Source organism: Myotis myotis, unplaced genomic scaffold (genome assembly GCF_014108235.1).
Source record: "Myotis myotis isolate mMyoMyo1 unplaced genomic scaffold, mMyoMyo1.p scaffold_m19_p_14, whole genome shotgun sequence".
Taxonomy (NCBI): domain Eukaryota; kingdom Metazoa; phylum Chordata; class Mammalia; order Chiroptera; family Vespertilionidae; genus Myotis; species Myotis myotis.
In genome coordinates, this window is record NW_023416318.1 from 31,876,549 (window position 1) to 31,937,496 (window position 60,948).

General features: G+C 54.9%; 3 protein-coding genes across 4 annotated transcripts in view; 2 read left to right on the forward strand and 1 right to left on the reverse strand.

Moving 5' to 3' along the window:
- The window catches only part of SIX2 (SIX homeobox 2), a 4,562-nt gene extending 1,402 nt beyond the window's left edge, over positions 1-3,160 (forward strand). For both annotated transcript variants that reach the window (XM_036334687.1, XM_036334688.1), the window contains exon 2: positions 1,911-3,160. In XM_036334687.1, the coding sequence (XP_036190580.1) occupies positions 1,911-2,247 (337 nt within the window). In that variant the 3' untranslated portion in view covers positions 2,248-3,160. The remainder of the gene's footprint in view (positions 1-1,910) is intronic.
- A 37,400-nt stretch (positions 3,161-40,560) lies between these two features.
- Positions 40,561-43,892, reverse strand: SIX3 (SIX homeobox 3). Its single transcript, XM_036335530.1, has 2 exons — positions 42,999-43,892; positions 40,561-41,303 (listed from the first exon to the last, which is right to left on the reverse strand). The coding sequence occupies exons 1-2, from the start codon at positions 43,823-43,825 to the stop codon at positions 41,111-41,113; spliced, it is 1,020 nt and encodes a 339-aa protein (XP_036191423.1). The 5' UTR covers positions 43,826-43,892; the 3' UTR covers positions 40,561-41,110.
- A 4,991-nt stretch (positions 43,893-48,883) lies between these two features.
- LOC118669438 lies at positions 48,884-56,042 on the forward strand. The gene is made up of 4 exons (XM_036335541.1): positions 48,884-48,910; positions 49,934-50,436; positions 54,483-54,562; positions 55,331-56,042. The coding sequence occupies exons 1-4, from the start codon at positions 48,884-48,886 to the stop codon at positions 55,450-55,452; spliced, it is 732 nt and encodes a 243-aa protein (XP_036191434.1). The 3' UTR covers positions 55,453-56,042.
- Positions 56,043-60,948: the final 4,906 nt, after the last annotated feature.

Sequence of the window (60,948 nt, forward strand, 5' to 3'; positions counted from 1 at the left end):
GGGCAGGGATTTGTCTAAAGCGGGCAAAGCCATTGGGGAAGTTATTGACTGACGCCCGGGTCGCTTGTGGGCAAAAATGGAGACGCAGTGAGCTTCCAGGCAAAAGCAAGACCAAACCGTGATCCTGGGTCGCCTGAGAGTCCTCCAAAGGGCTGAGTGGGTTTGGCCTGTTGGGGTTGCTGATTTCAGGAGGCCTAAGCGAATTCGCTAGCACTTCTAGCACGTCCGCACTTTCCTTGGGCCTTACTCAGTTCTAGGCCCTCTAGCCTGGGATTGGAACTTCCCTGGAATGACCTGAATGCGGAGGGGCCTGGGCAAGAATTTTCCTTGTCTGGGTATGAGTTGACAGCGAGAATCTTTTATCCCGCATAGAAAGGACAGAGAGGCCAAGAGCTGGTAAGTGTCAGCTCTGGGAGAGAAGAGAAACATATGCCCCTTTTTCCACCTTGTTGGACCCAGCAGCCCTTCTCTGGCCTGCCATGCCCTGGACCCCTCTCTCCTTGGGTTTTACCCACCCTGGTGGGTAGGTCTAGGTCTAGGGTGAGCTGAGAGCAGCAGAAAGGCTGAGCGTGGCTTTTCCTCAGGAAAACCAAGACTTCCTGAACTAGCCTAACACTGACCTAGGCCCTTGTGGCTGCCAGCCCTGTTGCCCCTCAGAAATCCAAATCTGGGCACGGGGATGGGAGAGAAACTGATTGTGGGGGCAGAATCCAGCCTTAGGGCAACAGCAAAACAAGATACCTGGGGTTGGTGGCACCCAGTGTATGTGAGCCAGAGTTTGCATGATTAGGGTTAGGTGGGAGTACTGAACGGTGGACCCAGATCTCTGGAGGAGCAGGGGGAGCTGCTTCAGGGGGACCCTAGTCTCTGAAACCATGAGGTTAAGGTATCCACAGTTGTAAGGTATCAGCTCTGTGGGAAGTCCCCTTCCACGAAAACAGGAAGAAAGGGCTTTGGGAAGCCGGTGAAGAAAATCTACCCAAGATTTCAAATCTTCAAATCTGGCAGGGCTGCCAGTCAAAGGAAAGGCAAGGAGGTGGTTTCTCGCTGCTAGGGTCCCCTTCCACCCAGACTGGCATGCGTCCAGACTCCGGAGGAACTTGGTTCTCAGGCCAGGCCCCAGGTGAGGGCCGCAGAGTCCCTCCTTTTCCTGTATGACGGGAAGATCTAGGCGCCTTCATTCTCCTGCCCCCTTCTCCTACGAGCTGCCCTCCAAGCCCCCAGTTTCCAGTCCCCCAGAGGAAAGTTTTCACTGTGCCACCAGGGAAAGGGGGTCCTATATCTGTAGGGCTTTGTCTCTAGCCCCAGCCAGGAGACCCCTCACCAGGCCTGCCAGTTTGGAGCTGGAGGGAAAGGACTCAGCTCCAGGGTCCTGCCCGCATTGAGGGATTTCCCTCTAGCAGAGGAAAGGAAAAGGAGAGGAGGGCCTCGGAGGTCCCCAACTTTAAGCGACTAGTATCTAGGGCCTCTCACCCTCCCGGCCCTACATCTACCCAGCCAGCCCTGGATAGAGGAGCCAAGATGTGAGAAGCCAGACCAACTCCAGGGAGCCATGCTCCCCAGACCCTGCTGCTCTGGGGGAAAAATGTCAGCAGGTCAGTGAGGGGGGCAGGGAGGAGCAACATACAGAGAGCAGGAATGATTTTCATGAGGTTGAGAGCACGTGAGGTGGGACAATAGAGATGATACCCGGAGGACAGTCGAGAGAAATCGGTGTTGAGAGATTGAGAACTGGCAGAAGGAATAAGAGCCCCAGGCCGGGCCAAAAATAAGATGGTAGAAACCGAATACCCGCAGGCAGCACCGGGCGCTCTGGCTTCTTGGAGGACGCAGGCTCGGGCTCCAGGTGTCACCGCGCTGAGCCGCCTCTGTGTCCCCGCTGACCTGCGACCTTGCTCCTGCACTTGCAGGGAGAACAGCGAGAACTCCAACTCCAACAGCCACAACCCGCTGGCGGCGTCGCTGAATGGCAGCGGCAAGTCGGTGCTAGGCAGCTCCGAGGACGAGAAGACGCCGTCGGGGACCCCAGACCACTCGTCGTCCAGCCCCGCGCTGCTGCTCAGCCCGCCGCCACCACCCGGGCTGCCATCCCTGCACAGCCTGGGCCACCCTCCGGGCCCCAGCGCCGTGCCCGTGCCGGTGCCCGTGCCAGGCGGAGGCGGCACGGACCCGCTGCAGCACCACCACGGCCTGCAGGACTCCATTCTCAACCCCATGTCAGCCAACCTCGTGGACCTGGGCTCCTAGGGCCCCACCTGCCTCGATGCGCTGGCCTCCGGGGACCGAGAGGCGGCATCGGGAGGGCATGTGGCGCCGGGGCCCGCTGGGGACTGAGGCCCGCAAGCGAGCGGGCAGAACCGCCGGTTGGTGTTGCGGATGGCCCTCTGGCTTGGCCTTGGTTGGGAATTTTTTTCCCCCCAACAAGTTGGTTTTGAGATGCTTTGGAGACCTGGGACCGGGTCTTGAACCAGGGAAGGGAATAAATTATACACCATTCTTATACTCTCCTACCTTCTCTCTGCTTCTCTTTGTCTGTTCTCGCTCCCCTTGCTCCTTCTTCCTCTTCCTTCCCCTTTCTTCCCCCTTCTTTCTTTCTCCCTTTCTTGCTCTCCCCTTATTTACTCTGTCTCTGTTTCCCTTTATATTTCTGGCTTGTCATTTCTCTAGGTTTCTGTTTCTCTGTCTCTCTCTGATTGTCTCTCCTCTCCCCCAGCCTCACATATCCTGGCCCTGGGTCTGTACCCCTCCGTCTTTTCCCTCCTGCCTGGCCTTCTGACCCCCCACCGCCACCCCTGGATTTCCGGGGTTGGGGGGTGGGAGGGGGGAAAGCAAAGGAAAGACAGCCTTTGAATCCAGGCCATCTCCAGAGGCCCTCCCGGAGGGGTCATTGGGGCTGCAGGTGTCAGCTTTGCCCTAGTAACTTCAGTGAAAGAGAAAGGGCAGCGGCGAGAAGGCCCCGCAGGCCCCCAGCCCTGCACTCTCCTCCTCCCCCTGGACTGTGACCACAGTGCTCCCGCCAGAGCCTGCCTCCCGAGCCTCGGACTTGCCGTCTGCCTGTTACGCCCTCATGTGAATGTTCTTCAGGAAATATTTCTGCTTTTATTTTATAATAAAATTAGAAATGATAAATATATATGGATATACACCACGAGGACCGTGAGCCCTGAGTGCAACAGTGTCTGATTTCCCTACAGGGACTGGACACTCCGGTGGGCCATTCTGGGCAGGGATGCCCCACGAGTCCCAAAGCGGAGACACCTCTCCACATGCACACCGCGTATGAGTCGAGAACTCGGAAACCTCCTCCAAAGCCCTCTGTTCCTTTTCTGGTCCAGAAAGCTCCATGAGAGCTGGGGGAGGGGCAGCCCACTCCTCCTGGGGACTCCTCTTCCCCCACAGGCCAAGCAGTGCCCTCTTTACCTCCGGGGAGGAAATGGGAGTCTGTGTGCGGAGCATGGGCACCTGTGTTGGGAAATACCAAGACTGGGGAACAAATCGGGTCATGGAGGTTTCCTGAAGGGGCGCGCTCCTTAGTGATGATCGCAGTCCCCAGAACCAGACCCGACCCGCCGGGCAGATTCACTGACCCGCCGGGCAGATTCACTGGCCCCAAGAGCAGTCGCTCCTCCGGCCTTGAAGCCTGAGTCTTGTGTTGTGTGGCCAGAGAGCAAAGGCCTCCAAGCTCAGGAATCGGTCTGGTCGTCTTGGAGTGGAGATGAAGGGGTGGGGAGGAGAGAAGTCAGAGGAGACTCAGGGAGGCTGGCCCGGCAGGCGGCAGGCGGCCGAGCGAGTGTTCTAAATGGAAGCAAGAGGGCGCCTGGGCTTGGCTGGCCAGCTAGGGGAGCACCTCCTAGCGTTGTGTGCCCTAGGTGCCTCTGTGGCTGTAAATTAACCTGCAGCCATCCCTCCTCTCTGGGGGATCGAGCCCCTCCCCTCCTATAAAGCGACGCGTCTAGCCGGTCCTGGCGAAGCGGGCGGGATGTCCCTCCTAGAGGAAATTGATGCTTTTTTTAGGTCGCAGTTGCTGTAAATACCAAACATGTCCCACTTTAGCCACCTGGACAACGGGAAGGGAAGGGAAGGGAAGGGAAGGGGAGGGAAGGGGAGGGGAGAAGAGGGAGGGGAGGGGAGAGGTGGGGAGGGGAGGGGAGAGGTGGGGAGGGGAGGGAAGGGCGGATGGAATGAGGCACTCTTCCCGCAGGGTGATCTTTGAGAGTGGGAACTTCTCCGGTCTTTCCTCTCTGGTAAATCAGCGCTCACTGAAAATGCTTTTATGGGGACTTTCTGAGGATCAAAGATTCCTTCCCAGTCAAGACCCTCGGAGATGCAGTCAACTGGGTGGGCCACCTTGGCGCAGAGGCTATGCCTCCGCTCTGCGCAGGACTGGAGGTCAAGGGAATGAATGCCCAGAGGACTTTAAGACCCGTCCCCCTGGTGCCGCACCAAGTACCCCCACGCCCCGGCACTCCAAGAGGAATTCCAGCCCTGGCAGCTCCCTCGGCCTCTCCTGGAGGCTCTGCTTGCAGGGGACACTCAGGGCCTCAGGGAACCTGGTCTGTACTTGCGGGGCCTGGTGACCTGACTTCTGCTGCCGGTTGGCATGAAGAGCCAGCTACTGCCTGAGGGCATAGAGAGGCTCCCAGGGTGCGGGGAGCATGGCTGACAGACCTGGCTTACTGCTGGCAAGGGGAAGCACAGTAGCCCCTGGAGCCTGCTTCAACTCTACCTGCCCGCTGTGTTCCAGATACACAGGCCAACAGGCTGCGTGCTACTTTCACAAGGGCACAAGCATACACATGTATCGTTTGATTCACTAGCATTGAAAGCTTGTTACCTGCCAGGCACTGTGGATGGCACCAAAAACACTCACCCCCTCACACGTAGTGGCCACACAGGGACTGTCCCACGGATATGTTCACATTCACACATACACTGAGCAACACACACACAGACCCATGACCCATTTTCACAGACACACTAACATGCCATCAGGCAAAACAAACACTCACACATGAGCCCCTCCCAAATACATACGCTCACACACACAAACACCAAGATGCATCATGCTTCTCCCAGAAGCTCACAAATTCACACTCACAACAGTGTCCCTGCGAGCAGCCAGGCCCAGCCCAGCCACCTGCGGGACCAGGGCCTGGCCTCGCAGGGGAGCTTATGGGCAGGGCTCAGCATCAAGTCTGGGAGTCCCAGGGAGAGAGACAGCTCTACCCCGAGGCGGCAGCAGGTCAGGGACCCTGCCTCGGCCGACCCCCTCTCTCAAGGCCTCGGTGGGATCTCGGGAGTTTGCGCGAAGCGCTCACTGGCCAGTAGGAGGCGAGGTGCCTGAGGTCCCACTTTATCCGGTAAAGCGACCTCAGGCACAGACCCCGCACCGCTTGTGGCCACTTCCCTCTTGCCTTCCCCCTTGAAAAGCTAAGCCCGAAAACATGTACGTAAATGGGGAAACTAGGCAGAAGTTCTGAAGATAAACCCAAGCAGCGACTCGCCCACGGCAGGGATCTCTACAAGCCAGTCCTCCAGCGGGTAACCTGTGCTCAGATGGAGCCAGGTGACTGCAGCCGCTCCCCATGAGAGGCCACCAAACAGGGTTCCCAGAGGCTTGTCACCCCTCCCTTTTGCCCCCCTCTCCCCGTGGCAGCACAGAAACCAGGCGTTTTTCTCCAGCAGCAGCAGCAGCAGCAGCAGCAGCAGCAGCGGCGGCGGCGGCGGCGGGCGGCGGGCGGCCAACCCGAAGGGACGCAGTGGCTGGAAGCCGCGTTTCCTTCTTCTGCTCCTGTGAACGCGTCCGCCTTTCATTTGTTCCCGTGTTCCATACCCACACAGCCCTCGAAGGCGAACCCGAATGGAGAAGGTAGAACCCAGCCCTCCAGGGCAGCTGGCCGCCTCACCTGCTTGGGGGCTGGAAGCCAAGGGCTAGTGAGAGCGCAGAGGGAAGCTCAGGGCTGGCTATGCTTCTTCTTAATTACCCTCTCACCCCACCCCCCCACGACCCTCCCCGCTAGGCAGCTCTCCCCGGGCTCAGGTCAGGCTGGACCCTGGTGTCCCTCCCCTGAAGCGCACCTCCTGGGGTCCAGCTGGGCGCAGGAAGTGATGGCAGGGCGCACTTGCAAAGGTTAAAAGGGTCAGGCGCGGGCCGGATCCGGCCCGTTTGAAATGAATAAAACTATTGAAAACAAAAGACCGTGCCCTTTTATGTAATGATGTTTACTTTGAATTTATATTAGTTCACACGAACACTCCATGCATGCTTTTGTTCCGGCCCTCCGGTCCAGTTTAAGAACCCATTGTGGCCCTCGAGTCAAAAAGTTTGCCCACCCCTGGGTCAGGGAGAGCTGGGAGAGACGCCGGGCTACTCCGTCCTCGGCTTCTCCTGTCCTTATAGGAAACACCATTTGGGCCCCAGGAAGAGCAAGGACCAGCCGGTCCGGGCACCAGAGTCTGAGCGCTGGGAATTTCACCTCCCTGATCCCACCAATGGGAGAGATGAACATGTTTCTGTGTTGAATGTCAGGTGGAGAAGGACCGAGGGACTTGGGCTTGGCGACTGGGCCCTTTTGTGGGTGTGGTCCTCATCCCGATGCAACGGTTTCGATAGCATCAAACCTGCCTAGGGATGCTGGAAGGGGACTCCAACCGGTGCGACCAGTGCGCGAGGATGTGCGGGGTATGGCACCAGGGTGTGTGCGGGCAGTAGGGTGGTGGAACGCGCTGGTGTGCGTCGATGGGAAGGTCACGCACCAGGGAGCACATGGCTAGCCGTGCGCCAGCGCCCGCCCAGGCCGGTCCTGAGCGCCGGGGCTCCAAAGCGGAGGCACCTGGGTCTGGGGGAGGACCAAGCTCTCGCGCAGCCAGAACACAGCCCAGCGCGAGCTGGTGCTGATTCCCCGACCCTCTGCTGCCCGCGGGCCAGGTGAGCGAGAAAGGAGGGGGGATCCCCAGCTCGCTGCGCCACGCCCGGGCCAGAAACACCTGGAGCCCTGGTGTCAGGGTGAAGGCCTCGTGAGCTGCTTCGCAGGCGTGTTTCTTCCTGGAACTTCGCGGGTCCCTGTGCGCCTTGAACTCCCAAAAGGTTTTCTGGGTTGAGGGGTGGAATCCGAATAGAGAGGGCGAGATTGGGTGGCCTGCAATGGGGTGAGTGTTCTGTTTCCCTAGAATCTCAGCAGCAAGGCTTGCTCCCCCTCCAGGTAGAGCCGGCGCCCGAAGTCCAGAGAGAGGCGCCCATAGGACCTTGTGGATGCGCCAAAGGATGAGCCTCTCGAGGCTCCACCGCGTCCCTGGTTGCCCCCAAAGACTCCCTTTCTTGGAGGGGCACACAAACCTGAGGCTGGCACAGGGTGGGCATGTAGGGGCAGGCCTTCTTTAGGACGCGAGCAGCCAAGGCCCTGCCAGGGCTGAATCGGGAACTACCAGGGGCCCAGCCCTCCTTAGGTGCCACGCGCACCCGCGCTCGCCGAGCAGCGGTACCTCGCAGGGACCCTGGTGAGCTGCTGGGAGGAATCCCTAGCGCCGCCTGCCCCTGGCGGCGGCCGCAGCCACCGCAGTCCACAGTCCCGACCAGACACTCAGTGGACCGGGCGCTCAGTGACAGGCCCGGCTCGGCCCACCTTCTGGAGATAGTAGCCCAGGCTGCTTGGGGTATCATGACGCTCTGGGGCCTGAGGGCAGGGGAGCCAGGGACAGCCGGGCGGCACAACCCCATTTCTCAGGTCCTTTGACTTGGACACCTGGGAGCCCCTATGCTTGGACGGCAAAGCCGCATGCAACCCTCATCCCCGGTAGCCATCCTGGCTCAAGGGCACTCTACTTCTGCCGTCCAGGGCCCCCAGGCCCGATGGCCCACACTCAGGATTCTGCAGAACCACAGCGCAGCGCTGCCCTAATTGCCGGCCCGGAGATCAGACTTGAGTCGCCCGAGGTCCTAGAACGCGAACGAGGGGTCAGACAGGAAGGCGGGAGCAGCAGTGAGCGGACCTCGCAGAGCTGAGCCTGGTGCCTTTCCTGGGGCTTATCCAAGAGCCGCTGCTGGTCTGCCCAGCCAGGCGCGCTCGCTCCCTCAAAGGCTCATGGCTGCTCGAACCACTGGGCCCGAGACAGCAGCTCCACGGTGACCTCCTGTCCCCCAGAGTAACAGGTCCAAACGGCCGTTTCTTGGACGCTCACTGCGCGTCAGGCACTTTACACACCTGGCGTCTCTTTAATGCTCGCGGTGGCCGCACAATGAAGCTATTCTTGCTGGCGGATGAAACTGAGACGCCAGGCTCGGGAGCTGGCCGGAGTCACACGCATCGCAGCGGCGGACAGGCATCTGAACCTGGTCCCCGCGAGTCTGCCGCGCGCCTTCTTCCCAGGGTCCCCACTGCGGGCGAGCGCGGCGGCCTGGTCCCGGGGGGCAGGGGCAGGGGCAGGGGCAGGGGCAGGGGCAGGGGCAGGGGCAGGGGCAGGGGCAGGGGCAGGGGCAGGGGCAGGTACTCCTCAGGGGGACAGAGGCAGCTCTCTGGAGGCCGCGCGATGCGAACGCTGCAGGAGGGCTGGCTCCAGGCGGGTGGCAGCGGAGCTCGCAGCCTCGGTAACCCGCTTGTGTCTGTGAGAGGTGATGGGGGGGAGGATGACTCAGCTCCCTCATTCGCCCTCACTACGTTGACGGGACGCACCGTCGGGTACTTGGGAGGGGTTTCGACCAGTGCTGTTTACTCAGGAAGGAAAGATGGAACCTCGGGACCCTGGAGTCAGCCGGCTGCTGCCTCCCTCTTCTCCCTCCCTCTCCTCCGGCCCAATCTCCGCCATTGCCATTCTGCTCAGGAAGGTGAGGCCGACTCGGGACTCGGGACTCCGAGGGCTGAGAGGAGTGCTTGGTGGAATGCTCTCCTCTCTGTTGCTTTCTGCCCCCCACCCCCATTCATCCTGTGCTGGTCGGTCAGGGACCTGGCTGGTGTGGGGTAATAAAGCCGTTCCATCCCATTAACACGGGTTGGTGGCTGGGGTTCAAGGTTAGGCAGGGGCAACCCAGACTCTGCTCTTCAAAGACCAGAACCAACCGGCCCATCCCTGCCCCCTCTCCCTCCACACCCCGTTTTGCCCCACTAGAAGCCCATCTGTTTATCTGCCCATGGAGATGGTGGTGGTACAAGAACTTCCATTCCACCTGAGCTGGTTGATTCTGATTCTGCCGGTTTCAGGATCATGTATATGAAATGTCCTATTGTCCTGAGGCAGAGCATTGGAAACTCTGCTAAGCTGCTCTGAGACACCTGAACTCCCCAGGGAGGTCGCTGGTCCAAGCCTAAGGATAAGCCGCTGCTTGGGCCAGGCTGGCGGGAAGCTTAATTGAGGAGGCAGACCAGGAAGAGTGAGTCACCCCTCCCTTCTCCTCCCAGCCCAGATCCCCAAGGGAGCTGGGGGCCGGGAGGGAATTAGAAAGGGGAAAGCTGAAGCTGAATAATTTCTAAAAGCAAAATACATCATGAAATGAATAATTTCCAGCACTCTGTAGAGTGTCGGTGGTTTCACAAGCTCCTATTATTTAACATTCACAATTAGGTAGGGTAGGAAAGTAATTCTTACGCATTGGACAGATGAGGATGTGAGACTCAGGATGTTGTCATATGTTGTTGAGGTGACTTGGTGAGTGTGGGGGAAAAATCACAGATACCAAGTCAGCCCAAAGAGTCAAGATTGTTCCCCTGAGGTTAGGGGAAGGATGCAGAGAGATGGCAGCCACCATGGAGATCTAGATGCTGCTGTAGAGATTTACAGTAAAGATACCTCAAACTCTGAACAGCCTACCCCTGAAATCACTAAAAGGAATGCCCAAAACAGACCTGTCCTCACAACTTTCTATATTAAAGTCATTAAGATTTAAAAATTCCAAAAGTATTTTTTCCTGCCTGACCTTTCCAACAACTTAAAAATAGTTCTTCCAGCAGGCTTACAGTTACTCTCACCATTTCTTAGGCCACTTCATACAAAGGAAGTTGGCAGAAGTGGGCAGAGCTGAGAACTAGAGCTTTACTTTGTTATTGGGCTCAAGACCTGTCCGTCAAGGCTCTCAGCAAATGAGTTGGGAGCCAGAGACTTCCTGAGAATGTGAATAAGGATTTTGTGGTGGTCCCCAAAGGGCTGTAGGCTTTCTAATTGGAGAAAATGGAAAGGACTCCTCTGTACTCCACCTATTCATCCCTTCTACTTCCTTAACACCCGCCCCCCCCCCCCATCTTTTCACTGATGTCACAGCTTTGCCTTTTCTAGGATGTCATGTAATTAGAATCATACAGTATGCAGCCTTTTCTCACTGGCTTCTTTCACTCAGTAATATGCATTTAAGTTTCCCCCATGTTTTTTCATGGCTTCAGAGTTCATTTCTTTTTGGTGCTGAATAATATCCCGTTGTCTGGATGGACCATTGTTTATTTATCCATGCGTCTACTTAGGACATCTTAGTTGCTCCCAAGTTTTAGCAATCATGAATAAAGCTGCGGTAAAAATGTGTGTGTAAGTTTTATGTGGACATAGTTTTCAACTCCTTTGGGTAAGTGAAGAAGCATGATTGTTGGATTGAATGGTAAGAGTATGTTAGTTTTGTAAGAAACCACCAAGCTGTCTTCCAAAGGCGCTGTACCATTTTGCATCCTCACCAGCAACTAATGAGAGTTGCTATTATTCCACACCCTCATCAGCATTTGCTGTTGTCAATGTTTTAGATTTGGCCACTCTAATAGCTGTGTAGTGGTATTTCATTGTTCTGCTAGTATTAATTATTTAGTTTTTTAATCTAAAGTTTATTTGCCAAAACCTTTAGAGCGTCTTAACCATTTGGGGATGGATAATTTCCTTAAAACTAGACATGATCAGCCTGGCATTCAAGCACTTGTGTGACACCAGGGAGACAAATAATTAAGGGCCCCACTGACAATCCTTTTGGTAAACATTCACTCTTTTCTTGGAATATCGCTTATACACCAGGTAACATGTTTGCACCTGAAATGGCCTGAAAGTAGGTACCAGCCTCAACCTATATATGAAATATTATTAAAGCTCCATTTAAAAATTTTATAGGTAAAATTAAAGTAAGATTGAAAGTTCTGGGTTTGCTTTTTTTCCCTTTTTTTATATTTTTATTGATTTCAGAGAAGGGAGAGAGAGAGATAGAAACATCAATGATGAGAGAGAATCACCAATCGGTTGCCCCCTGCATGCCCCACACTGGGGATCCAGCCCATAACTGGGGCATGTGCCCTGATGGGGGGGGGGGGATCGAACCCAGGACCCTTCAGTCCATAGGTTGATGCTCTATCCACTGAGCCAAACCAGCCAGGGCTGCTCTTTCTTTTTGTCTTACTCTAAAAGATCATTCTGTAGATTGGGTCAAAATCTTGGGTATTTAGGAAGGCTGCCTTAAAACTTACAAAAAGTTTTGAATAGAGAAGAAGGATTATATATAGTAACTATGGAGCTAGAGGCAGATATAGAACAACTCATTTCAATTCAATAGGTGTGGTGGTTTCAAAACACAGTGTCACATTTTTTTACACTCTTCCATCAAGAGGCAGACTTTACCTCCCTTCCCCTAAAACCTGGATGGGCCTCTTGACTACTTCAACAAATAGGAAATGGTAGAAAGGGCAGATAGGACTCCCAAGGTTAGGTCATAATAGGGCATGCACACAATCTTGATTGCTGGAACATTCTCTCCTGGAGCTCTGAGCCTTCATGTAAGAAGTCCAGCTCCCCTGAGGCCTGAGTGCTGGACAGTCCCCACAGAGGAGCTCTGGGGGACAGGCCCAGCCCAGCTTCCATCTTCCCTGCCACGGAGCCACACATGCAAGAGAAGCTGCCCTGGACCCTTCAGACGAGCTCATCGGCCAACTAAATGCCACTGCATGACCTCTGTCAATGCCACATGGAGCAGAATAATCAGCCAGACAAGTGTCCCCTGAATTCCTGACACACAACATCATGAGATCTGAGACTATGGTGGTTGTTTTAAATCACTAAAATTTGGGAGTAGTTGTTATGCAGCAGAAGATAATTAGACCATAGGAGAAGTGTTTCTCAAAATCAGAGGTACCAGTGGAACAGGCTACCTTGCAGGCAGTTTTCAGGAAGAGCTGGACAAACATCAGTCAAGGGGGATGGGGAGGCAGCTGTGTTGTCATGAGAGTGCTGGGTTTGAAGTCAGACAACTAGCAACTGTGATCCTTGGGCAAGTCATGTCACCCATGTATCTCACAAGGTAGTAGTGAGCATTCAAAGAGCTGTGAACACCATCTGCACACTGGAAAGGAATGTCTCCCTCAGTTGTCATCATGTGGGAGGCATTCCTACACTGGGTGAGCCGCTGCATGAGGTGAATTAACTCTGAAATTCTATACAAAGAGAGACAGTCCTGTGTAAACATGTATAAAAATGTATGCTCCTGTGTATGACTTACTGGTCAGGATTTCATCTTTCCAAAGACTATAGAGTTAAATCCTGCAGTGTGCTCTCCTTGCTGCTTCCCCTAACCTCTGAGATATGTGTCAGCCAGGCAAGCGATCTCATTATTAATTAAAAATATAAGTAGATTTTAGAAGATCTGGATGGCAAGTCTCTCTATGAGGAGGCTGGGGGTGTATGGGGAAAGCCCCAGAATTTCAGGGTGATAGAGAGCACACTCGTGGCTTGCTCAAATTCTTCCTCGGTGCTCCAGGTCTAGAAGGACAATCACTAAATATTTGTGACAAGTTTATGATGCTCAGATAAAGAATCAAAAATATTGAAGCTATTTGGAGAAGAGTGGTGTGGAGAAGGTTAGCTGGAGTTAGTTTGCTATCCTAGGGGACGGATGTCAAGTCCTCAGTTCTGAGAAGGGGAGTCCCAGGTGGCAGCTCACGTGCCTGATTTGCAAACTCAGAGCTGCCTTCCCTGGCCATGGAGGTGTGGAAGGTAAAGCTATGGTGCCACCTGCTGGAGAAATGTAGGTTCGCTTTTTCTTCACTTGCAGATTCTGTTCCTAACACTCAGTCCTTAAGCTCAACCCTGGGAGACCCAAGACCTGCAGAGGAGCCTCCTCCCATCCAGGTGAGAAACCAAATCACCTTCAGCTTTTCAAAACCTGTGCTCTGAGGGTCAGGGAATTGGAAGGTTATAAGCCTCACAGTGTTTTCCCAAAGGAGACTGGGGCAGGTTGAACAGGGCCAGAGGAGAGATGGGGTGTCCTGAGACAGCCCTCCCTGCCAGCCCATCATGGTGCGGGCCCTCCTCCCAGAACCTTTGGGAAGGACGCTGCCAGCTGGCTCTGAGGAAAGAAGCCTGGGCTGACGGAGAGGGAGCGAGCGCCCATCCCAACACAGATGACTTTGCAAGTGCCCCGTTCTGTGTGAACTGGGTCTACAAGGCTCCGTAATGACCCAATCGTGGGAGGCGGATGCCTTAAAAATGGCTCCCTCCTCTGGAAATCACTGGAAAGCTATTAAGGGTGTCTGATGATTTCCTAGTGCTAATCAAGGCACTAATAAGCCAGGCAAGTTTTCTCACTTTTATGGAGATAATTAGAAGGCCCATTATTCACGTACATAAAGGAGTGAAACCTTAGCGCTGTCCCTGCAGCTGTATCTTATTCTGCACGTGTGGCCAAAGCTGCTTTGTAGCACTTTGTTATGCTTTAACAAGAATCGTGGGTTTTTGAACTCCGCACCACCAGGCTGCCTCAGCTTGAGGGCTAGTCTGAAGAAAGCAGAGAGAAAATAGAGGGCATCCACCATTCTCTAGGACTTTGGGGGTAAGGAGTCACCGTCGCCATGCCTTCCACTCCAGGAATGGCACCCCACTGAGCTCTGGAGCTCTACGACAGCGGTTCTCAAACTTGAGCACAGATCGCTGGGCCCCACCCTGGGGTTTCTGAGTCCCTAAATGGGCAGGGGGAGGCGTGTGGATTTACACCTCCGGTAGGTTCCCAGGTGGAAAACACCGCGTTAAGACAAGTGTTTGTAACATGGAGGTCCTTCCCACCAAGATATTAATGGATTGGATTCAAGAGTCCTAGACTTGGGGGAGGGGGGAGGGCGGGGCACGGGGGGGGGGAGCGGGAATGACATCTTTATCTCACTAACTTCTAACTGAAATTTAGCTTTTTCTGAAATTATGAATGGAGGCATCCAACCACAGTAGTGTTAGCAGCGGCCACAGATATTTTCAAATCCCTTTACAGTTGTAGCAGGTATCTGCAAATACCATCTCTGCACATCCCTGCTTCAAAACTCCATCGGTGATTTGTCCTGCCAGGGGATCCTCTTTAATCCATTAATGGAGAAGCAGGGATATTGCTATATCACTACTTTAAAAAGTATTTTGATGATAACTGTATTTCAAAATGACTGGTTTCCTTTGAGGTCCTCTGTATTTTCTCTTATGCATTTGAAAACGTATTCGGGCTGCCCAGGAAGGAGGGGGGGAAGAGAGGCGGAGCCCAGAGCATAAAAAAGGAGTAAAAACCATGTTGGTAGGGTGTGAAGTTAATCCTCTAGAAGAATTCAGAACTTCCTTCAGGGGAACATTTGAAAGAAGTGATGTTAATGCTTGGATGGGCAAGGAAGGGTGTGGCCAGGTTGTTAGCGCCCTGGTGCTGAGTGAAGAGCTGGAAAAGTCAACTGGATGCTGTGTTGCTCACCCTGTGTTTAGGTCCGGCCTCTTAAAACACCACCAGCTGGCTCTGGCTGGTGTTGCTCAATGGTTACAGAGTCATCCTGCAGCGTGAAGGGTCTCAGGTTCAATTCCTGGTCAATGGCTTGTACTTGGGTTGCAGGTTTGATTCCCAGTCCCAGTACCGGGAGGCAACCAATCAATATGTCTCTCTCACATGGTTGTTTCTCTCTCTCTCTTCCTCCCTTTCAGTCTCTCAGAAAATTAATGGGGAAAAAAATATCCTTGGGTGAGAAAACAGCGATAATAATGTAAATATTTAAAACATTTTTAACTTCTATCAGGAGCCATCAGCTTTATTGAGGACTTAGGTGTGTTACACTTTCATTGGGAGATATGAGGGTGGCCAATATTATGGAATACAGAGACCGGAAGCCGCCCACTCAATAACTGGGGGAGATGAAGCTGATTTCTTGACTCCAAATCCTGCTCTTTCCAGCTAGATGAAGGAATGGGCGTGTGTGTGTGTGTGTGTTCAGGGAGGGGTTAGTAGATAGGCCCTGTCATGCAATCCTTCTCTATTTGTCTTCTAGGCTAATAGGTCCTGTCACCGTGGCCCCCAGATCCAAATCCAAGGTTTTTCTCCAAGTGGCATTGAGGAAAGAGCCATACAGACTTGAGTTCCATGCTGATCCTGCCACTGTGAATTTTGGTGATTTACTTGATCTCCCCGAACCTCATTCTCTTCATCTGTGCAACGAGGCAAGATCTACTGGTGTCTTGCCTGGCTGTTTGCACTACCTGGGTGCTTAGTAAATGCTACCTATCATCGCATTGTTATACCTATCCTATTCCAATGCCATCACCCTCTCTCTCTGCTTCCCTGTCAATCTTTGTCATTTCTGCCTGGCCATACCTCCTCCCTCTTCTTACACCTTAAGCCAGCTTTGCTCCCTCCTCCTAAATCTCCTTTCCTATGGTGCCCAGTTCAGTGCATTTGTGAACAGCTCACCCAGGTCTCTAATATTCGAAGGAGGGCCCAATTAAGCCTTCTTTGAAGGTCATGACGGCTGGGGTTATTGTTGACTGGTGCCTGAATAGAGGAGTTGGTGCCTGGTCAGAGGAAGGAGGCAGCTTCACAGAGCAAATCTTCCTAGAACAGTTCAAACCTTTCCAGCAGCTTTCTTAGCCAGAAATTGTCTGGGTTTTGCTTTGATTTTTTTTCTTCCCCTCTCCTGTGTGTGTTGAGACAAGTCTCCCAAACCTGTGGCTTCGAGTACAGCCCCCATACCACTGCATCACCCCCTTTCTCAATCCACCTACTCTTTGGCTCCAGGGAGACACACTGAGGCTTTGTTTAAAAACTGGGCAGGACTGGCAATATCAACATCTCAACGTCCTGCATTCAGATGCTTTAGTCCTTTCATTTGTTCTGTGTCCTTAGGCAAGACACCCGACTTTTCTGGGCCTAAGATCAAAATATCCTGGTAGAGGGAAGAGGTGTTGGCTCCATTTTCCTAGAAGGGGTGATGGAGGATTCGTTTATTGTTTACAGAGGATGTAGCTCTGTTGCTACACCAAGATTCACTCTGGATTTGAACAGATATCTGTACACCAATGTCCATGGCAGCATTCTTCACAATAGGCAAAAAGATGGAAACAACCCAAGTGTCCATCAATGGATGAATAAATAAACAAAATGTGATGTCTGCCTACAAGGGAATATTATTCAGCCTTAAAAAGGGATGAAATTCTAATACAGGTTACAACATGGATGAACGTTGAGGACATTATCCTTAGTGACATAAGCCAGTCACAAAAGAGCAAATACTATCTGATTGTGTGCTTCCATGTAAATGCTGTATGATTTGTAGGAGTCCATTCAACAGTGGTCGAACTCATAGGCACACAAAGTAGGATTGTGGTTGCCAAAAGATGGGGTAGAGAGTAGTGGGGGGTTATTTTTTAATGGGCACAGAGATTCAGTTGGGGAAAATGAGAAAATTCTGGAGATGGATGGTGGTGATGGTTGCACAACACTGTGAATGTACTTAATATTAACTATGTACTTAAACATGATTAAAATGGTAAATCTTATGTCCTATGTACTTTATCACAGTAAAAACACATACCTGGAGTTGGGCGGGGTGGGTTGGGGGGGCTCAGTGAGGAAGGCTGTGGGTTCTGTTTCCAAAGACACAGCCCGCCAGTCCCAGATACCTGTCCACTGGCCCCAGTAGTTGGGTTGGTGGCTCGGACCCAGGCTTTATGTTGATGGGGGAAGAGTAGCAGTGGAGCTTAGGAGAACCCAGCGAAGTGATCCAGGACAGGCACTTGGTGGATGAGAGGGTCCAGAGTGCCCAGGACATGAGGAAACACCCAGCAGCCGCCCCCAGCACGGGGGTGACATAAACCTGCTGGAGTGATGGCTGAATAGAACATGGAGTTGACAGGTGCCTGAGGGGCAGTAGGAGCAGCTGCAGGAGGGGTGGGAAGCTCTCTGGGGGCAACAATCCCGAAAGTATCCTCCCCTTAGGAAGAGACCTTCCGTGTCTGAAGAGGTAGCCTGTGGACAGTGAGAGTTCCAGAATTCCTCCGGAAGCAGGCTTAGAGCAAGCATTCTGTTGATACCATGATAGTAGATACCTTATGTGGTGCCCCACTGTCCCTAGACAGAGCAGCAGGCTTTGTGCCATGACTCAAGGAGGAAACAACTGAGGCAACAGAAGGAAGAACTGCCTAGAACAACTAGAGATGAATCAGGCTACCTTGAAAGGTGGTGAGTTGCCTGTCACCAGAGGGATTCCAAGAGAAGCTGTCCTTTGCAGACTGGGAGACCCCTGTGCCCTGGGCTGCTTGGTTAGGAGAGGGGCTAGAGATCCCCAGAAGAGGAGGTATTGTCTGAAGGACTGGCTGTGGCTTTTTCAGAGGAAACCACTAATCCTTGCAGGGAACCTACCTGGCCCAGGGCACTAGATGATCCCAAACTGCCATTCAGGGGTTTCCTTTCATCCTGGTGCCTGGCACCAAGGACAGGGCAGCCAAGCTGTCAGATACTTCCCGGCCACAGTGCCAGGAGGGGGCAGACAATCTGGCTCCCTGTGCCTTTGCCCTAAATGCTCAGCTGGGGAGGTGACCAGCAGGAGGATGGCACTGAGAAAAGGAATTGTCACCCTCCCTGCTCACAAGACTGTGTAGAGCAGGTGGCCTGGGACTGGCGCTGGGCTGGCCCATGAGGGGAGGGGAGCACTAGGCTCCTGGGATACAGCAGGTTCAGGGGTGCACCCACACAGGCAGGATGGCTCCGGGGCCACATGAGATGACAGTTTTGCTTTCAACAGCCTTCAATCTTTGGAGAGAGGGATAGACTCTACAGCAAGAGCTGTGTTTTTAGGGGTTTTTAGAGAGGACAACAAGTAGCCCGAAGACTTGGGTGATACCCAATGGTGAGAATTAAGGTGGGATTGGCAGGTTGGGTGAAGGAATGTTGGGGCCAGAGGGACTATTCTGGCACTTTCCCACCCATACCTCTGCCTGTCCCATCCGGGAGCCCATTCGGTCTACAGAACAAACTCTGGAACACTCCTCAGGTGGGAAGGCGTGTGTATACTCGAGGGTCCCAAATTGAGCTGTGCATCAGAACTACCTCCACACCCTGTTAAAAATACTGACTCTGACCTGTCATGATCCCTTGCCTCTGAGGACCATCTCTAGTGAAAACACGGGATTCCGGAATAAATGGATAGAGCCAGGAAGGAGAGCTGGGAGGGAAGTCACCATCCCAGCTGGGGTCTTTGCTCTGCAGGGTTAAGGACCAGTGGCAGTGGGGGACCTGTGCACACCTGGGTTCGTGAGCATCCCACATGGACCATTCACCATGCACTCTGCTGGCTACCGAGGCCATACCCAGAAGAGACTCAGCACACACCTTCATGGGACTGTGTGATGACTTACCAAAATGTCCCTGTGAGCCGCCACTCCAGGCCCAGCATACCGCCCACCAGCCAAGCTCCTGGGGCAGCCTCAGTGGGGAATCGGTGACTCTCCAGGGACCCTGCCCTATCCTCCCCCAGAACCTTCGCCCTGTGTTCTTTCAGCAGCACCCCAGGTCTGCACCAGGCTGTCTGTCCATGGCTGGGTCACTGCCAAGCTGATGAAGCACAGGCTGTTTTCTCCTAGAACAGTGGTTCTCAACCTTCTGGCCCTTTAAATACAGTTCCTCATGTTGTGACCCAACCATAAAATTATTTTTGTTGCTACTTCATAACTGTAATGTTGCTACTGTTATGAATCATAATGTAAGTAGCTGATATGCAGGATGGTCTTAGGCGACCCCTGTGAAAGGGTTGTTCGACCGCCAAAGGGGTCACGACCCACAGGTTGAGAACCGCTGTCCTAGTATCAGACAGACATGAGGGGGAGCTCAAGTGAGCTGTCACATCAAAGTTCTGTTTTGTTCCTAGCTCTGTGGCAGTCTTGGCAGACCTGATCCACAGGTCAGAGGTGAAGGTCAAAGTCAGTCCCAGGAGTCATCTTGACATGTGAGCAGGATGGTGTCCTCGCTGCCTATTTCCCATTGTGGGGAATGGCAAGACTTTGGCCGCGTATCAGAAATAATAGTAATATACCCATAACGCTACCAGCCCCACATTAAGTTTCCTGCCTATAACATCTTTAGATTTAATTTATGGTTGGCTTGGATGTCTCAATCATGGGCATACTTGGGCAATCTCAGGAAGCATGAGACTCATTTAAAATTTGGTTTTCAAGTGCCCTCTCTTCTCTCCTCCTTACTACCCTCATCTTTTTTTTTTTTTAATATGTTTGTATTGATTTCAGAGAGGGAGAGAGATAGAAACATCAATGATGAAAGAGAATCATTGATTGGCAGCCTCCTGCACGCCTCCCACTGGGAATCGGGCCCAAAACCTGCGCATGTGCCCTTGACTGGATTAGAACCTGGGACCCTTCAGTCTGCAGGCTGATGCTCTAGCCACTGAGCCAAACCAACTGGCACTATCCTCATCTTCTTTGGTCAGGGAGGGAAAAGCTGTGTCTTTCCAACATTTTGACATGAATCCTGCATCTTACAGAGGCAGTGAGGTTAAAAAGCACCCCTCCTTGATAGAAGTAAACACATTCTATTTTTCTATTTACAAATAGGTTTACCTTTTTACATCACTCAGCAGACCCTCCAGATTCCGGAGGAGGGCCCTTTGCTGCCTCCCCACTGGCCTCCCCAGGCACAAAAAGAACTTTCTTCTCCAGGGCTGTCAGCAATGGCCGGGACTTCTGACTCATCGCTATCAGATTTCAGAGATGACTGTTCGTGAAGTCATCTCGTATCTATATATTTGGTTCAGATGCTACTAGACATTGCCCCTCTTTGGTCCTCGGCCCTGCCTGAGGAAGAGAACCCCATTTCTGAAGACTTGGGGAGCCATTCTTCTTCCACCTGGCTTGGGATGTGGGTGGCCTTGTCTGCAAGCAGGGAAGTTTAAAAGCACAGTCTGCAGAGCAGCTCCTCATTCGGCCTAGGGCTGGGACATAAGGGGTGAGTGTTCTGTATTCCTTAATTCCTGTGACTCTCGGGCCTCCTGGGGGCCCTGCTGGTGAGCCACCCCATGGGCCCTCAGGGAGCCACTAAAGCAGGCCACTCCCCTGCTTGCCCCACCCTAGGAACTGCAGATCCTTCGAGACTATTGAACTTGTATTTCTCAAGGTTCTTTTCCTGCCAATAAATTCTGTTTTATTCCAGGGAGAATGGGAGTATAATGAAATGCTTTGTTTGTTTACAGTACTGATGCAGTGAGTATGCACCTGCTGATGGTCTGTGCATTCCTTTTCATGTCTAACCACCCATCTTGGGGTCTTGCTGCAGGAGGGACACTCTGCAGGCACTGAGCCAGGCCAGTGCAGGGAAGGGTGACGATGCCCCCTGATGTCAAAGGGGACAGATCACATTTGACCCTGCTTTACCCTGTCAATCAACAAGGGGGTTATCAGTCTCAGATTCTTTGAGGTGACACCACCCCTGCTCTACCAACAAACCCACCTTAGTCACTGTCAAGCTCCTTAGACTTTGCCCACGGGTATGAACATCCGGGACTAAGCGAGAAGAGAGGAGAAGGGGAAAGTGAGGCAGGGGCAGAGGCCAGGCCAGTGGGTATCGCTGCCTCCGAGGGAGCTGGGGAGGAGGGACTCCGTTTCCTGGGCTGTGCCTGCCCCATGTCAGTGTGAACAGATGGAAATGTAGTTCAATGTTTCAACATCATTTGCCTTTCTCGAGCTAAAATATTGATAAGTGCCGCCCAGGCTGATGCCCCCGTGGTTCTGCACAGTAACTGGAGCATGCTGTGTACTGAAGTGAGATGCAGCAAAGCCTTTAACGGGAGTTTAAAATTCCTGGAATAATGCTCAACGCTGGCTTCGCTTACTGAGCTCCTGACAACCTGCCCCCCCTGGGCCGCCCTGGCCTCGGTGGCAGCAGGACTGTGAGCTCTGCCTGGACCCCCTGCTGGTGGCAATTAGTGCAACAGCTGCTCGCCTTCAGGATGGGAAACAAAGCAGGAGGTGCCTGCATCTGCCACTGGGGGGGGGGGGGGGGGGGGGGGGGGCTTGTGGGGGGCATGGATTGGGGGGACATGACACATGGGTGTGGGCTCTTCCCATGTCCTCACACCCCAGAGAGAGGGGCACTGGGCAGGGCTCTCAAGAAGGTGGGTGAGGGAAGAGTAAGAAAAGGGGGAAGAGGGAAAGAAAGAGGATGGGTACTTGGGAAAAGAAAGAGAGGAAGAAGAAAGAAGGAAGAAGGAAGAAGAAAGAAGGAAGAAGGAAGAAGAAAGAAGGAGAAGGAGGAGGAGAAGAGAGAAGAAGGAGGAAGATAGAGGATTTGTCAGGACTAGCAAATCCCCTGGGAGAAGCTGGCCGGCCCTGAAGGGAGAATTGAATGTGCACCCTAACAAGGGAAAGGACCCCTCAGAGGACTGCAGGGCCCCTGGGCCTCAGCCAGTGGTGTCTGAGTCCTAAGAGACCCCTCTGTAAACCCCAGAGGGCAAAGGTCCCCAGACCGAGGGCAAAAGAAGACCTACCCCTGTCCCTGGAATGTCACTCCCAAGATCTGGAACCGCAGGCCACCAGGTGAGGTTCTCTGTGGATCTCAGTGCCCACGTGGAGAGCAGATGATCTGATATCAGAGGTCCCTGCCCTGTCACATTTCTTACATTCTTTAAGCTTCTGGATTTCAGATTCGTGATTTTTTAAAACTCTCTCTAGATCTTTGTGGGATTGTTCAGAAGAATGTTCTCCCAGAGGCCAGTCAGATCACAGGGAGAGGGCGCCTGCTTTCTCAGGAGTGACGCCGCCCAAGCACCCCCCGGGGGGGGGCGGGAGAGAGCAGGGCTGTGGGGCGGCCCCCAGAAGGAAATCTGGGCTGGTGATTGTGTGTGACTCCAGGCATTGAACTCAACACCGCCGACTGAAAACTTAGAGAAGTGATCGTTGCAGACTGGATAATGTTTGCAGTTGGGGAGACAGAGCAGTGAGGTGGAAAACAGGGTCTGATAATGATACTCAACCTCTGCTTTCCATAAAGTAAAACTCAGTGAGGTCATATGACTATACCAATCCCATTGTCTGAGACCAAAAATAAAAAAAGGAAGGACCACGTGATCTGACTCACAGGAGGACGTTTATGGGGACAGGCTGAAGTACAAAATTGAAGGGGATGGGGCAGGAAAATCTAAGACACGTGGCTATCCTGAAAAGAGTGGCTGGGCAGACTCAGCTGCTCTAGAGACCCACCCGGGCAGCTGTGTTGGACAAATCTTAAGAGAGAGAAAATTGGCTGGAGCCAAGGAATGCTGTGGGCTCTGGGGAGTGTGCGGTAGCCTCATCTTATTCTCCATCCACAAGTCAGTCTAGCTGGTTGGGGAATCCCTTGCTTGGTGGCACAACAGTTCTTCTATTCAAACTTATCTCCTGCTCCAGGCGAGGTTTCCTCACTCCGGGGGTGTTCCAGCTGCTGGCCCCAGCCCAGCCACTCTCCAGCCTCACACACCCTCAAAAGGCTTGCCTATCCCGCAGACCAATTTCCACCCGGGCTGTTTCTGGACCAGCCCTGGCAGGGGGCCTGTGATTCTTCTGCTGAAGCATCTGCCTTTGAGTGGTGGGGGCACCTGGTTTCCAGGGCCAGACGTGGAGGTGGGAGGGAAGGGGTGTGGGTGGGCCAAGGTGACGACACACCCACTGCTGACCACCTCCTCCAGGACTTTATCTGCAGGAGCTGAGCAGTCCGCCTGGGCACTGCAGCGGAGGGAAAGCCAGCACCTGCAGGAACACAGATGGTGCGGGCAGGGGCGGGGAGGACAGATTCCCAGATGGCCAGAGTGAAAGAACAACAGGTAGGGCCAGACAACAGGAATGGTCACCATCTCTAAACTTTGTGAAGTGATTCCAACTCAGCATCCAATCTGATCATCACAACCCCTGGCGAATATTATTGCCACCAACTTACAGAAGAGCTCAGCTTGCTGAAATGACATGACTAAGGTCACATGGCCTGAGTCTTCCTCCTACACAGCGTCACCTCCTGGAGGAACTGCAAACCCAATGAGGCCCCTGTGCATAGAAGTCACCTGGGCGCCCTAACCAGTTTGGCTCAGTGGATGGAGCATTGGCCTGCGGACTGAGGGGTCCCGGGTTCGATTCCGGCTAGGGGCATGTACCTTGGTTGTGGGCGCATCCCCAGTGGGGGGTGTGCGGGGGGCAGCTGATCGATGATTCTCTCTCATCGATGTTTCCAGCTCTCTACCCCTCTCCCTTCCTCTCTGTGAAAAAATCAATAAAATATATTAAAAAAAAAAAAAAAAAGAAGTCACCTGGGCGCCTTGTTAACCAAATGTCAGCATGGGACCTAAGACTTTGATTTCCTAAGAGTCCCAGGTGGCACCCATGCTGCCAGGACCTCCCCCCAACACACACACACACACACACACACACACACACAGACACGCACACGCGCGCACACACACACACACACACACACACGCACTTTGAGTGGCAGGGTCCTAGAGCAGTCAGCGTTTTCGTATGAACCACTTGGAGTACCTTGAAGTCTTGATTCACTGAGGAGTCAGAGCTGTGACTGTTTGGCAAGAGCCTCGAAGCCCCTGGTGGTCAGCTCAGTGTGGGAAAAGTTGCCTGGACTTGGTGGGAAGAGATGGCCAGGCTGGTGCTTTCACAGGGACTTTACCAGAGGCTGCGGCTGCTTCACTGGTCTCCGGGGTTACCAGGCGCTCTTTGCTCCAGCAGGAAGTGCCAGCCTTGGCCCTGCCACTGCTTTGGTGCTCAGTTGTGGGCAGGCTTCTTCCCAGCTCTCTGTACTTGGGGAACCCATAGCCAAAGCCTGGGGCACGCAGCCGGCAGGACAGAGGGACGCACCTAGGGAAGGGGTGCTGGAGAAGAGGCAGGGATGAGGCAGTGTCCACCCTGCAACTGGAGAGAGATGCATGAAGGCAGCAGGAAGGAGAGAAAGCCACCACTGTGCTGGTCGCAAAAGAGCAAGAGTGGTATGGTGGGCAGGGGTGGCCTCACACCCACCTGCACCCCTGGGCATTAGAAGACATGGAGCCAAATGACCAGAGAAGTTGCTAAGAAGCAGGGATGAGATGGGACTTGGAAGTGGAGACCCAGGCTGTGTCCGCCACGAGTGTGCAAAGCCCATTGCTGCGGTCCTCCATATTACAGAGGAGCGGAGAGGCGGGGCTTGGGGGGGTTGCAGTGGGAGTGGCCAGGACTCTGAAATGGAACAGGGGAGAAGAGGGCAGAGTTGGCCCAGAATCAGGGGCTCAGCTGGCCCCAGTGTCTACCATGTGGCCAGGCAGGAGGAGCACCTGGGCTTGACACAGACCCTCCCAGCTCCCCACTCCCTTGCTCTGCCCTAGTCCCAGCCACCATGGCCCCATTTTAGAGCTGCCATCACCACACATGTATCTTCCCTATAGGCACTGCATTCCAGGCACTGGAAATGTACATGATCTCATGATGTTTAATCAACCCTGGCCAGATATAAGCTATTGTACCATTTCACAGATGAGGAAAGCACACTTAGAAAGAACTATTAGAAGGAAGCACTGCCCTAACCGGTTTGGCTCAGTGGATAGAGCGTCAGCCGGCAGACTGATGGGTCCCAGGTTTGATTCCGGTCAAGGGCATGTACCTTGGTTGCAGGCACATCCCCAGCGGGAGTGGTGCAGGAAGCAGCTGGTCGGTGTTTCTCTCTCATCGATGTTTCTAACTCTCTATCCCTCTCCCTTCCTCTCTGTAAAAAATCAATAAAATATATTTAAAAAACAAAAAAAGAAGGAAGCACTGAGATTCAGGGCCAGGCCTCGCATTCTAACATTGTGAGCTCTGTAGATCAGCATCTCGCTGAAAAGGGTGTTCCCACAAGAGCCCCAAACCCAAAGGAGCCCGATTTCCCCCTTGCTCAGTGTCACCTCCTTGAGGAACTGCAAACCCGGAGACTCTGTGCACAGAAACCACCTGGGGAGGAATATGCTTACCCTTCTCCTAAAAGCAAGTGAAACATATATGAGGGCGGTGATGTGTACTTGTGGCACAGGTGGGGGGACTTTGCACAGAGAGATACTGACCTGCAAAAACGACCGGTTCCAGTTCTAGGTCCATGTGATGGGAAAGGGTTTGCTAAGTGGGTGGGGACGTAGTGGTTTTGTCCTAACACACACCAAACACAGAGAGCTCCTTCTCCTGTGTTTCCTCACAAAACCCATGACCTCACCTGGTATTCCGGGGCACGCTCACTAACCGGAAATGGCCATGCAAAGCCAGCTCCGCCCACGCATCCACATGGAGCAAATGCAATGCACTTTGAGCACGTATGTTTTTTCCTCTGTTTGTAATACACTTCAATAAAGAAGCTGGGCCAAAACCGGTTTGGCTCAGTGGATGGAGCGTCAGCCTGTGGACTGAAAGGTCCCAGGTTCGATTCCGGTCAAGGGCATGTACCTGGGTTGCGGGCACATCCCCAGTAGGGAGTGTGCAGGAGGCAGCTAATCGATGTTTCTCTCTCATCAATGTTTCTAACTCTCTATCTCTCTCCCTTCCTCTCTGTAAAAAATCAATAAAACATATTAAAAAAAAAAAAAGAAGCTGGCACAGGAGGGTTGTTCTAAAATTTGCCAAAACATGATGGGTGGCTTTAGAAGCAGGGAAGAGCTTTGACTACTGGTGTCCCAGCTGGCCCAAGCAAGGATGTTCTAAGTGTCAGCTTCAAGTATGTCAGTGTGACATCACCTCCAAGACCGCTCTCCTTCCCACACCCTGCCACCCTCCCTCACACAGCCTCGCTCAGCCGCCGCCCTTTGGGGTGCCCAGCCCTCCTTCTCTTGCCCCACAGCCAGTCAGCACTTCCTCCTTGCTAGCTCCCTGGGTGCTTCCCTGACATCTGACCCCGGAGAACCTCCTGCTGGCTCCAGGCCATCGCACCATGCCGGGCAATCCCAGTCCTTTCCTGGGACCTCTGTGGCTCTGGGTTCAGTAAGTCTCCCCTAAGGCCTGTTGCTTTCTGTAGGCAGGTTCCGTGGTGGACTGTAAAGCCTGGCTCTTTGTCCGTGGCCTTGAGTTGGTGTTTATCACTCACTCACTCACGGATACCACAGGCACATGCGGGGCTTGTGGTAGGTGCTGTGGGCAACACAAAGGACTTCAATACAGTCCTGGCCGCAGTGTCGTGGGAGCTGAGCATGCGCCCAGATCCCTGCAAGGCCAGGCAGAAGGTGGCCATGGCTCTCGCGTGGCCAGGGTGCCTCAGTGAGGACCCTGTGTTTGCCCAGCACTCTCTGCACTGCACTGCAACTGCCCCTACAGCCTGAGTGAGTCCCCTGCTCCTGCTGTTTGAAAACCAGCCCAGCTCACCTCTGAGTCACCTGTAGAGTTCCTGTTGCCTCCGTTTCCAGATAGGCCAGCATGACTCAGGGAGCCCTAGTCACCTACCCAGCCCAGGTGCCCATCACCACCGTCTCCCGGCTCTTCTCCCTGCGACTCAGCTGTTCCTGGGGTGGCAGCTCCAGGCTCCCACCACTCCAAGTCCTGAGCATTATAATAATTCAAATAAACATTGAAAACAGCACAGTGGCCGTTCTCAGGGAGGGGCAGGGGGAGCTCTGCACGGAAGGAACTGCTGAATAGCTGGTCCGGGAGCCTGTGGGGGAGGGAGCCGCCTAATGTGGAGGGACAGGGGGTGTTTCATCATCCTGACTGTTGGCCTCTGATGGAGCCCCAAGAAAGGCACTCAGCAGGGTACCCTCAAATCAGGACTTCCTGGCGTGTACCCGCCCCCCAGCCTCTGCCCCTGGAGTTCAGGGCCCCCAACCACATCCTTAACAGGGGACATCACTCCCCACCCCCCACACTCAGGCCTGGAAGAAGGAAGAGAGGAAGGCTTGTGAGGGAACTCCTTACCCTCCTGCGGGGTGACTTTGGGGCGACAGAGAAGACCAGCAAGCCTCCCACAATTCTCTCATCCTCTCAATTTTCTCAGCTGTAAAATGGGGATAAAAATGCTAATCCCCCCGGCATGCTGGAGGACCAAAGGAAATAGATGGTGAAAGATCCCAGGATACTGCCTGCTGCCTGGGATGCAGCCAATCCAGACTCCTTTCCTTCCTCCCTTCGGGGCCTGGCCCTGTGTAAAGGTTTAAGGCTTGAGGCACTCACCTGTGGCTTTAGGTAGAGATGGGCTTTCCTCCCAGGCATCCGGGGGTGAGACCAGTGGGCACCTGACTGTGCCCAACTGACCGGGAGGGTGGAGTCCAGCTGGGTGTGGGAAGCATGAAGTCTGGCTCATGGGGAGAGAGCAGCTCTTGGAGAGCACAGCCAGTAAGAATGAGAGCCGCGCCCTGGCCTGTGCGGCTCAGTTGGTTGGGGAGCAATTGGTTGGGTATTATCCTGGGCACTGAAGGGTTGCAGGCTCCATCTCCAGTGGGCGGCCTGTGGGAGGCAGCTGATCACTGTTTCACTCTCACATCAATGTTTCTCCCTCTCCCTTCCTCGTTCTCGCTCTCCCTCTTGCTCTTGCTCAATTAAAGAGAGAGAGAGAGAGAGAGAGAGAGAGAGAGAGAGAGAGAGAGAGAGAGAGAGAGAGAGAGCCGCTGGAGGAGGAGTCACCTTAGCAGCTAAGTCACACATCTAATCTCTACAGAATTACTCACTTCCTTGAAAGGGAACTTTGTTTTTTCTACTTTGAAGCTTCTTAACCCAAGCTCCCCCTTTCCATTGGAGGGGAAGTTTGCATCTTCCCCTTGACTGTGCAGTAAAAAGGAGAGGGAGCAGCACAGAGAGCCGGGGTGGGGACGCCACAGGGAGGCAGGAGGACCCCCAGCTCTCATCCCAGCTGCCCGGGAGCCTTCCTGATCTTCAAGTGCAGCTTTGCTGTCACCCTCACCCTGACTCCAAACACCCCCACATGACCTGTCTCCTGTCCTAAGTGTCTTAGAGCCCATTTCTTCTTTGCATCCAGGGTCAGGTTAGAATGGTTCTAAACAAATGAATTGGGAAATAACAGGGTGTTCAGGGTATTGGTGAGTAGGCCCCCCAAAACTACAACAGCCCAGTATACACAGCCCGGATGACTTTTCCTTTTATAGCTAACTATAGTCATTGGCAGGCTGGGGTGGCCTGTGCACGGGGGCCAGAGGGTCTCCCCCTTTTCCTCCATCCTCCCCTTTCATCATATGACATAGCCATGGAATGGGATATTATTTTTCAGCCATAAAAAGGAATGAAGTACTGACACATGCTACAAACGGATGAACCTTGAAAACATTAGGCTAAGAAGCCAGTCACAAAAGGCCATGTACAGTATGATTCCATTTATATGAAATCTCCAGACTAGATACACCCAGGGACAGAAAGTAGGTTGGTGGTTGCCAGGGGCTGTGGGAAAGAGCAAGGGGACCATGGGGAGTGATTGTTTAATAAGTTCAGGGATTCCTTTTGGGATGAGGACAATGTTCTGGAACCAGATAGTGGTGATAGCGTCACAGCATTGAGAATGTGCTAAATGCCTATGCACTGTGAGCTGTAAAGTGGTGTAGATAGTGAATTTTGTGTTATGTGTGTTTTGCCACAACTATACACAAGCTTTTCAGGCCTTGAGTATGCCCCCCTCTACTTCCACCCTGCTAACCCCTCCCCATTCGTAAGAGTAAGAGTTCTAGAATGAGGAGGGACATTTTCTATTTCTGGCGGTGTTGTTGGGGAGGTAGTGTCCATTGGCCAAGGTGCACTAGGGCCAGCCCTACAGGGCCTTGATTGAGGCAGTAAGTCAGCTTCAGACCTAATGTCCATGGACTAGCAATGAGAAGATCCAACCTTGCATATCCTAGGCCTCATCCGCATCTCCCTGTGCAGCCCACTCTCTGCTTCACCAGCACTGAGCTTCCAGGGGGCCCCCAGCTAAGGCGCCACCATGTCTCAAGCCCATCTTCTCCAGAGCCTCCGGCTCCCAGCCACAGAGGAGCAGGCAAGATAGAGCCCGGGCTCAGGAGGTCTGAGGCCTGTTTGGAGACTCACCTATAAGACCACAGGGCTGGACAGCTCGCCAGGTCTGCACATAGCCAGCCCCCTCCATGCTGACTGGTCTTGCTATTGGAGATAGGCACAGATGGCCCAGGAAACCCAGGTCTCCTCCCTCCTTGGAGATTGCTGGGAACATTGTGACATGCCAGTTAGTTTACTGTGGACCAAGCTTGGCCAGGAAGGAAGCCAGCCAGGCCACTCCCCCTAACATGTTCAGTAGGGAGCTACACTGGGCTTGGATATCTCTGGGAAGAGAGAGGGAGTTTGGAGACAGGGGCCTGGGCCCCGTCCAGTCTTCCAACCAGATGGCAGAAACACATCCAGAAAGATACATTTTCCCACAGGACCCTATGGCTCCTTCTCTTGCCTCTAGTGTCAGGAGCCAGGATTTATCTGCCTTCTCCAGCCTGTGTGGAAATCAACACTCTAGTCCCTGGGGCCCTCCACGATGCTGCTAGCCTCGCTGGGCTGGCTCTAGTACCCTATCCCACAGCCAACTTGACCCACCTTTTCTATGGACCTTACGCTTTGGGGTTTATCTTCTTAAATTATTTAAATTCCAACTGTCCCAACTTCCTGTCCCACCAGGAACCTCTTTATCCCTAGACTCAGTGCAATAGACCACAATCCTTTTCCAAAAACCTCTGGGTTAGGATGTGTTTGGAAATCCAGAATTTTGGAGATTTCAAGAAGGTACATAGAATGGTGCAGGTGTTACATATTATACCGTACCACCGTGGAAGGTCCGGAGCAGTACCTGTAACCAAACACGTGAATATTTCCGCAGTGAAACATCTGCTATCCATGCCAAGTGGGAGAAATAAAGACTATAGATAGTTTTGCATCAGTGTAGGTGAGGTTTTGTTGCCCAATCGTTTTGGCAGCAAACATATAAAACAAATAAGCAAAAGCACCGCGTTCTGAATTGGATTTGTAGAGAAGAGATTGAGGATCAGTATTTATGCTGCATAAGAGAGAAGCATGAATAGACTTATGGGTCAAGATCTGCTTCAAATGCCCTCTTCCCGTCCTCTTTGTTCATACTTCAATACGGCCACTTAAATGACAACTTTGTGTTGGATTTCTCAGTTTCCACTAAACTAGGGTCCTAAGATTGTGGGGCAGGGTGTGTTGCCATTCGCTGTGCTGGAGGCATAACACAGGACCTGGCCCTCAGCAAGCAGCTGTGGAGGGGGTGAGAGGGGAGGGATTCCCTCCAGACAACCACCATGGAAGCAGAGCCCCGCGCTCCATCCGTATGAGATGCAGGGCACCTGCGGGAGAGGAGGTTAACAGTGCAGCAGGAAGGCCCTAACCGGTTTGGCTCCGTGGATAGAGCATCGGCCTGTGGACTGAAGGATCCCGGGTTCAATTCCGGTCAAGGGCATGTACCTTGATTGCGGGCACATTCCCAGTAGGGAGTGCGCAGGAAGCAGCTGGTCGACGTTTCTCTCTCATCGATGTTTCTAACTCTCTATCCCCTCCCTTCCTCTCTGTAAAAAAATCAATAAAATATATTTTTAAAAAAAATAGTCCAACAGGAAGGATGCCTTAGTGTGAGACAAAAGTATTGCAAGTCCAGGCAGGCAGCTACGGATCAAACAGTAAAGTGAGAGGGAAGAGCTAGAAAAGTGACCTCAAATCCCACAGGCTAAGGTGGAAAGTACTACAGAAGCGAAACTGTGGACTTTGGTATAAGACGGGGCTTGGTCCATCGCATTCTCCTTTAAGAGAAGAAGGCGGCTATCCTGGGGAGAGGTGCTGGAAAAAACGAAACGGAAATGGAAAGGGCCTCAAGGGCCTCAAAGGGAGGCCCTTTCCAACCCACCCACCCACCCAGCCAGAGCCGGCGGCGCAGAGGGCTGGGGCGCTGCGCACCGCCGCCGCGAGGTGGCAGCAAAAACCTGCCAATGGCCCCGAGCGCGCGGCCTCCCTCCAAGGACCAGGTCTACTTGCTGGGGCGCGAACGGCCAGAGCAGGAGGGGGTCCGCCGCTTTCCCGCTGGGTCCAGGACAGAGAGCCCTGACATGGCTCCCGGGGTCCATGGAGGCGGAAAAGGACTCTTCCTCGGGTGTCCTAAACCGATATCTGGAAACTTCTCGAGGGGCCCATGGAATCCGGATGCCCTGACCCACTGCCCTCCTCTGTCCTCCTCCCACCCACGACCCCCACCTCCCACCCCCCGGAAAATGCATCCTTCTCGCTCCGCTGCTGATGGGGTCACGTCCTGGACTCTTCTGCGGGCACAGAGCGGTGGTCTGCCTTCCTCCTTCCTCCCAGTCCTTCTTCTGCAGCCGCTCAGCTCAGGCCAGGACGTGCCAGCGAGTCTGGAAGCTGCTCCCTGATATCTGTCAACCCCCCACCCTTCCTCCCCCACCCCCACCCACACTCAGGAGGCACGTGCGGACACGGAGCCACGCAAAGGCCACGCACGCAGACACCCACTCGCACAGACTCGCCCGGGTCACGCGTACGTTCTAGGTTCGTGGGGAACAGACGTAAGAGGCCGCGAGGTGCAATGACAGGATCTCCAAGAAACTGAAGTCTGACTTCCCCGACGCTCACTCCATCTCTCTGGGTCTCTAAACCCTCGTTAGTCCAATAACAAGATCTCTAAGCTGCCAGGTGGCTCTGAGCGAGCCTTCCTTACCGTCCTGATGGCTCGAAGGGCAGGTTCCCGCGCCAGGCTGTCTGGTTCCCTGCAGGACGCGTGGGCAGGAGGCTTCACGCACCCAAGTTGCTCAGGGCCTGTCCTGCGGGACAAGACTCCCCGGGCGCGCAGAGGTGCGTGTGTCCCGGGTCTCCTGCTCCACCTCTAACCCTCAGGGACTCTTCAGCCGGCCCACACTCCCACTCACCTAGTGCGCTTGTCTCCTCGGTCACTCCAGCTACCCAACAGGGTTCACGTGTATGCACACACTTCACTCTCACATGCACGCCGCGGAGTCCCCCGGCTCTGGGAAGCGGTGGTTCAGGCAGAGCCCAGTCCAGCCTGGGGGAAGAGCCCGCTGAAATCCCAGCTCATCCCCTGGGCTTCATGGGATGCAACCAGCAGGTCGCCCCTTGCCCCGCGCTTCTCTTACGTCCGGTCCCTGTAGGAGGCGCGTTTGGTGAGGACTACACCCCTGCAAGGTCCGAGGGCTGGTGTGTGAGAGAAGGTGGCTCAGCCTGGGCTGACTGCTCCCCGCCCTTCCCTGCTCCCATTCCTGGAATTTGCCTCGCCTTCAGCGTCCAAGGAAGGGCCTAAGGGCATTTACTCGGTACCCCGATCGCAGGGGCGAGAAAGACTGAAGGGGGCACCATCTACACAGGTGTGGGGAGGGGGAGGGCCAGGTAGAGGCTGGCTGGGTGACAGCGGCCAAGTCATGGCCCTCTCTGAGCTTCAGTCTCTTCCCATGTATTCAGACCCGCTGCCGGCTCAGAGGCGTCAGGAAAAGGCAGTGGCGGCCGGGTCCTGGATGACTACGTACAGGTGTCTGTCGGTCCTTCCTCCCAGTCGGGCCGGCAGGCCCAGCCGGTGGGTCTGGGGCCAGATGGGGCAGGCAGACAGGAGGCGGCGGCGGCGCCCGCTGGGGCTGCAGAACCAGAGGCGCGCACGCCCGTAATTAGCAGCGCGCTCCCTCATTAGGGGGCCCTGCTAAGGATTTCTGTTTAATAATGGTGGCAAATTAGTTATGATGGTAAATAGTCATCTCACAAGCCAACAAACGGAAGCCCTCGCCGGCCTGGGAGGGCTCCAGGCTGCCCCCAGGCACAGGCGCGGCTGTGGCCTGGGGCAGCCCAGCACCGCGGGGACCCGCGCGGGGAAAGCGCCTGGAATAGCGGGGCGCCCTGCCCGGAGCGGCGGGGGTTCGGCCACAGCGCCTCCCAGCGGCCTGAGAGAAGAAAGACGGGGTCTGGGCCAGAAAGCAGGAACAAAGGCCCGGCGCCAGGAGCGTCTGGGAAGCCCGAAGGCAGGCGGAGAGGGAACAGTGGGGAGTGCGCACCACAAAGCCCAGCAGCGCAGTCCCAGACCCGCCCAGGCGACTACCCCCCACACACAGCCGGGCCCCCACCTCTGGGCCTTCCATGGGCCTCTCAACCTCAGGTTCCTGGACCACCGCACACACTCACCACACTTCACCTCCAGGGGTCTGAGCACTCATCTCTCGCCTCCAGTGCCACCTTCTAGAAGCGGAGTCGGACAGCCTGTGCTGCTCTGGACTGAGGCGCTCCAGCCCCGCAGCCATCGCCATCCTCCCAACGAGAGGCTCTGCCCCTTGGCCCCACCATGAGCAGCCTGGGGAGGTGTATGCATGTGTGTGTGACTTCCCGTGTGGTTTCCTGTCTTGCCAGCACCTTCTGTGAAGTCCTTGGTGTCTGAGGGGTTACACTTCTGCAGGTGAAGGCCCATTCCTCTTCGGAAAAGACTGTATACATGAATTGCTGAGAGTCATGTTTGTAAAGAGTGGGGAGTTCCTGTTGGGAGTGGAGATGTGCTCTGTTCTGTGCAGGAGGGGTGGGGAGCCAGTGCCTCCTGGCGGAGGCCGTGGTGTGTGTGTGTGTGTGTGTGTGGTGTGTGGGGTGTTTGTGTGTGTGGGGGGTGTTTGTGTGTGGGGTGTGTGTGTGTGTGTGTGTGGTGTGTGGGGTGTTTGTGTGTGGGGGGGGTGTTTGTGTGTGGGGTGTGTGTGTGTGTGTGGTGTGTGGGGTGTTTGTGTGTGGGGGTTGTGTGTATGGTGTGTGGGGTGTGGTGTGTGGGGTGTTTGTGTGGGGGGGGTGTTTGTGTGTGTGGGGTATGTGTGTGTGTGTGTGTGTGGTGTGTGGGGTGTTTGTGTGTGGGGGTGTGTGTGTATGGTGTGTGGGGTGTGGTGTGTGGGGTGTTTGTGTGTGGGGGGTGTGTGTGTGGGGTGTGTGTGTGTGTGTGTGTGTGTGGTGTGTGGGGTGTTTGTGTGTGTGTGTGTGTGTGTGGTGTGTGTGTGTGGTGTGTGGGGTGTTTGTGTGTGGGGGTGTGTGTGTGTGGTGTGTGGGGTGTGGTGTGTGGGGTGTTTGTGTGTGTGGTGTGGGGTGTGGGGGGGTGTTTGTGTGTGGTGGGAGAATGTGGGGTGCGTGTGTGTGTGGTGTGTGTGTGTGAAATCACCTGTGGGGGCCTCTGAGCGAATCCATGTGAGCAGAGAGGCGTGGCATGTGCTGTGAAGGAGGGTGGTTTCATGGCTGGGCCTCTCTGGGCAGAGGACGCCGCCTGCACTCCCAGCCCACAGGGGAGGGGGCCTTTCAGGGCACCAGGCTGCCTGGCACACTGGCAGCACTCACTCCCTGTCCCAGGCCCAACTGGTCACGAGTCAGCTCCCCTAGGCACTTTCTTGGAGATTGAATGGTTCCTGTGCTTACAAGGGCTCGTCTCCCCAACCAGACCTGGCCCTCCTCCTGCCTGGGCAGGAAGTAGCTGCTCCCTATCTTCTCTCCTCCTGTCCTTCCTGTCCCTGTCCCTCCCACTTTCTGTCTCAGCTTCTTTCTCGTTTCTCTCTCTTCCTTCTCCATTGGCCTTTCTCCCCTGTCTATAACTTCCCCCCCTCTCTTTTATTCTCCCCGCATAACAAATGGGGACCCCTGTTCACCTGACCACTCCCACGATTAGCCATGTTTCCTGAAGTGCTTGTCTAGTTTGCTGCCTACCTTCTTTGGGGCCCTAGGCTGGAGTGTGTGTGGGGGGGGGGGGGGGGGTTGCTGGGAGTGGGGAGGTAGCACAAATGGGTGGCCTCTCAATGCCTAGAGTCAGGCTATGTGGTTGGGGGTTAAAGTGCCTCTGGGAGGCATATCTACTATGTGTTTTGTGGTTCATTTGTATGTTATGTGGAGGTTTCCTCTGCGTATGTATCCTCTGTGTTTGCTCTGGTGGATGTGTGTGTGTGTGGGGGGGGGGGCTGCTTCTGTATGTTTATTGCTCATTTGCTCCCTTTCTTTTTTAAAAAAAAATTTTTTTTTTTATTTTAGAGAGAGAGGAAGGTAGGATAAAGAGATAGAAATATCGATGGGCTGCCTCCTGTATGCCCCTCACTGGGGATTGAGCCCACAACCCAGGCATGTGCCCCAACCATGAATCCAACCAGTGACCTCTTGGTTCATGGGTCAGTGCTTAACCACGGAGCAACACCATCCGGGCACTTTCTTGTACGTGAACTTTTGGTGAGATCCGGCCCACTGTACTGTATGTAGCAGGCTGTGCACCGTATGTTTTGTGGCGCTAATGCTGTTCTATGGGGCCCATGTTTCCTGCGCAGCATGGGTAGCTCTGGATAGCTCTGTAGGAGGGTGCGACTTCGCATGTTTGTGTGTGTGTCTATACGGTTTGGAGTGTGTGCACCCTGGAGAGTGTGCCTGCAGGGGAGACAGGATCGAGGGTTCTCATGTCTGTGTCTAAGGACCAATGTAGAATCTATAAGGAGGAAATCGGAAAGGCAGGCCTGTGTTGTGCAGGGAAGAACGTCCATGGGTGTTAGCAAGCTGCTCTGGGACAGGTGGGCAGTAGGGGAAAGCGCTATCGAGGTTTATGATGGGGTGAGGTGTGTGCACCACCTGTGGGCTGGGGGCGGTATTTGTATAGATAAGTGAGTGAGTGTGTGCGCGCGTGTAGCCTCTGTCAGCCTCTGTCAGCCCGGCTGTGCCTGCCGCTCCGGTGGAGCCCCGCCCGCCACAGCGGAGCTCAATCAGCCGCTGCATGAATACACTCGAATGGAAAGTTGTGCTCAGCTGACCGGAGAAATCAGAGCCGGCTAGCGCCGCTCCCCTCCTCCCTGGCTCCCTTCTGCCCTCCCTTGGACTGGAGGGCCCTGGGGCCCTGGTACAGGGCAGAGGAGGCTCAACTCAGCTGGGGCCAGAAGGGGTGTGGGGATGAGCGGGCCTGAGCATGAGCAGTTAGGGGCTTCCATCAGGTGGGCTGGACATAGCCCCAGCCCTTGGGGGAGGGGGGATAGGGGAAGGTCCAGAAAAGTCCCTGAGGCAGCAGCCAGTGCTCCAGGTGACAGCCATGCAAAGACCGAGACTGAGGCAGGGGACTAAGAAAGCCACAGAGGCAGAGGAAGACAGGGAGAGCAAGCAGAGGCAGACCTCCAACGCTGGGGGAGGCCCAGTAACCACGGGCTGGCCTGGCCGGACTGGCTCCAGCGACCTGAGCAATGGGCTGGGTCCAGAATGCGCTGGGCTGGCCAGGTCTCCTTTCATAAGAAGCTACGGGAGCACTCCTCCCACACAGCCCACGCTAGGGTTCTCCACCCGTCTCTCGGCCCGCCTAGGCCTGGGTGTGGCCCTCCCAGTGCCTCACTGGAGCCGTCCCCACGTCCAAAGGCCAGCCACCACCTCCAACCCCAATGCCAGCCGGATGGCCAGGCTCCTGTGCCTCCAGTCTCACTACGGATCAGCATCCCAACGCCGCGCTGTGGCAGCTTCCAGGTCATTTCATTTTAATCAGCTACACATCTCGATGGGGACAATCAGCTGCGCTGGCGGGCAGTCAACTCCACAGGATCCAAGGAGAGCAAGAAAGGGGGCCGTGTTGGGGCTCAGGACCACCGCCCGGGTAGGGGGAGGAAGCGGGGAATAGGCCGGAAGGGATAGATTGGGCTATCTTCCCTCAGGCAGGCGGCTTCGAGGAGTCCATGACTTTGATACAGATTTTCCCAGTTTCACATCCCATTCTGCCAGTTCATGTTTCTGGTGCAACCCCAAGTTGATATTGTTTTTCTTTGAGAGAGGTAGGAACGAAGAGAATATCCCCACATTGGCTGTTATTCTTCAAGCCCCGTACACACTAGAGTAGGCTGCCCAGATAGGAAGAGGCCCACGTACACAAGGGAAGCTCGGAGGCAGAAGGTGCTGGCTGAGGCGCCGGCTGCAGCCCCAGGCAGAAGCACTGGGCACCGGGGCAGTGTGTGCCAATGCCCTGGCATAGCAGCAGGAGCGGAGCTGGCCCACAGACTGTCACAGGCCAGACAGAGGGGATGGAAGGTTAAAGCTGAGGCCTGCTTGCCCAGCCTGAGGAGGTGATGAGGTCCACTGGAGAGTACACCACATGGCACCCCCACCCACCACAGAAGGCACGACCTGCAACATTCCCAGGCTGCGTGAGCTACGCACAGTGCCTGGGATGGCTTTTCAGTCCCCAGAGCTTCAGCCAAGCCTTGCCCTGGAGTTCTGCCCCACAGCCGCTAGGATGTTGACTGTGGCTCTGAGGGACCCAGAAAGAAGAATGGGCATGCAGCTGATAAAAGGAGGTCTGGAGAGAAAGGGGCCTCTTTCCCCTCACTGTTTAAAGGGGCAGGGGCCAGATTCAACGTCACAGCCACAGTGTATCAGGGCAAAGGGTGGACTGGGAAGGCCATAGAGCCCAACTTCCTTCCACCCTCCAGTCAAAGAATACCCATGCCTGGAAGGGACACGAAGTTCCATTAAGGGTGATGGCCCGGTGGTCATATCTGCTAGTTGACTAGAACAAGAGAACCCACGCAGGCCCACACCAGAATCCCACAAGACACATGTCCATTGCACGGAAAGACCCTGCATGCACAGCATCCCGTAGGTGTACTAAAGCCACTGCTTGCAGAATTAGGTATATTTAAACTGCCCAACCCACACACAGACACTTACACTACAGGCTATATACATGAAAACACATACTGAACACACACTGATGCACTGTACACACATTTATATCAATCAACTCTCTCGCTCTCTCTCTCTCTCTCACACACACACACACCACTTCATATGCAGACTTGGACTGCATGGTGGAAGCCCAGCATTCAGAATGGCACACATCGACCCCTCTCACAACCAGCACTCGTGCCTCTTCCGTGGGGAATCTCTAGGCAAGGTCAGAAAGGGCAGAGTAGAGTGTTTGTATGTGCACAGACCTGGGTAGAAACATAGGCAATGAGAGAGAGAGAGAGAGTGATTGGTGACAGACAGCGAGGCAGACCAATAGCAGGTGGGTGACACCCAGCAGTGCCTAGGCCTCCAGAAGGAAGGCTGCTGGGGGTCTGACAGCCTCCTTTCTGCAGCGGAGGAGGCATGGGCACTGGATGCCCCAAACTTGCTTTCCCTGTAGGATACACTGCGGGAGGGATTTTAATTCCACGAGTTTGACCCCTGCCCCCAGACAAAAAGGCATCTGCTCCCTAGTGTCAGCCGTCAAGGCCCCTCCAGGAGTCACTCCTCAGCCTGACACGCCTTTCCTTCCACCCCCAAATTCTGGTTAGGCAGTTGGGTGGGGTCCATCCAGATGCTCCAGACTGTCTGAGGCAACCACTTCTCTGGGTTTCCAGGCCCAAAATATGGGTCAGTAAGTGACAAGCCATTTAAAAAACAGAGGCTCATGTTGGGTAGAACTCAGGGAGCCCCTTCTCCAAATGCCTTGCACCCAGGTCAATATTGCCTGGACCCTGGCATCAAGAGGACCGTTTTCCAGGGCAGAGATTCTGACAGGACTTGGAAGCTCTGGAGGTTGTCTGAATGCTCTGGTTCTGAATAAGAAGGCGGCAGAAACCTTCTGCTTCACGAAAACAAGGGCCTTTGGGCACACAAGGCCCTACTTGCACGCCCAAGGCACCTGTGGATCTGGCCACCGCTCTTCTCCAGCCCGGTCTGCATACACCCCACGGTGCTGCCAGTGATGGGGACAAAAGGAAACCGGAAGTCAACGTTTAGAAACAGGCGCAAAATTCCAGGCGCGGTATGGTTCTCCCTAATCCCCTTCCCTTTGGAAATTGGACTTTCAAGTGAAGGCAAGTTTTCTGAAATTGCCTCTTTGGCTCCTCCTCGGGCCCTGGCCGGCCTGGCACAGCCCAGAGTGGAGGCGCCACCAGTCACACCATCACTGGGAACCGTGGGGACCCTACCCTGGGTAGAGAGGCCTGGGGCCAGGGGGCCAGGTTAGCAAAAGGAAGTGACTTTTTGGGTTTCATTTTAAAGTGTAAATCGAATCTGAAATGTCTTGGGGTTGAAGGGACTCCAGTAAATCCCAAAGGATGGAAAGAGATTTCAGGGAGATGGATGGAGTGCCATAAGGCAAGTTGTCCAGTCACACAGATGCACACACCGGGCAGTGAGAAGGGGATCGATCCAGATTCTAGACCCTGAACTCCTCAAACTACTTTTGCCTTGCTCTCTCTACCCTCCCCACCCAGCCTACAGTTGCATCCCACCCCACTCTGGGTGGATGCTTAGATTTGGTGACCTTGTGTGTTTCTCCTTAAAAAAAAAAAAAAAGGCAACAACAACCAAAAGCTGCCAAACACTCCCCCTGTGAGCCACATGGGCCGAGGCAGGCTACAATTCCTGGGGAACAGGGCCTGAAGAAACGGCCATAGCCTCCTCCCCCAATGCCCTCGCTGCCTTTTCTGCTCAGGATTTGGCTTCAGGTCTTTTCTGAAGGGCCCATTTTCTTCCCTCCCTTCTCCAGGAGAAATGCTCAGACCCCGCTTTAAAATTCTGCCCCAGCTCTGGCGGCATATCTGGAGTGGAAGGCAGGCCCGGCCACAGCACCTCGGGGGTGCAGCACCCCAGGGATTCGGCACAGGGGCGGACAAAAACACCAGTCTCAAGGAGTAATAAGAAAATGGAGAATACTGTATTTGCTTTAGAAAGTTTTTACATATAGATAAACACGCAGTTAAGATAACAGTAAAAGCGCTCTACAGGGAGTGAGAGATATCGCCAAAGCAGCTAGGAAATACTTGAATAGCTTTTGCTTAAGAATACTACAGTCTCACTCTCCGCTTTTGCTGCTGACAGGGTCCCTCTTCCTACCCCAGCCCGAAGAGCACGCCTGAAACACCGAATGGGAGAGGAACCCCCAAAAGCAAAGAGGTGAGCGGGGAGGGGGGAGAAGGAGGGAGAAGAGAGAAAGAAAGGGAAAGGGAGAGGAGAGAAAGCAATTATCATATACAGGCAATTTCTACACATATATTACAAACTGGGAAAATGACCAATCATTAAGATATACATAATTCATATAAAATTTTGAAATAAAAATAAAAATCTGTTACAGTCATAACTATTCTTTTTCCACATTTATAACCAGTACCCACACAGGCAGTGACAGAGTGGAGAGAAAAAGGTGCTTACGAAGAAAATGATTGTCTGCTGAACAAAAAAACAGAAAATTGCATCTTGTTTGACCAATACTTGGACTTAAAATCAAGAGAGAGAGAGAGAGAGAGAGAGAGAGAGAGAGAGAGAGAGAGAGAGAGAGAGAGAGAGAGAGAAAGGAAAAGAGAGAGAGGAAAAAAGAGAGAGTGCGCAACAAAAGGCAAGAAACATTTTCTATTTCCCTCTCCAAGAGTTCTTTCTTTTTAAACAAATTCCGAAAGGAGATGGCGGTTTTACTTTTTTTTTCTCTCTCTTTTTGTCTCTTTTGCTTTTGTTGTCTTGTCATCGTGGTGGTGGTTTTTGTACAGTCGACTCTTTTTAAATCGTTTTAAACTAGAGAGAATATTTTCCCAGATACAAATAAATCGTCATGCAGGTGGGGTGCCGGTCCGTGGGAACCGAAAGGAGAAGCCGTGCTTGTCCGAGAAAGTATACAATTGTCACCTCTTTTATGTTTTCTGCCCACAACATCAGCGTTTGTGACTGTCTGTTGACGTCGCAGTCCTTTGGGGTGGCCGCGATGAGAAATGAGGGTTGGGGGTTGTTGATGGTTTGCGTTAAACTTATTTTTTCTTGTGTTGTTTTATATATATATATATTTTGGCTGGGGTGGGAGCGTGTGTGCTTGTGTGTGTGTGTGATGGTGTATCCTGATATCGGTTTGTTCTGGGGCTGGAGGAGGACAAGGAGGAGGTCAAGGAGGAGAAGGGGGATACGGAGCGGAGGGGGGCGAGGAGGAGGGCGGCCTTGGGCATCATACATCACATTCGGAGTCGCTGGAGGTTACCGAGAGGATGGAGGTGCCGGTGTCCGCGCGCTCCGCCAGGCTGGACACGCTGGTGGTGGGGCTGGCCGCCGTGGACGGCGACTCTGCCGAGCTGTGCGTGGGGCAGCCCGGCTCGGCGAGCGAGCGCATGCCGCTCGGTCCGATGGCCTGGTGCTGGAGCCTGCGGGAGACAGAGAGCGGCGCCGGCCCTGACACAGCGGCCGCGCCACCGGCTCCTCCAAGCCACCTCCCGGAGCCCGCGCCGCCGGGAGCGGGGCCTACCGCCGCCTGTGCTCCCCGGCCTCCCCCGCTCCGCGCCCTGCGCTGCCGCCCCCGGCTCCTCTCTCGGCGCTCAGCACCTGCTCCGGCGCCAGGCTGTTCCTTGGGCGCCGCAGAGCCTCCCCTGTACGGATCTTGCCTCTCGTCTGCCCTCCCTGGGGCTCCCTCGAGCTTCCTAAGGCTCATCGGCCCCGGCCACGGAGGAGAGGTACAACTAGAGACTGGCCGCCTGGGGAGGCCTGGGCGCACACAGCTAAGGACGCCGAGCCCCAGGACGCAGAAGTCCGAGAGGGACAAGCAGGTGTTTCTTCCTCCCCAGGCCCTGCTATTCTTAGAATTAAACCGTCCGGCCCAAGAGCATCTGGTCGCCCTGTGCCTCCTGCCCAGGTCCCCACACTCCCCGGGGAGTCCTGGCTGGCTTTGCTCTCGCGCGCCCTGCGGAGAGCGCAGGAGCGGGGGAGGATAAAACACGGACGCTGGGAGCAGAAAACTGAGGAAAGAGGAGGGACACAAACATTGGCAGCCGGGGGGCCAAGCGGTCTCGGGCTGCCCCGTTCCCAGGGCTAAGCAGCGGCTGCCTGAACCTAGTGCCTCTGAGTTTTCCCTACAAAGAGGCCTTCCCAATGGACCTGGGCACTCCCCCCATCAGGCGAAAACTTGGTTCCAAAGGCGGATGAGAGGGCTGAAGGCTCAGGCCTGGGCCACCTGAACCAGAACACACTCACTCACTCCATGAACTCACACCCAGCCCCTAGCCCCCTCGCCTGTCAGCATCAAGGGCCCTGCCCCCTGCTCTACACCAGGCCCAGCACCAACCCAGGCTGGGTAGGAACACAGCTTTCTCGTCAGGGCTCTCACCCAACTCTTCCCTTCCCTCTTCCCTCCCTACTTCTCGTTCTCCTTTCTCCATTTTTCCCCAGGCCCAACTCTGCTGACTGGTCAAACCCGGTACAACTTTGTGACTTTGTGGCCAACATGCCAAGAGCAAAACTGCTCCTGCCCGCTTTGCAAGTTAGTGAACCCAGGGGCTGCTCCTTAGCTGGGGAGGCAGGGCCAACACACACGCCTCTCCACTCCCAGCCGGTTCGCCTGCACCTGATCGGGCAACTGGCAAAGCTGTGGGAAGGAGGGCCGCTGCATGGTGGCCACCAGCCTTTTCCCTGTGTGGCAGGGACCCAGGTCAGTGTCCTCTCCCTGACATTGGTGGATCCCTCCCCGGTATGTGCAATGCAGGGACATAAGAACCAGGCGGCAAGGAGTACTTTTCCTCCCTTCCCTGTCTGCAGGCTTCCGAGGAGCCCTGAGCATGGGACCTCTCAGAGACTGGGACCACGGGCTGTGGGCACTGGGATCTCACACACACCCTCTCCACCCAGATGAAAGACCCTCGCAGGCAAAGCAATCAGGAAACTCAAAGTCTGTCCCCCTTCCCCGTGCCTGGGCCCGCGGAAACTTTCTCCAACTGGCCAGGGGGTGGAGGCTTCTCTGGAGAGCTCGGCAGCCGCTGGCCCCCTGACCCGCCGGCCCCCATTTCAACCCTTCTCCCTCTCCCGGGTCCCGGAGACGGTAGCCGGGCCGCGGGGGCCCCGCCACTGACCTGTTCTTGGCCGCCGCGGCGCGGTCGCGCTGCCTCCGGTTCTTAAACCAGTTGCCTACTTGTGTGGGAGTGAGGCCGGTGGCCTGCGCCAGTTCGCGTTTCTTGCTGGGGTTGGGGTAGGGGTCCTGCAGGTACCATTCCCGCAGCAGGCTCCGAGTCCGCTCCTTGAAGCAATGCGTCTTCTGCTCGCCGTCCCAGATGGTGCGCGGCAGCGGGAACTTCTTGCGCACGCGGTACTTGTCCACCGGGCCGAGCGGGCGGCCGCGCAGCTTCTCGGCCTCCTGGTAGTGCGCCTCGAGCCACATGGCCTGCAGCTTGCCGTGCGACTCCTTGGTGAACTTGTGGTTCTCCAGGATGTGGTACAGGTCGCGGAAGTTCCCCGTGTGGAAGGCGACCACGGCGCGCGCGCGCAGGATGGACTCGTGCTTGTTGATGGCCTCGCACGCCCCGGGGGCCACGGGCAGCGACCAGAGGAAGCGGCCCAGCCGCTCGATGTCGCCCGTCTCCTCCAGCGTCTCGCAGACGCTGGCCACCTGCTCCGGCGAGAAGTTGAGGGTGGGCAGCTGGAACATGGACAACTCTTCCGGGGGGGCCCTGGAGCCGCCGCCGCTGCCGCCGCCGCCGCCTGCTCCGCCAGCACCGCCGCCTCCCGCACAGTTCCCGCCGCCGCCGCCGCCGCCGCCCGTGCCGCCGCCGCCGCCGCCGCCGCCTCCCGCACCGGTCCCGCCGCCGCTACTCGCCAGAAGTAGGGAGCGGTGGTGAGAATCGGCGAAGTTTGGCAACAAGAAGTGGGAGGAATAGAGGTCTAGGGGGGAGCGGAATACCATGGACTGACCTGGGAGGAGAGGAGAAAATTCAGGGAGAGGAAGAGAGAGGGGAGGAAGAGGAGGAGAGGGGCGCTGAGGACCAGGCGGAGGGAGAGGAGAGGGGGGAGGAGGGGAAGGAAAGGAGGGGGGAGCAGGAGGAGGAGGGGGAAGAGGAAGGGCGTAAGGGACACCCACACCCCACACACATCCACACACACACACACCCGCGCAGCCACATAGAGAGGGAGGAAGGAGAGCGACCCGGTGCGCGCGCGCAGAGAGCGAACCCGAGCCAGAGAGAGGGAGAGGGAGAGCGAGAGGAGAGCGAGAGCCAACCACCGCCGAGTCAAGATTCAGCGATTCCACAGCAATCGCCCTAATGACAACAGCCTCATAATATCTCCCCTAAATCCACAGTGAGTGCAGCATTGAAACATTTTGTTTCGCTTTTCTATTGGTCTGCGGCATGTCGTTGTGGGGTTGCCATGGCAACCACTGCCAATCACTGTCAGCCCTGCCAATCAATACCCAGAACGTAAGGACGGTTTTACCACTTAGCCAGAGTGGGGGGTGGAGAGGAGGAAAAGAGGGAGAAGGGGGAGAATTTTTTAAAGTGTTTGCAACTCTTAATCTCGCCAAGTCCCCCCACTTCTCCTTCTCTCTCTCTCTCTCTCTCTCTCTCTCTCTCTCTCTCTCTCTCTCTCTCTCTCTCCCCCTCTCCCTCCCTCTCTCTCTCCCTCCCTCTCTCTCTCTCTCTCTCTCTGAATTCCCTTCTTCCCTCTTCCCCAAAGAAGTTGATCCAGAAATTTAAAAAGCCATGGGCATAGAGTTGTTAAATGAGATGAGCAATTTAAAGTGGGGGATTTTGTTGGGAGATGAGAGGCTCCTCATGCTACAGGAAGGCCAAGGGCCAGCCGGAAAGAGAGGCAGAGGGACAGCGGAGCGGACATGGTTTGCACGTGGGCTGCCTCTTTCTGCCTATGTGAGCGCTAAGAGTGGAGAGGAAGAACGGAGAGCTGAGATCATGGGGCCCACCCTGAGCCCCGCCCTGGTCCTTCAGGCTGCTGGGCCCAGGGTCTGGGATTTCTGGGGACATTTGGTGCCTGGGAGCCCAAGCCCAGAAGCCAGGGTTCTGGAAGCGGCTTTGGCTTCCTCCTTCCTGATTATTGGCCACATTCACCCCAACTTCCTCCGCACTGGAACTGGCTTCTCTTTACTCTGCCCTCCAGCCAGAGAGCCTTGGTTTCCCATATTGCCCTGAATTTTAAAATAGCAATAGAAATTAACAGTGCACTTCTTTCCATCTTAAAAAGCGACCCTCCTCTTTGTTCCTCCTAGACTTCAGCTGCTTCCCCTGGGAGCTGTGGAGGAGGTTCACAAGCTGAGAAGCCTGGGAGCCCGCAAGACCCCCCCATACCTGTTACCCCCCATATCTGTTACCCCCCATACCTGCTACCCCCCCCAAAGGAGCTCTGGGTCTGCCTATCAGCCCCAGAAAGGCACCCAAACTTTAGAGGCTGCCCCAAACAAGTGGATAGGCCTGAACATTGCTTGCTTGCTCATATTGTAAAGAAAAATAATAATTAACTGTCAAATTTTTCTAAGGAAAATAATATCACAAGCCTAAAATAGACCCCACAGGGCCCAAAGAATGGAGAGGGCCCTCCCTCCCTTTGGTCACTGCAGCCCCCAGACCCAGCATGAGTATTTATTCTAAGGTATGTCGCTTTTAAGAAGATGTAATCAGCATCTTGAGCCGGGCCTCCCTTTGTGAAGCCTCTGTAACTATGGGAGTGTGATTTACGCAGATTTGTCCGGGTCAGAGCCGTCTTTCCCCAGAGCACTGTGTATATTTAGACAGGGACTCGGTTTGGTGTTTAAAAGTGTATATTTTGAATGAGTTCACACACAGTAGCCAACAATGCCCACATTGTCGGCCCGTGTACAACGTGTATTGAAACGCAGCGTCCAGACTTCAACTAATCTGCCCTCAATAAAGCTGACATAATTATCCTAAGCTGCCTTTCCAGAAGAAAAATCATTGAGGAATTCAAAACTTTTTTTAAAAAAAGATCTTTTCTACATTCCGATGCAGATCTGTGAGCGAGGTGCGGAGCCCACTGACTGCCCTTTGGAGATCTCAATGAGGGAAGAAGGGAGGTTGAGAGAGAATTTCAATGGGAAAACTAACGTGACTGGGCTGTGAGTGTGCCGGCCCCTAACCCCGAGCTCCAGCCCTCCTTGGGCCATGACTCCCCAGCGCCAGGCCCCCTGGGCAGAGACGCAGGAGCTGCGCTGGGAGACTCTGGACAGGGTGAGGGGGCCGATACCCGCCCACTCAGGCCGAGGCAGTCGAGGGTCGCTGGTCCTAAATCCACGGACTGAGGCAGAAAATTATTCGCCCAAAGGGAAGACCGGCCAAGCCCTACTTGGGGGGATCTCACCCCCACCCCATCCCATCTCTCTTCCTCCCAGCCGTGGGTCCTTCTCTGCTCAGCCTCGGAGCTCTGGGCAGTCGTTCACTGCGGGCCCAGACAAGAGCCCTAAGGTTGGGACACAAAAACAGACACTTCATCTTTTCTTGCCGATCCCTTTCTCTCGCAGGGAAAGGATTAAAGGCTGAGGGGTGGGAGGAGGAAGGGGCAGGAGGAGGAAGCGGGGGAGGAAGGAATGAAAAAGGGGAGGGGAGTGGGTATTGTGCCGCGTGTGGGGGGAGCATTCCTACGGGTGGGTTTCCGAATATTGTGTTCAACTTTTTGAAAGCAGCTCGTGACCCCGAAACTGCATCCCCTGGAGCCGAGGACCCCGGCGCCGGGCGGGCGGGTGAACCCAGCCAGTCCCCTCCCCATCCCCAAAACCCCCGCCTCCGGGTGGGGGCGGCAGGGCCTCTCCCGCCGCCGCGCGGTCGGCCCGAAGGGAGGCTGGGCAGGTGCCGCGGGCTCTGCCGAAAGCGCTGAAATCGAAAACCGTCGCCACTCGAGGAGAATTGAGGCAAGTGGGGCTGATACTCCGCTGGGCGACACCCCTGTCCCCACCTCGGCTGGGGAGCCCGCCGACCCGCCGCAGCACCCTGCCGTCTCCGGTAGCGGCCGCGGCTCGGGCGTGCACAGCCGGGCGGAGGGAGGCGGCGAGGCGCGCAGCTTTGTGCTCCCGGACGGGGCCGGCGCGGCGCGGCGCGGCGCGGCGGGCTGAACAGCAGCCGGAGCTGTCAGAGTCGCCCGGCCCGGCCCGGCCCAGCTCCTCGCCGCCCGCCGAGCCCACCTTGCGGGCCCGCTGCCGCCAGCGCCTCTCCGCTCCGGCCCAGAGCACCGCGCCCGCCGCCCGAAGCTCGTAAGTTGTGCGCCCCAGGAGCTGGGGAGGATGGCGGGGCGGTCGGTCCTCTGCGCGGATGGCTAGACTGGCTCTGGGAGCGCAGGCTGGGCAGGGTCTCGGTCTAGGAGTACCGGGATTTCCCCTCCCAAATCCCCAGGTCCTGAGCGTTGGGGAGGGGGTTAAAAGCAGAAGGACCAGGGCCCAGGCCGCCTTCCCTAACGCCCCAGGAGCTGGGCTGCAAGAAGGCCGGGAGGTGAACCTGGGGGGACGCCTGGAAGGGGGGGCGCGTAGGGGGCACCTGCACCTGAGACTCCATCAGAGCGAGGAGACCCGAATGGATAGGTCTGCCTGCGGGGCCTGTAGGTTTCTCCTGCCGTCTGGCCGCCCAGACACGCTGAGGTCACAAAATTGCCACCAGCATCCCTGCTCCATTCTCGCCCAGACGACTGGAAGGACAGTGTAAAGCTGGCGCGAGGAGAAAGGGCGGTTGAGCTGGAGAGTGTCTTTCTCCACCAGGACCTACTGGGCATTTGTTTACAAATGTCAGCCCCGACCCCGGCATTCACAACGCCACCGGGGACGGCGATCGAGACTCCCCCGCTCTCCTCATTTCGGGTCCACGTAAAGCCCAGGGGTCTGCAAGCCTCTGAGAGAGGATCAGAGGTCTGGGCAGCTGCACCCACTCACTCGGCCTTGCTCGGCTCCTCGCGGCCGGTTAGTCCTGAGGGGCAACGCCCCTTCCGGCACCCGGGCCGACGGAGGAGGCGGGGTCCGGCCGGGTGGCCGGCGGTCTGGGCCTCCCCGCGAGCTACAAACTGGGGCGTTTGGCACAGGCGGCGGCGCAGGGCGCAGAGGAGGGCGGCACTCAGGCGGGGAGGCCGGGAAGACCTTCAAGGACCCCGATTACTTTCCTTGAATGAAAAACAACAACAACAACAACAACAACTGCTCCCTCTCTGTACCCCCGCCCCCCGCCGTAGCCTCTGGGGGGACCCGAGCTCCAGGCAATTGTGGCCGGGGACAGTAAACACAGCTCAGTTGCCTCAACTTTCTCCGCACATAAAAGTTCCCGGCGCGCGGTGAAATTTGAATATTTGATCAGCCCCTTTGAGTGACCCTCATTAGCCTGGCGCCCTGCTAAGGCCCCGCCACTGCAAGAAAGCTGCTGGGCCCGGCATTTGTAAGCCTTGTTAGCGCCGCTTAATGAAGCCGCCCCCACAGCTCAAAGGTGGCCTCCGGGGCTGGCGGCGGGCACCTCTGCACCCTGCTCTGCCTAATGAGCCCCACCGCCACCGCCTCCACCTCCCACATCCTCAATCGCGGAGTTTGGCTCTATCTTGGGCCATTGCACTTCCCACTGGCAGGCTTAGGAGAGCGGGCACAAACCCAGCCCAGCCCAGCCACGAGAGAGAAAGAGAGAGGTGGGAGATGTGAAGGACAGGAGCCTTACAGGTTGGGGATTGGATTTTGAGGCCCCGGGTTGTAGCCCAGGCAGTGCACTGCCAACCTGTCCCAAATTGGCCAGTTAGTCACCCCAGTGCCTTAAAGATGCACCTGGCCTAATATGGGGCGGCAGAGGACAGATGCCCAGGGGTGGGTCAGCTTTTCATCCCAAGTTCCTTTGGTCTCCACTACCCAGGAGGCCACCTGCTCCTTTGCAGGGATGCCCTCATGACAACCAGAGCTGGTGTGCTAGGACTCAGATTTGGAAAGGGATGTGCACTCTCACCTCCTCAAACCATCGCTGCCCTCAGCATCCACGTAACCATGTTATGCCCCTTGGCACTAGGGAAGGCAAGGTACTACAGTCTACCCTGGCCACTCCACGAGAGAGCCATGGCCGCGCTGGTCTCTCTCTCATCACGCTGCCAGGCATCAGAAGGGCTGAGAGAGTGCTCAGGGAGGGTCACCTTGGACAGGATCAACTGGCTGCTTGGGTGAGACTGGGACTGAAAAAGGCTTTGAGGGAGAGGAAGAGAGGGATTGCTCTGGAAAGAAGGGGGACCAAAGTCACCAACTACATTCCCGCTGAAGCAAATATAAAGAACCTTATTAGAAGTTGTGCTACGGTCCTCTGACACCCTTTCGTCGCTGTCCCTCCCTCCTCCTATGCCCTTTTCCCTGGACAGTTGTCACTCAAGGTCCCTCCTTGTTCAACCAGCTCTTGGGCTTTTAAGGGTTACTTTGGGGGGATTAATGCACTGGACTTGGGGAGCAGGCTGCTCTCAGAGCCATACTCTGGGCCTTCTGTAGGTGCCCCCCCCCATATGCCCACAATCCCTCAGACATACAGCAGGCTGCCCAGGGTGGCAACCTCAGGACACCATTCCAAAGCAGCTTTCACTCTCTGCCCAAAGGCCTGATAGGCCCCTGGGATAGCAGAGACTTCTAAGTCCACTTGGTTCCTCTTTGCTCTCTTCCGATGCCCAACCGGTGTGCCCCAACCAATTTACCACCCAGGTCACCCTAATTCAAGCCCCAACTGCTGATCTCTAGGGACCATCTCTGAGCTGGGCAATGCGTTGTCGGGGCCTTGATTCATCTAAAGGGCAAAGGTAGGACTGGGGAAGGGAGGGGTGGACTCTGCTGGCGAGATAGGGGACTGAGGCAGAGGGTAGAACTCAGCTCTGTGGCCCCAAGGCCAGGCCTACCAACTGCTCAGGGGAGGAGGCGAGGGGAGGGGGGCTAGGAGTCCGTGGGCGACGGTCGGGGCATCAGCGTGGGGGGCTAGATCCAGAGGAGAAGGGCGAGAGGCGGGGGTCGGGGGAGCGGGGCGGGGGTAGGGGGTGCGGCTCTTTAAGAGCACAAGGCTGGCAGGGAAAGCGCGCGGCCGGGGCTGGTAGCGCATTGACCCGAAGGGGATTTAGAGGGAAGGGAGCGGCCGGCACCGGGGGCTTTGTCCGGGGCGACCAGAGAGGGCGAGGCACGAGAATAAGGACAGGCCGCGTCCTGAAAGGCCGCACGGAGGCGGCGGCGCTGCTGCTCTTGACTTCTGAGCGGGGCTTAGAGAGCCTGCCCCGGCTTAAGCCGGACCCGGTGCCGGGCCCTGAGCGCCCAGCCTGCGGGCTCACAGCCCCCGGGCTCGGAGCTGCGGAGCCGCGGGATGGGGAGGGCACACGGGTGGCCAGGGACCTGGCCAAGTTGCCCTGTGCTCTACAGCTGCCTGACGCTAGTGCAGAGCGGCGTGCGAGCTGGCCCGGCCGCGTCGGGCCAGGCCCGAGAAAGACTTTTCTTTTTCCAACTTTGTCTTTTGGTTTTGTCTCCAGTTCGAGCAGCTCCGGAGCCTGCCGACCCCAAAGGGAGTCTCAACAGGTGGCCGGGTAAGTCCATTTGAGAATTCTGGTCATACCCTTAGCTCCTCCCCGGCCCCTAACGTTCCCCTCCCAGATCCCTCTGGCCGCCTGAATTCCCGGTGCTCCTCCCGCGGGGCCAAGGCGGGAGGAGGAAGTTGGGGGGGGGGGGGTTGAGAGGTGCCCTCACCCTGGGTGTCCTCGGGCTCCCAGTTCCAGCCCAGGACCGCTGGCCGGCGCCATCGCAAAGCTTCACCCAGTACCCCCGGGTCCCGATCACCTTTAGCTCCGTCATAGACGCCGGTACCCCAAGTTGTGGGGGGGGGCGGGGGAGCATCACTGACTGGAAGTGGGCGGGGGGGGGGGCGGGGGCTACGTGGCCGTGCGGCCTTAGTGGGGGTTTGGAACCCAATAGACACCCTCTTTTAGGAGAGACCGGGGAGCCCGCCCGGGGAGCCCTCACCGGCTGTACAATAGCCCGCAGCAGAGCGCCGGCAGCTGGGGGTGGGGAGAGGGTGGGGGAGGTGGAGGAGCAGGAGGAGGGAGGAGAGGGAAGCAGAGAAAAGCAGAGGCAAGAAATCCCGGGCGTCCGAGCGAAAAGTCGGGAAATGTCCTCAGAGCCCGGGCGCACGCCCTCTTTGTCACACACACGCTTGCACACGCACTCACAGCCACCAAGTAGCCCAAGCACGCGGCCCGAGCCGTGCGGGGTCGCACGCCGAACAGGACTGGAGCGGCCCTCCTGCTGCCCAGACCCTTCCGCCGCGCGGCCGGGGCCCGGAGGATGACTGGGGGAGCTAGGAGGACCCCCAGGGCTGGGCGCGGGGAAGAGCTTACCTGCGGCAAGGTAAGGGAAACCAGGAGCCAGGAGCAGCGGCGGATAAATATTCATTAGGAAGTGTGTCTCCTTTTAAACCGCGCGGCGTGCGCTCTCGCTCCGATGCCTTCCTCCCTCCCTCTGTCCTCTGGTGCGGCTTTCTCCCTCTCCGCTCAGCCTCCCCCCACCCTCCCCGCTTTCCTGCGAAATGCCGGGTGGGTCCCCGTCTAGCTGTAGGAAGGCTGAGCCTGGGGAGAGTCTCCACAGCTGCTTGTCTTCGCTCTTGGGGCACGCGTTCCCCAGCTGCCCTCCCTCCGGTCGCCCAGCCCCTCACCCCCTCCTAAATTACTACATCATTAGCTTTATTTTCCTGTGTGTGTGTGTGTGTGTGTGTGTGTGTGTGTGTGTGTGTAGGGGGGAGGGTGACGGCACAGTTCGACCTACCTCCCCAAAGCTAGCCAAAAGCTGGTGCTCTCCAAACCTGCCCCAACTCCATCTCCATCCCCACCCATGCTCCCACCCACATCCTCACCCAGTCTTGTTTCTTACCCCCCGCCTTTCCTCTCTACCTCCATCCTGTACCTACCCAACTTCACCATCCCCTCCCCTCCCGCCGCCTACCACCGGGATCCCCAGATGGATGGGCAGTGACAGGCCAGGGCTGTAGGTACAAGGATCCCGCATTGGGGGTGGGGTGGCCCTCTTTCCCACGTAGCTTCTCTCGCTTGGCACTCAGTGGGCATCTGGGCAGCTTGGGCTTAGGATCAGAACACGGAGGCGCACATCAAGGGCCTCACCCCGCCAGGCCTCACGGTCCCCTGGGTCTTGACCTGGGAGGCTGCATGGCTTCACTTTGTGCGAATGAGCGGGAGAGACAGACCAACACACCGGCGAGCTGATGATTGCCTTCTGAGAACACACTGACCCGAAGTTAGTCGCAAGTTTGCATCTTTCTCTCTCACGCTCTGAGCAAACACATCCGCAGGATTCCAGGAACTCAGAAATCCCTCCCGAGAACCGTTTCCAGGCGCTAGGGAGCACGGGCCCACCCCCGCGCGCCCGGGCCGGCGCTCCGGGACCTCGGAGACTAAGAGGCCGCAAGGTCGCTCCGGATGGACGACCGTGGCCACCATACTTGGTACCTTTCCTTCCCGCTCCAGGTACCTAGGCCACCTCAAGGGCGCTAAGGGAGGTGTGGTCCCCAGGTGCTTGGGGGTGGCCGGCTGAGCTCGGCGCGCCGAAGTGGGGGCGGGAGGAGGGGCCGAGGGGGCGGGCCCAGGACAGTTCCCAGCTCCCGGTAGCGCTGCTCTGGGGAATCCGAGGGGAGTTTTGCTCCCAAACGAGCAGACTCCTAGCCCAGAGGTGCCGCGACTTTGGATCGGGTCCTACACCTTGCCCAGGTTCGCGGGAGCGCAAGCGGCCTGTGCTGGCCTGGGGCGAAAGGTGCGGTCTCGAGTCTCTGGGCGATCACGCGACTTCTCCCTCCCCCATTTGGCCTGATCCTTTGGGGCCCCGAATCCACTCCCACCCTGAGAGGCCCCAGAGGCTCTTTCGACTCATCCCGAAGGGAGTGAGGAGCAGAATCCTCGCTGGGTCTCCCTCCTCCCAGAAGGTTAGGAAGCTGCGCAGTTGAAGGTGTAACAGGCCCTAGAGGGCCCTGGGTCCGAGAAGCGTTATTAACCTTGCACCTCACCTACAGCCCCCAGTTCGCACTTGCCCATCCATCTACTCCGCAGCAGGCAAGGAGGTTGCACGCGAATCCGAGCTCAGGCTTAAGCTGTCACTTTACTGCACACGGGGTGTACAGGCAAGGTGTACAGGCAAACTGTACGCAAACACACGAGGGTATTAGAAGAACGTTAGCAGCAGAATTTGAAGAAAAAAGAAGTGTCCACAGACAGAATGTTCGGATGCACGGGTGCACACCCAGTGCTCCAGATGCAGACAAGAGCCACAGTGCCAGCGGCCCGTGACCTCAGCCACATGGGCAGATGGACAGGAAGCCACACACAAGGAGAACGGGGCGAGCGAGGATGCAGGCCCCCAAGCCCAGGGCTTCCTGCTAGAGGGACCTTGGCTCCTGACCAGGAAACGTTGCTGAGCCGACTGGGGGAAAGATTTCGGGTCAAGTCCTGGAGACTAGAAAGAGCACTTCATCCACCCCAAAGCCAACCCTTTCACCTGCCTCAGCTGGGCTGGAGACGCCCAGAAGAAGGCGGTCTGGGAGAGGTTCACTTTGCCCTGGATTATTTGTCTTTACTAGGAGACTGCGTTCTGCAGGAGGGTGGGGTGGGAGTGAATGCTGTGAGATTCCTAAATCCTAATGGGACCATGGAGCTCCAAGGTTGAAGAAAGGGAGGGCCCTTATTTTGCCCCTTTCACTTCTCTTAACCTAAATATAGTCGTCCAAACAAGCCTGAGCTGGGCTCCACACACACCCTCCTGCCCTCGCTTCCATTCCAATCTCCTTTAGAGCAAATAATCCTCAAAAGAACGCCTTAAAGCAGACGGAATTATTTGGTTTATTAAACTTTTTATTTTTTTTTGGTGAGATACAGGGAAGTTCTCATCCCCACCCCTCTCCCATCCTAGACACCGCCCACTATCCCCACCAAGCTGGGGAGTAGGATTCCCAAATTCAGGAGGGAGTGCACAGGCTTGTTTGTGGTTTCGGTTTGTGGTTTTCCATTTGCCTGCCCAGTTCCAGTGAACCTTCCAGAGTCCAGACAGTAGCCAGTACAGTTTCTCTGCAGAAGAGGCAAGGACACTGGACGCAATGGTGCCCCCCCCCCCTTCACCTCCCTTCCCAACTCTGTCTCTGAAAGTTAGAGGCAAGTCTGGGGAAATTCTTTCAGAAAAAAAAAAAAAGGAAGAAGAAGCAAAAGGACTTTCTGGGCCAGCAAGTTTGATGCCCGCCTTCCAAGGGGCAGAGGAAGGTCCATCTTGCGCAGAAGAGACAAACCAGTTGGAAAGCATGGCAGGCAGGTGTTTGAAGCGTATGTCGTTGCCCTAGAAATGGAGGGGGTGTGGGGTATGAGTAGGAAATGATTTCTTCCCTTTTGGAGGCAAATTCTGTGCTCTCCCCGCCCCCAAGATATACTGAATTCCTGGGCATTTTAGCAAGAGTTTATTCTTGTAGTTGTTTTGAACAATAAAGAGTAAAACATCACTTTCGAGGCCATTCATCTTCCTTGGAAGGGCAGTTTCTTCCTAGACTTTTTTCTTTCCTCAGGTTTGGTTTTCCTTTTCCCCCAATCAGCGTCCACTTGCTGACACACCTTGGGAAGAGACTGCAACAGAGAGAAGTGAAGAAGGAGACCACACTCCTGAACCCAACGTGTAAGTTCCTTTCCTCAGAGCGGAGATTCAGGACTCGAAGAGCAGTCTCCCTGGGGGCATGTCTCCCTTCTCTAGGTAGTGTATTTAGAGCCTTTTCAGTCATAAAGAACAATCAGCCGTTGGAGACGTTTCCTATTACTGTACTTACCAATTAATTCTACAAGATTCTTCAAACACTGATTTATAAAAATGTGTGGACATAGCTAAGATCCTTGCAACATGTATCCATCAAGCAGAAAAGCAGTTTGTTTTCTCATAGTCCCCAAAGTCCCAGCAGAGTCATTGAAGCAACTGTTTTATTTTTAATTACAGTTGGTATTATTATATTAGTTTAGATAATATTATATTAGCTTCATGTGTACAATAGTGATTAGACATTCATGTAACTTACCAAGTGATCACCCCGATAATGGAGCGAATTTTTTTCTGTTTCCTAAATGCCCTTGTCACCTCTGCCGGAGCCACAGGGCTCAGGGCAAAATCTCGGAGGTTTGTGACCTCTCGAGTAGGGCCTACGGTTTTGTTAGGTTTCTTAAAGATTGTGTGAGGTGTGAGCTCGCTCTCTCTCTCTCCCTCCCTCTCTCCCTCCCTCCCTCCCTCCTTCCCCAAAATGAGCCCCATAGAAGCTAACCATTTCTGTAGCACACTGTGCAAAGAGCTGAACGGTGTTGTCCGGTTCAGGGTTGTGGGTGGGGGAGGGGACAGCCATCACGTTCAACTGAAAAATAAAATAACCCTCATACCCCTTTAATTTCTTCTATTTAATAGTCTCACCTCCAAAGGCGACTTCACCCACGGAGAGCCCAGGCTTCCAGCCACAGCCCAACGGTGCCGCCCGCCGCCCGCCCGAGAGGAGGTGCTCCGACGGCAAAAATCCCATACATTTTTAACTACAGTGATTACTAAATTAATAGCAGGCACTAAGACAGATGTCAAAACGTCTTGAAAATGTTTATCTGTGAATAATTGAGAAGGTGGTGGGACGCATTATCTGATTGTGTAATGAAATATGTATGAGGAACAGCTGTTTGCAACAGCCCCCTCCCGCCCCCTCCTCTGCTGGGGCCCTTCTCTTCCAGGCGGGAGTCGCGGCGAAGCTGGTCGCCCGCGTCTGTCCGCTTGGAACCCGCTCTGCCCCTCCGGGGCCGCTGCAGAGCTGGGCTCCAGCGCGCCCCAGAGTCACCCGCTTTCCAGATAGAGGACATCGTCGGCATGGAGTCGCCCCCAGCCACGCTCTTTCGGCTTTGGAGGCGGCGTGAGGCTTGGCTGCCCTTCGAGCCTTCGGGGTGGGCCGCGGACTTGGCCTGAGACGCCCAAGGAAAGCCGGGCCGGGGGCGGCGGAGGCCGGGAGCCCGGGGGCGCCCGCCGGGCGGGGCAGCCTGCTCGCTGGAGAGGGCCTGGGGCTGCGCAACTCATCGGGGCGGGCCTGGGGTCACCGTGGGGCGACCGGGCTCCCCTGCGGGCTTTGTTCCCCGCCCGGCCAGCCCCCTCCAGGCCCCCGGTCAGCCCCTCCAGGCCCCGGCCAGCCCCCTCCAGGCCCCGGCCAGCCCCCTCCAAGCTCCGCGCCGGCCTGTTTCCCCAGCCCCGCGCCCTCCGCCGGGCGCGCAGCTGCCCTCGGGGCGACGCGGGCGGCGCGAGGCCGGCCCAGGAGTCCTGGCCCCGCAGGAAGCGGAATGTGTGCGTGTGGCGGGGGGTGGGGAGGTCTGGGGACCCTTCTGGGGTTCTGAGGCCGGGGAGGCGGCCTAATGGGGCGCACGGCCTGGTGGGCGGCGAAGGCCCAAGTCCTGGGCTTGGAAGGGGCGGGTGGCCTGCGCGGGGCCCGACCCCAGCCCCGGCCCCGGACCGGCAGGAGAGGGCGGCGGCGTGTGGCCGGGGGTCCCGCCTGGCTGGACCCCAGCGGCGGTAGCAACCCCGACACCCCGGTGACCGCCTGGGCGAGCTGTCCCCGGCGCTGCCTCCGGCGCTTCGCAAGGCGGCGGCACCGCGTCCCGAAGCCGGGCCCTAGGCCTGTCCGTGGCCTCCGCCTCTGCGGCCCCGCGGCCCCGCTCCCCCCCGCGCCCCGCGGGCCCCGTCCCTAGTGCGGGGCCACCGGGAAGCCCTGCCCCGCAGCCTCCGGCGGCTCTGACCCTGCGGGCGCTGCCGCCCTGGCCGCTCCGGGCCGGCGGCGGAGGAGCGCGGTGCCGGACGCCGAGCGGCCGCGTTCCCCACCGGCCGACGCGCAGTGCAGGTGCCGTCGGGCGCTGCTCCTCCAGCGGGCGTCCCCCCTTCACCTAATCCCTGGTGCTTGGGTTCTAATCCCACACATGACGGTTAATCTGCAATGATACCGCTGCGGAGGGACCTGTTGCTAGCGAGGCACGGTGATTTGTCACCTTGGAAACAGTTTTAAATAAAGATCATAACAGCGATGTCAACTGTGTTTATTCTCCGGGTGGGGAGCCTGGCGGCTCCTGGGCGGAGAGGACGGAGGGTCGGTGTCGGAGGGAAGGGAGCGAGGCGCGGGCGGGAGAAGCAGCCAGTCCGCCCCCGTCCCGAGCCTGCTGACCTTCGGGGTTTTCCTTCGGGAAACTCGCGGGGTCCGAAACCGCAAAGCACGGGCAGAGGAGCCGTTTGCAAAACTCGGGAACGCTCGGTGAACTTGAGCTACTGCGAGGAGCCTCCAGCCGGACGCTGCGCCCCCGGGACTCCAGGCGGCGGAGAGCGGAGAAAGGGCGGCTGGCGGGACCCTCCTCCTCGCCGCCGTCCGTGGACCGAAAACGCCGCGCTCCGGGCGTCCTCCGCTGTGAAACCCGCCACCGTCAGCAACCACCACGGAAAACTGTTCGCACACCGAAAGCAAAATTGAACATAATTGCTCTTATTTATCAATTGCTTTTACAGCATTAAAATATTTTTAGTTGCATTGTATAAAACACCATCCACTCTGATGACTACCTGCCATATCTGTGGATCTGCTCCTTGTGTGTTCGGCACAGCGATATTAACCATCAAGAAAAAGCACATCTTATATATTGTATCTGTCAAGCTATGTTACAATTTCTATGAACAAAAAAACACATTATTCTTGTTGAAGAAGCTATGAAGCTTCTTTCATGAGCACTTTATGAATAATCATAGTTGTCAAAAAGAATTAGAGATATAGATTGTAGATGCAAAGGAAATATTAGGTACACAGAATAAAATATACAGTGGGATTGAGGCACAACTATTTTTCTTTTCAAAATAAATTTTTACCGAGGTGAAAAAAACAACAAAACCCTGGGCTATTAAGCTTACTTAAAAGATGGCTTTGTTGGTTTAATTATACTGTAGTTATTTTATAAATATGTTTCAAAGGAAGCTTGCCATATTGCATGTCAATGAGGACTGTAAAGAAACGCTCACAAAAGCTAATGCATACCAAACACCAAATTTTAGTCATTAGCATTCTTATTTATCACAAACTAAAGAAACCTATTAACAGACAAGAATTTCTATTTAGCTAGCATTACAATGTTTGCCCATTAAAATAAAAAGGGCAAAGTATGTCCATATATTTTTTTTTTCCCTTGGAACTATACATTCTTGCTGCCTAGACAGGTTCTTTGGAGAGATTGGAGGACATTTCTGGTTGGGGAAACAGGAGTCTATAGTGGGAATGGGCCAGAGGTCCCAGAACCACTATTTTTAGTTATCAAACTTAATGCTATTCATTTGGGAAAAAAGTGCAGGGCTGGGGCTCTGAGGCAGGCTGAGCACCACATAGTAATGGAAGTGTGTGAGGGGCCCTTTGTCTTTAATTTGTGTTATATGCATATGCAAATGATCTATTGTTTTTCCTCTGGGGGTGGAGTGGATAGCTTTTGTTTGGATGTTAAAATTTCCTCAAATGCTCCCTAGACAGGGTACTTCTCCCAATGCAGATTGCCCTAGTAGGAAATCCCACCACAACAGTAAACATAAGGTTATTAATTCTAGAAACACGCACACACATATAGATTTGTGTCATTTAAAAAAAAATCATTTTCCTTTGAGCAAAATCGGCAATTCTGCTGTCATACCAGAAGTAAATGAATATGTAAACACATTTTTTTTTTCTGAATGCCTATTTGACAGGGAATAAACTTTTCAACTATTTTTTTCTTCTTCTTAAAATCAAGGGTGATTTTTTTTTCCTAATTCGGTAGGGAAACAAGTAAATATCTCAGACCCTGAAGTGAAACATTTGGAATGATAAGGAAGAGTTATTTTGAATTATGGTTGGTGAGAATTTTTTTTTTAAGTGTCCAACAGGAAAAAAAAATAATAGTTACACAAACTTGTTAATCTCGGCGCATTTATCAAGCAACTCAAGTACAGGTTCTTTGGGCCTGACGCTCAACTCAACAGGATCCATTTTGCCTGTTTGGGGGAGTTTTTGCATTAAAAAGATTGAAAACTTCCAAGAAAGGTGCTTCTTTGAAAGGCCCACCTGAAAACAACAGGTACTAGAAAGAAGGAGGGCATTCCTGATTTCACAAAGAAAATCTCTGTCAAAAGTTATGAACAGATTTTGCAAACCCCACTTGAAATCTTAGTTTTCAATAATAAAAGTCGCTGGGGGTAGGTATCCTCTCCCCTGGGATTACTGGGGCAGAGCTGAAGGAGGGAAGTGTAATGGTTCCTACACTGCAAACTTGTCCTTCAGTGACAAGGAAAGTCAGTGTATGATGAAAGCAGCTCGGGTGCCTGCCGCAATGCTGGCACTACTATATCTGGACGAGGTGTCAATCCCCACGTTTCTAAAGCATATTTGATACAGAGGTGGGGGGAACTGCTTTAAAACCTAAGAGTGTGTGTGTGTGTGTGTGTGTGTGTGTGTGTGTGTGTGTGTGTGTATTTTTAAAGGTGACACTTGCCAATAAAGGCCAAATCTATACAATTATTTGGATAACTCCACTCCTCTTACTCACCCCAAATTAACCAGTCTGATTTTCCCTCCACTGCCAAGAGCGCCCATATTATCTCGATAGGCCACCCACTTGCCTCTCTCTCATCTGCATCTTTCCTCTTCATTGAATGCTGAATACTACGAACAGCCAAGGAGGAGAAGGCTGTTCCCCATACATTTAAACCACGCTGGTTTAAATCTCAACGCAAGTGGAAGAACACCCTGTTTCAGTTGCCTTCAATGCAATTTCAGAGTATATTAGAGGAGACCATCTTGGTGATGCAAAGATAAGTAAGACGAAAACACTTTTCTCAGGGAGCTGATACTTGTTGAGGTGAGGAACATACACAGGTCGGGAAGGCACAGAGCAATGCTATTCTATGGATGTCCTGGCTGGGAACACAGGAAAGGAAACATGGGAGAAATCTCGGAAGGTTTACTGGAAGAGGTGGCGTTTGAACTGAACCTTGAAGGTTGAGTATGATTCAAGATGGTGAGGAGAAGGAAATATAAACAAAATTGGCATCCAATTAAGGTATAGTGACAGGTCTGACATAAAGTAGGCATTTAAAAGTGCTTATTTAAATGAATGAATGAAATTTAGAAGTCTAATAATAAATCCCTCTAAACATTTCTCCTTAGGATGGCCTGCCTGCTATGTTAACCTAAAGCCCTCTTATTTCTCTCCTTTGATGGTGTCTCTTTCCCTCATTCAGGCTGAGAGAGCTCATTTTGAGGTTACTGATGATGTCTAGGGCTGCAAAATGATGCCGTTGGCACCAGGAAACGAGTAACAGTCTTATTCAGAGATGACTTCTCCATGGGCAAATGTTCCCTGTATTGATGTCCTGTTTACATTCTTGCAAAGATGGGGGATTACTGCAATTCTATGGAGTTTTGTATTTTTAACAAAACTTCCTCTATGGTACCAATTTAATGTTTTGTTTGAAACATGCTGGAATGCAACATGGTGAAAGGGGGATTGGTAGGCTTTTATATACAGAGCAGAATCCACTGAAAATGGCCTCTGAATGAGAAACAAGGAAACCTGGTGGTGTACTAATTAGTGGGTGGAGAAAGTGGCTCACCCAACCCAGCTTCACTCTTTCTCATCTGAGAGGCAGAGACAATACTGACTCCCCTTGTCTATGTGAAGAGATTTTTGTTTTTGTTCTTTAAAGACAAAACAGTAGGAAGGTAGGTTTTTACATAGCTCTGGCCTCCAGCATTATAGGATTCAGGTGATATTAATCAATTATGAACAGCTTTTTTTTTGTAATCCTCTGGAAACAGATGCTTATTAGTTTGAGCTTTAAGACACAATTTTTAAAATTACAACCATCAGCAAAATAAATAATACTGGCAAAATGGGAAATCTATACTAATAGGTCTTTTCTTTGAAATGCATTTTTATGCTTTCATAGGCCTTCGGGGCTGGGACATGGAATCCACATTAGGACTCAGCAGAGATTTGCTC

What these genes read in the sequence shown, in the direction of transcription:
- SIX3 (XM_036335530.1), bottom strand. Translation starts at nt 43,825, where the DNA reads ATGGTATTCCGCTCCCCCCTAGACCTCTATTCCTCCCACTTCTTGTTG. An exon ending in GCCGCGGCGGCCAAGAACAG is followed by an intron (nt 41,304 to 42,998) that starts GTCAGTGGCGGG and finishes TGTCTCCCGCAG; the next exon opens with GCTCCAGCACCAGGCCATCG.
- LOC118669438 (XM_036335541.1), top strand. Translation starts at nt 48,884, where the DNA reads ATGTTATGCCCCTTGGCACTAGGGAAG. An exon ending in GAGTCTCAACAGGTGGCCGG is followed by an intron (nt 50,437 to 54,482) that starts GTAAGTCCATTT and finishes TCCCCCAATCAG; the next exon opens with CGTCCACTTGCTGACACACC. An exon ending in CACACTCCTGAACCCAACGT is followed by an intron (nt 54,563 to 55,330) that starts GTAAGTTCCTTT and finishes TCTATTTAATAG; the next exon opens with TCTCACCTCCAAAGGCGACT.